This window comes from Scomber japonicus, chromosome 4 (assembly GCF_027409825.1).
Source record: "Scomber japonicus isolate fScoJap1 chromosome 4, fScoJap1.pri, whole genome shotgun sequence".
NCBI lineage: Eukaryota > Metazoa > Chordata > Actinopteri > Scombriformes > Scombridae > Scomber > Scomber japonicus.
Genome location: NC_070581.1, coordinates 976,780 through 1,048,868, shown reverse-complemented (window position 1 = coordinate 1,048,868; position 72,089 = coordinate 976,780). Strand labels below are relative to the sequence as shown.

At 38.6% G+C, this 72,089-nt stretch overlaps 4 protein-coding genes across 6 annotated transcripts in view; all 4 read left to right on the top strand.

Moving 5' to 3' along the window:
* The first annotated feature begins 26,715 nt into the window (after window positions 1-26,715).
* On the top strand, window positions 26,716-39,548 carry efhd2 (EF-hand domain family, member D2). 2 transcript variants are annotated; one of them, XM_053317059.1, is made up of 5 exons: window positions 26,718-26,741; window positions 26,825-27,236; window positions 37,657-37,804; window positions 37,902-38,036; window positions 39,412-39,548. In XM_053317059.1, exons 2-5 carry the CDS (start codon window positions 26,950-26,952, stop codon window positions 39,541-39,543), a joined length of 702 nt encoding a protein of 233 aa, XP_053173034.1. In that variant the 5' UTR covers window positions 26,718-26,741; window positions 26,825-26,949; the 3' UTR covers window positions 39,544-39,548. The 2 variants fall into 2 exon arrangements, with proteins under 2 accessions (XP_053173033.1, XP_053173034.1); XM_053317058.1 differs by having other exon boundaries at window positions 26,716-27,236.
* An 11,148-nt stretch (window positions 39,549-50,696) lies between these two features.
* si:ch211-218o21.4 (actin-associated protein FAM107A) lies at window positions 50,697-56,430 on the top strand. The gene is made up of 4 exons (XM_053317225.1): window positions 50,697-50,814; window positions 52,350-52,452; window positions 53,728-53,869; window positions 56,311-56,430. Exons 1-4 carry the CDS (start codon window positions 50,697-50,699, stop codon window positions 56,428-56,430), a joined length of 483 nt encoding a protein of 160 aa, XP_053173200.1.
* A 3,586-nt stretch (window positions 56,431-60,016) lies between these two features.
* tnnc1b (troponin C type 1b (slow)) lies at window positions 60,017-65,046 on the top strand. Its single transcript, XM_053317060.1, has 6 exons — window positions 60,017-60,097; window positions 61,279-61,309; window positions 62,477-62,623; window positions 63,165-63,279; window positions 63,966-64,102; window positions 64,736-65,046. The coding sequence occupies exons 1-6, from the start codon at window positions 60,074-60,076 to the stop codon at window positions 64,765-64,767; spliced, it is 486 nt and encodes a 161-aa protein (XP_053173035.1). The 5' UTR covers window positions 60,017-60,073; the 3' UTR covers window positions 64,768-65,046.
* Window positions 65,047-68,849: 3,803 nt separating this feature from the next.
* The window catches only part of dedd (death effector domain containing), a 14,736-nt gene continuing 11,496 nt past the window's right edge, over window positions 68,850-72,089 (top strand). For both annotated transcript variants that reach the window (XM_053317054.1, XM_053317053.1), the window contains exons 1-2: window positions 68,850-69,103; window positions 71,927-72,089. The exon at window positions 71,927-72,089 is cut by the window's right edge and continues 468 nt beyond it. In XM_053317054.1, the coding sequence (XP_053173029.1) occupies window positions 72,002-72,089 (88 nt within the window). In that variant the 5' untranslated portion in view covers window positions 68,850-69,103; window positions 71,927-72,001. The remainder of the gene's footprint in view (window positions 69,104-71,926) is intronic.

Genomic DNA, 72,089 nt, shown 5'->3' with positions numbered 1-72,089 from the left:
CTCAGGAGATATTGTGTCATTATTGATTGATTAAAAGGCCTTGTTGGTATTATTATTATTATTATTATTATTATTAGCATATGGATGTATGATTGTTGTTTTAAGGTGACAATTTTCAAATGCTTGTTCTCCTGACTCTGACCTATATGAGCTGGAAGCACCACTGCTGGAGCTGTGAATGAGGTAAGCAAGAATAAACTCTGTGCAGCTGTTGAATTCAATGAAAATGTTTCATCATTTGATGGAGTTCTCATCACAGTCAGAGTCTTCCTAGTTTCCTGTTCTGGTACTCTGAGTCTGTTTCAACATGCACTGCTTTGGTTTTGGCTTGGTTTCATTTTAACCAGGCGCTTCGTGTGCCTCCCTGTGTTTCAATAAGAAATACAGCTACTCGCTATATTGGTGAGTACCAGTCACATTTCAGAGGCTGAGTTATAATTTGTTCACATGGTTAACCTGCTATGAATGTAGGAATATACAATCATATTTATATGTGGGTCATATGATACATATAGCACACTTTAACACGTTTACTCTGTATGGTTGCAGTTGTGCTTCTAATGTGAACACTCTATGTACTTCCATTGTGTTAATCATGATGCTGTCACAGTCTGGCTCTGTGTCCCTTAGTTGTCATTTTCCACCAAGCCACCAGATGCCCTCAGACTGTTCTCCCTGTAATATGAAGACAGGACTGAGAGGGAGAAGGACAGAAACTTTTAAAATGAAGATCAACTGCTAAATCCAGCATTGTGCTGTAACATTGCTCTGGATGTGCTTTGTGTTTAATGATGTGTTTTCTATTGATATACAGTACTGTACATGAATGGATTGTAGGGAAATCTGTAAGTGGACAAAATGCTATTATGTTGGTTTCACTTGTATGTTTTTAATACTTTAAAATGTAGAAGAGAGGATTGTGTTTTTGTGTTTTTGGTTTACTCTGTGGATTTTATCACATGTGTCAGGTTTCAGTTTTTCTCCAGACCTGCCTTGTATCAGCCTCTTCAGCTCTGCCCTGCTTCTTGTGTTTCTCCCAGCCAATCCCGTCTGTTCTCATGTGTCCCCACCTGCACCTCATCTCCTCATTGGTTCTGTTAGTATTTGAGTCCAGTGTTCAGTTCAGTCCTGTGTCACAGCTTGTTATTTTCAGTAAGTAGTTTTACATTTGATCCTTTCTGCTTGCCATCTCCTGCATTTGGCAACCCCTACTTCACTCTCTTCATGTCAATCAAATTACATTACAAGGTTACCAAATAGTTTTTCTATAATCATAAGACACCATGTCAATAATATGAGATATAGTCTTGTAATTATTTAAAAAAAAAAAAAAAAAAAAAAAAAAGAAAAAAGACTCAATGAAAAAACCTCAGCAGGTGTAAATACATGTATGAAAAGTGTCTAAAATTCTTATGTTCAAATCTCATGTTCACTGAAAATTCATAGATTTTTTATAAACAAGTAAAAGTCTTGCTGGCTATAGACAAATATGCTCAGCGCAGTTGTCTTTGTTACAACAGCAGAGCTGAAAATATCAGCACACAGTCTGCAGTTCTAGCTTGTTTGTCCTCTAAAGCTTTTCAGCACGTATTTGGTTTTCATGCTAAACTTTTGTTTCTGACACAGCTGGGCTCTGTGTGTATTGTCGGAGCAGGAAGTCACGAGCACCTACAGAGACTTTGTAAAGCACCTGCACTAAAAATATTCAGCACATGTGAGCATCTGCATAGGAACTAAATCCCCTCCATTGTCCCTGTGAGCTGTCTTAAGAACAGTGAATATCTTAGCTGTAACCAACCTGCCTTTGGGAAGGAAGGCAATTACATTGGGATTTCATGTACACCACAGCTCAGGATTACAAAAGCCTTGTATCCGAGATGGTGCGACCCCACCCTCCATTGTGGCTCCATCCTACTGGAATGAGAAGACTCCAGACCTGTGAGGTAAATTTAATTTGAAAGATCACAGGCCTGGATGATAATCACTCCCATTCTAGCAGTGGACGGTGAGATATTTCAAGCGACAGGATTACCAGAGTGACTCAATTTCCCAAAAAAAAAGGAAAAGATTAATTTAGGGGTTGTAGTACATGAGAAGATGAAGCGGGGAAAACAATGACTATGCTAATTCTTCTCACCTCTATCTGTAGCGATGACCCTGTCAATACACTGCACTCTCTCATGTTTCTAAAATGTACCGCGCAAAATGTTCCAGCCAATATATTTCATCTAAAGCTTCTTCACTGCTGAGACTGGAGAGTCAAATCCTTGAATACTGAGCGCACGGACTGATACGGAGCCTTGGCAATATCACATCAACAAGCAAAGGCTACAGTGACGGTGCATGTTAATGCTGCTATGAATAGATCCACTGACATAGGTGGAGGTTAGAGAATTGACTTTGTGAGCAGCATTATAAAGGCTACAATAACAACAGGAAACAAGAACTAAGACAGATTAAAAAAAAAGAAATAAAGGACATGATCACAAAAGAGGAAAATGTATATGATTATCATTAAAGCTGTAATCAGCGATGAATAGGACATGGTCTTTTTTTCAGGTTTATCAGACACTCTGTGATTGGCTATAATATTATTTCCTCTGTGTGTATATGTGGTGCTGGAGATGACATTATAATTGGTGTATACATTTGATTTGAAGTATGTTTAATTTTTTGGGTCTCACTTCCTGTTGGCAATACTACATAAGTGAAATATACACGCAACAATACATGTACCAGAGTGCAACTGACATGATGGTGATAACTATAACTTCCTGTGTCCACTATGTGGCGCTAGAGAACAGCCACTAGTCAACACATCAACATGTCATGTTGCTGTATATCATGTGTAGACCAAACCATGTAATGCTGCTTTCTAGTAACTCCAGAAGTCAGAACTCAGAGCTGGGAATGACGTCATACCTGAGTTTGTATCGTTCCAGTTTACAAGTCAGAAAAACAGTTTTTATCCAGGTTACCCACTGATAGCAATACCAGTTGATAAAAATGCATTTTGCTGTGTTTTGCTCATACAAACTGTGTAGCAACACGTCAACAGATAGAAGTTGGACAGTGCTGTGTGACTGATTTAATGAGACTCAAAAAAGACAAAACTGCTAATAAATGGGATGTTACTACAACATTCCAGTTGAAACTTCCAACAGGAATTCCAACTTCTGAATACAACTGGAATGCACCAATAATCAGATGATGTTCAGGTCTGGACTCTTATCATACATAAGAAATGTAGGGCAGATTGGACAATGTAAAGGCCCATGTATGCTCAACGTATGTACGAAAATGTATCCGTCCTTTTCAAACGATGTTACTGTCACTGTTCACATACTTCCATGCGCCCTTTACGTTGGCATGGATGTTAACCAATGCATCCACCAGGGGGCAGCCCAGAGTCAAAAGTTTATGACAACAACAAACTCAAAAACAAACATGGCGACTGTGGAGGAGATATTGATAATGTTCCTCTTCCATAAAAGACAAAAACTATATGTTTAAAGTTTCTAACCAACTCGTTAAACCTTTCCTCAAAAAGTTCCACCATTGTTATTTCTTCTTCATGTCTCACTAGAGCTACGTATCGAGTAGTGACAGCAACACCCCCCCCCCCCCATGGTTTCCGGTGGTACTGCTCCATTTGGTCCGACACGTGAAGACATACGGACGAAATGTCCGTATCTGGATCCACATTTAACGTTGAACATTGTTAAAGCAGTGTTACAACAACTTCCAGTTTAACACTTCAAAATTGACTGGCATGCCACATCAAGGGCATTTCATGAAAATTCAAAACCTACCAAATTTGATGTCTCTCATCAACTTACCTGTAGCCATTTCAAATAAGAAATAGAAAATATGACCTGGACGGTAATAAAGGCACCCTTCCTTAACATCTGGTTCCACAACCTTTAGCAATGATGACTGCCTTCAAACGTTTCTTGTAGCCATCTCTAAGCTGTTTGCACCTGTCAGCTGGTAGTTTCTTCCACTCTTCCTTTGCAATTTGTTTAAGCTCTTGAATATTTGCAGGATTCCTTTCCCCAATGTCAGATTTCAGCTCCAAAGATTTTCAATGGGATTGAGATCAGGACTCATTGCCGACCAGTTTAAAACCGTACATTTTTTCTTTTCCGACCATTCAAGAGTGCTTTTGGGTATGTGCTTTGGGTTTATAGTGCTGGAGAACCCATGATCTTTTTCTTACACTGTAGCACATTTCGCCCTAAAATCCCTTGGTAATCCTCTGGTTTCATGATTGCTTTGATATATGCATGGCTTCCAGTACCAGAGGCAGCAAAGCAGCCCCACAATAATATGGATACTTCACCATGCTTAACTGTAGGTAGAGTGTTCTTTTCCTTATGAGCTTTCGTAGTTTATAAAGAAGTAGCTGGTTTGCATGAGCAAAAAGCTCTATTTTGGTTTTGTCTGTCCACAGAACATTTACCCTGAGAGATTGTGGTTTGTCCAGCTACTCAGCCTTCAGATTGGCTGGAAGTCAGTGAGTGCAGACAGTCTTAAAACAACAGTCAGGAGCCCAAATGAACGTTGAAACCTGTTTTTCTTGCTGTAATGATTCCTCCTGTTCATACTGACCATTAGTAGATCTCTTCATAATGCATTAACAATGGAAGTGATGGAGGACTAAATCCACAGTCCTCCTTCTGTGTAAACATGGATTTAAAAGTTGATGTGAAGCTAATATGAAGCTTCAGCGTCCAAATGAGTCAAATCTTCATCTTCTATGTTTCAACGTTACAGTGGTTTTAGTAGCAAAGTCTTTTTGTTACTATACTTCCACCACAGAGAAACAGGAAACACTAAGAGGGAATCTGATGGTAAAAAGACTGTAAATGTGTCAGATATCACTTGATATGACTAAAGGCTGATTTATGCTTCTGCGTCGGACCAACGGCGTAGCTACGTGTAGCCCTCTGTGTCGACGCGGACCCCTACGCCGTAGCCTGACGTGCACCTCAAAAAAATCATAACTACACGTCACAGCAACGCGGACCGCAAGGGCTGTGATTGGTCCGGTCAAAGCGTCAGTTCCTCCGGCAGTTGCTTTATTTATTAATAATGAACAAAAGGTGTTTGTTTTCTGTTATTAGCGCACATAGCGCAATGCTACATGCTACTGTGACCGGAAGATAAACAAAGATACAGATAGACTCCTCTGAAACCACACACGCACACGCGCACACACACACACACACACACACAGTCACACCCCCGAGCAATACGTTCCCTTGACGCAAAACTTCGAAAGGACAACAACGGCGTCAGAGCGACGGCGTAGCAATGGCGTCACTCTGACGCAGAAGCATAAATCAGCCTTAACTCACACTGCTGAAGCTCAATAGAAGCTGATCATCTACTTTTAAATGCTTTTGTCTCAATAACATTCTAATTTACATTGTAAACACATTAGGAGATCTTCATATTTCCAATAAGAACAGGAGGAATGATTAGAGCAAGAGAATATGTTTCAGTGTTCCTGACTATTGTTTGAAGACATACTTGAGAAACTGAAACTATCCTTCAGGGTTTAGATAGTAAAAACGATACCTCCCATGGTTGTATGTTTGCATTTCGTAGCAGCATTTGAAGGTATGATATGTGCTTTGAGGGGTAAAACTGGGGGGTGAAAGCACTCCTTTTTGACTTCAATTGCTCCAAATGTATGAAAGATATCACAACACAGAATATAACTTGGAAAATTAAAATTTGAAAGTGTAAGCAGTTTCAAATTACAAAGGTTCCAACTGATTTGGACCATTCCTCTCATAGACCTCCATGATAAAATTATGTTTTCAGAAATTCATATGTATGGAATACATAAAAACAAAAATCATACCTCACATCTTCTCTGTGAGCTGAAGTTCAATTTTTGATATAATGTTTGCAGTACAAAGTGGGCATGATTTATAGACTTTGACAAATTAACAACAAATTAATCATTTAATAACAAAATGTAGGCTCAGGTCACAGGTTTGGTTTGGGTCTCAAATTCTGAAGGAGTGGGGGAAATAAGTATTGAACATTTTTTTCAGTAAATATATTTCCAATAAAATTTTCACTAGACTTTGGTATTAACTCAAGAAATACATACATATAAAAATAAATCAAAACATTAAAGCCCATTAATAAAGTTATGTGTAATTAAGTGGAATGAAACGTTCAGGGTCTGTAAGGTACAGTATGGGTACTGGTCTAGTCTCTGTGTTAGGCCTAGTACAGGGTGAGGCACTCCCCAATAATCATGAACTCACACACACTGACAGCAGTCAGACATAACATGAGCAGTATAAAACATGAATGAGCTGACTGGACACAGTTACAGCACAGCACAGCAGCCAAATAACCACACATACACACACACACACACACACACACACACACACACACCTTGACTGTGCAAAGTTGAATGTTGACAGACACAGTAACAGACGTGGAACACGAAGCTTCATACAAATTGACTTCATGAGTGAATCCAATGCCGCCGTGAACACACCCTGACTCAGAGAAACTGCTCATCACTCACAACTTGTCATGAGTCACCGGCAAATAAAAGCTCTCATGTTTTGGGCTGAGATGGTTGTTTAAGCTGTGTGGTGCTGCTCTGCTGTCCACAGTCATCTCCCAAAAAGTATCAGAATCAGGGCTTCAGGTTTCAGACAGACATGAGTCAGTGCTGAAGGGGAACAGTGCTGAGCGGGCTGGAGTGGGAGGAGGGGGGGAGTCACGGCTGCCGTGAAAAGGGACACTTTCCCAGGGTTTTGAGAAGTGCAACAGCTGAGACTCCCACCACCACCCCTCACACCCCCTCACCCTTCACCCATTCACTGCTCCCACACAGATGCACTGTATGCATGTAAGGACTGTGTGTGTGTGTGTGTGTGTGTGTGTGTGTGTGTGTGTGTGTGTGTGTGTGTGTGTTGGTGCTTGTGATGTTGTGCCAGTGAGGATAGTTGTGTAATGAGAAAGAGAGAGAGAATTGAAAAAGGATAATGTTTTTCTTCCCATCAGCACCAGGATGATGAGAGTGGAACAGCAGCTGGTCTCTCTCTCTCTCTCTCTCTCTCTCTCTCTCTCTCTCTCTCTCCCTCTCTCTTTCTCTCTCTCTCTCTCTCTCTCTCTCTCTCTCCCTCTCTCTTTCTCTCTCTCTCTCTCTCTCTCTCTCTCTCTCTCTCTCTCTCTCTCTCTCTCTCTCTCTCTGTCTGTCATTTCTGTTCAATTCAAAGGGGCTTTATTGGCATGGGAAACATGTTTACATTGCCAAAGCAAGTGTTAGATAAAAACACAAATGTACAGACTAGAAGTAAAGATCTACTCCAATAAAGACACTGAACTTGTAACATTGCAAAACTATAGTCAATATATAAATGAGAATACGTGAAATGAAGTTAAGATTACAAACACAAAGATAACTTAAAAGAGATATTTTTTTTTTATAATATAAGTACAAAAGTGAGAACTGTATTAACACTGCAACATTTTTTTCTCTCACTCCCTCAGTCTGTTGGTCTCTCTCTCTCTCTCTCCCTCTCTCTCTCTCTCTCTCTCTCTCTCTCTCTCTCTCTCTCTCTCTCTCTCACTCTCTTTTTTAAGCTTGGATGTAATGAGACCATGATTCCAGATGTTTCTAGTAACCTGCATTCAAAATCAAATTATTAATCACATGTATTACTTGTGTGTTGAAGCATATGATTTAAGGAGTTAATTTGCTTCTTTGGTTTTAGGTTGCATAACTTTTTTTATCCAGTTGTTCAATGATCGGAGGCCTGTACTACGAAGCTGGATTTTCTCTTATCGAGGTAACTTCAGGGTTAACTCTGGGTTTTCCGTACTACGAAGCTGGTTCACTTCTTACCGGGGTAAATCACCATGGTAACTGATGCTGAACGGCTAACCTGCTCCGGAGCAGGTTATGTTCTGGATAAGAGATCAATGAGTACAAAAGCACCACCTCCTGACCAATCAGATCTCTTAGAAAATGACCTGCCCATTCTTAAAAGATCCTGTCAACATTGGTGCGCGGATCATGAGAGGAGCGCTTAGGAGAGAATGAGCTTTTAGGGATAGATGCAATTTTTTAATTGGCCAAAATATATATTTAAAAAATAATCATTGAGGCACGTGGGGGATATTATTCTGTAGGTTTGTCAGGGAGCATAATAACTGTATTTATTTATTGTAATTGTAAAAAATTGACGAAAATATATATTTGTAAAATAAGCCTTGAGGCACATGAGGGATATTATTCTGTATGTTATACAGTTGGTTTGAAATCATTCACTCAAATGGTTGAAGCGCATAATAGGTTTGTATTTTGAATGTTGAATATTAAACTAACTTAATGTCTCTTATGAAAGGAAGGGCACTGAGGAAGCGATCTGCCCCAAACGTCTGTGCCGTAATAAAGTGACATTGTGTGATCAGTGTCCGTTTATATTGTCTGATAAATTAATATTGTATGTTCTCATGAATTTAAACATTAACAGAGTCGGCAATTTTCTGCCAGCATTCCTTCCTGGCTTTTGCTGCAGCAACAGTGTTGCTTTTGGCCTGGATGATGTTTGAATTCTTCATATTTATGAAGAATAATTGTCTGCTCCTCCATGGTAAAGTAGGCTGCTCTGCAGGGTTTCTGCATGTTTGTGATTGGACAGACGCTGCAAACACCTCCCCTTTATGTGAACGCGCAGAGATCCAGATTGGAAAACCCTGGGTTGATTTACCGAGTTGATAACCAGCTTCGTAGTACCACTTATCCTGGACTGCGAATATCTGGATAAATCAACCCAGGTAACGGAGAGATATCCTGGATAGGTTAATCCAGCTTTGTAGTACAGGCCTCAGGAGCTTTGATGGCCAGTTATAAATGTCTTTAACTTTCCAGTTACATGTGTTTAGTTTTGTTTAGTTTTGCTTAGAGTTTTCTAATTTCTTGAGTATCTGTTTGTGTTGTACAAACAGATGGACTCCTTGATTATTGTCAGTTGTTTTTGTGTGCACTGAGCCTTTTTTTATCCTGACTGTACATTTGTATTGTTTGAGTGTGTTTCACGTTTACTTTGCAGTTACAATTTATGAGCAGCAGTTATAAGGACTGGAGCTCTTGTGCACTGTCTGAAGTCTTTATGTTGTGGTGTTAAACACAATACTGGAGTGTGTGTGTGTGTGTGTGTGTGTGTGTGTGTGTGTGTGTGTGTGTGTGTGTGTGTGTGTGTGTGTTTTTTTTAGTTTCTCTCCTTTGAATGAACACAGTCATTAGGTTGTGATCAGACAGAGTTGTTCGTGGTTTTACTTTAAATGAAGTGATAGAGAGAGCTGTCATGTAATCTACTGCACTACTGGGACAGCTGTGGATCAGGAGGTAGAGCGGTCGTCCGCTGATTGGCAGTTTGATTCCCGGCTCCTCCAGTCCACATGTGTCCTTGGGCAAGATACTTAACCCCAAATTGCTCCCGATGGCTATACCAACAATGTATGAATGTGTGTGAAAGGATGAATGTGACATATAGTTTAAAAACACTTTATATTGTTCATTCTGTATATGTGATGTCTTTTTGTCTTTTTTTAAAAATGATTGTTATATATTTTGACCATTGTGATTTATACCAAATTACAGTTAAGCAGTCAAATTTCATTAGTATAGCACCTTTCTTACAGTCAATTCAAAGTGCTTCACATGACTGAGACCAATGCACATGAGAAATAAAAATGATGTAAATAGAATAAAATAGATGTACTATTATTATTACTACCACTAGACAACTAGATTAAAAAATTATAGCTGCAAGCAGCAATTGGTAGGTTCAAACATTTTTGCACTCAATAAAAAGAAGCAGCTAAATCGGGCAAAATTAAGGCTGCGAGCAGGAATGTTTCGTGTTAGACAAGGCTGAGACATGTACTTGTTTCATCATTAAAATATATGCAGCATTTCAATAATTGTACACTCAATGTTCCACTATTGGTCCCCTCTTTACCGCATGTGAAGGAAACTTGGTGTGTATTTTAGGGACACAGTGCAGGATGTCTCCAGTGACTTGTATCTCAGTCCTGCAATGACATACTGTATGTCCAATTTGGTGTTGATATAGTTAAATCAAAAAAGTTCTATTCATATTACAGTTTTTTCAGTTTATTCAAAGTAGCAAAAAATTCATCATGGCAGACTTGGATGGCCCAGAAACAGGATGGATGAACTTTCAGTGCTCTGGTTGAGATGAAATCTATAAGCTCCTGTGGCCAACGTGTTTTTTTCTCCTATTTCTTCTCTACAAAGGAAGTTGCCCCAAAAGGCTGTACACTGTGCAGCTCGAATTGTCAACAGAACCCCCTCCGTCCACCACATCACCCCTCCGTCCACCACATCACCCCTCCGTCCACCACATCACCCCTCCGTCCACCACATCACCCCTGTTCTGCAGCAACTCCACTGGCTTCTGGTCATAAACTTCAAAATCCTCCTGTTTACATTCAAGACCATCCACAACCTTTCCTCTCCTTATCTGTCTGACCTCCTCCACATCTCCACCCCCCTCCCCCTCCTCCTCACCATGGGGAGCAGGGCTTTCCTCTGGACATAAGGAATTTGGACTCTCTCCCTCTCTTCAAATCGTGGCTCATTTATTTAGAACTGCATACCCCACTTAACCTGAACCACTACCTCACTTTACTCTGTTTGATCTCTTCTACGCTGTCTTTTATCTGTTTTGTCTCTTATTGTTTAGTTTATTTATTGTACAGTGTCCTCGAGTGCCCAGAGAGGCGCCTTTAAATAAAATGTAGTATTATTCTTATTACAATTAACAAAATAACCACACTACAGAATATAAATGTCTGGAACAGGAAGAAATGTCAAAGAAAGCACTGAAAGTTCATCTGCTGCTATCCTGTTTTCAGGCTATAGAAAGCATTTATGGAGCTGAGGGCTTCTTTCTGACTTACATGTGTTTTATGAATACAGTTTGACTACATGTCTATATGGTTGCTACACCTTAAGTAGGACAGTATAGTTAGTAACACTATTGAACATATTGTATAAGTTTGTCTGTGTTGCATGGGGAAGGAAACCATGAATTTAGATGAAAGGATGTAGTAAGGCCTTTATAATACCATGGAATTAAACACTGCTTTCTTTTACAGTACAGATTCAGTTGAATTACTCAGTAATTGTAATGTCTAAGTGACATTCCATGATAAAATGTTTTTATAAATCCCCTCCATCAACTTGAAAATTGTGTGTTTGGTTGCTTTCTGGAGGTCTAGCAGTCGGGTTGATTGGATGAGGGTTTTGTGGCTCTTTACTTGTTAGTGCTGTTGATTGGTTAGGACTGCTGTCTGGATCCTGTTGTTCACCTCTCTCCTGTGTTGGAGTAGATAGTCCTTCCAACGTTCACTTTTGGTCAGCTTTCTCAATGCTCAACTTTTGATAGCCATGCACCTGTCCACCTGTTTCCCTGTTTGTAAAATTGGATTGGAAAGTGGAACGAAAGTAGGAGGACTGATACATTTCAGATTATATTTAGGGGTAATTTAAATTTAAATTTAAAGTGAATTCAGACATTTTCTTCTAAACACATTAAATAGGTCATAAATGTATTTCTAAAAAAGGTGTAAAAAGCATTTCAACCATTTAGATTTGAATTGTGGAGCTAGGCTTCACAAACTGTGTTTCAACATTTCTGTGTTCAGGATTTAGTGGGTGGGTCTGAAAATCACCACCCACCCCTGCTGCTGTAGAGGTATAAATACATTCAGCACACACTACTACTACTACAGTCTACAGTTAGCCAGTTAGCTGAGTTAGCCGCCGAGCTAAGAGCTGAGTTAGCAGCAGAAAGCTCTCAGACGTAGCTTCCATGTTTCTGGTAGAGATGGTGACTTTGATTGACAGGTGACACTTGGTAGGGGGCGGGGTTTCAGTGAACTCGGCGGGCACTCCCACAGTGTTTGGTAGCAGAGAAAGTGGCTGCTTTTTACACAACTTTGAAGCCTAATTTCATATATTTGTTACATTATACTTTTCTGTGGTATGTCAAACTCAGAACACATATTTATTCTTACTTTACACGGACTTTAAGGACCACTTGAGATACTGTTGCTTTGTGCATTGAACCTTTGTCCAGACATTTAACTGCCTAGTTGGTACCTGTGTTATAGGACGAGCAAACAGAAGTGAAAGCTGAAATATGAGACTATTTGTTAAATACCAGAATGTGACACCTGAGTAGTTATTTTACAGTCCATCATCCACTGCTTGTTTCAGCCCCCACATTGAACTCACCAACAGCTACAAGCTACAAGCACACTGTATCCTGCATCATCTGTCAGGTCAAAACAGAAATGAGGATACTGAGTCATGAACCTGCACCAATGTGTCTATACTCAACATGTTGTTCGTCACAGTATTCTCCAAAACCAGAGGGTGTACAAACCAAATATTGTGAAAATATGGGATAGGGTTAGGGTTGTCACCACACAAAAGACTACAAGCACTGCACTGGGACTCCTTGTTGCTAAGGAAGAATGTATCTGCTTATGGCTATGGAAACTACAAAGGGGATACACGAGTGGATGGTCCTCATACTCTGTTCCATTTACCTTGAAAGTTGGAAGTCAGAGCTGGGGATGACATCAAACCTGAGTTGCTATTTCCACGTCTGCATGCAGAGTGCACCTAGTTACAAAAAGAGGTACACAACCAAAAATTGTGACAACTTCCAGAGCTTTCATGTTTAGTCTGAAATACTCGGTAACATCTCTTTTGGTGCGCATACCCTTGTATCGGGGACACTGCATCAAGCGTTAGCCTAGCTTCACTGTGGTCTTTGTATGAGCACAGCTGCCCTGTGTTGACTTCACTCTCATCCAGCTGGGTATGTACAGTACAGCAACACAAGCAGCTGGCAGCTCCAGACAGTTGTCATGACTGCAGACACACCTGTTCACTCCTTCATTTCATCATCACAGCTTTCCTCTAGTCTGACAAAAAAATATTTCATGAAGGTCCACTTCCTGGAAAGTGTTCAAAGATGGTATCTGATGTTGCATTGATCTGGACATTGATTGGTCCTCTGACTCGTGGTTGACGACCTTTGACCTTAGACAGAACTGATGTTTGGTTTTGATGTTCATCCAGGAGTGTCCAAACTGATCTTAGAAAAAGCAGACAAACAACACCACACCTCCACAGTCCAGTGAGCTGTTTAATATCAAGAAATCATACAGACGGGCCAAAAACAGCATAGAAGAGTTCCAGGAAGCAATCAGCACTCCTGAATTTCAAGTCCTATTAGATAACTTTCTTGGAACCACATATGTTCACAGTGAAGATGGAATAAATGATGCAGTTAGACATTTCAATCACATCATCATGAAGTCTGCGACACAGTTGAAACAAAACAGAAATAAACCTAAGAATCCCAAAGATTGATGTGATAAAGAAGTAAGACAGTTTAGAGTTTATCCCTTCAAAAACAGAGATCCAGGAAATGTCGACGTGTGGACACACTTAAACACTATAAATGTACGCTCAGAATCAAAAAGGCACAATACACACAAAAAACTGACATTACTTGAGGAACAAAAACCAATTGTGGGAAAAATTGAATAATCTCAAGAAATCCTAATTTGTAGAATTAGGAATTTACATATATATATATATATATATATATATATATATATAAATAAATATATATTACCAAGTTATCCAGACCCAAATCCCAACTAAATGATAACAATTATGAAAATTGGCAATTTAAAAAATCTATATCATGAGATGCTTAAAATCACAAGCCCTAAATTTTAAATGACCATCCTGGAACTCTTCAATTGATTGACTGATTGACTGAGTATAGGTGACTTCCCCGACATCTGGAATCATGGTGTCAACACACCTATTTTCAAAACCAGAGATAAACTCAACCTGAATAATTACAGAAGCGTCTATGTGAACATTAATGTCTTACCTGGATTTGTACTAAAACACAGTGCTTCAGATCATATTTACACACCTTAATTGACAAACATGTTAACCAGAACAACGTCAAAATTGTGTTTCATAGATTTTTAAAAGATATTTGATTCTATGTAGCACAATGGTCTGTTTTACAAAGTTATTGAATCTGGTGTAGGGGGTAAAATGTATGAAAAAGTCAAAGCTCCAGCAGTAGTATAGAATAACTTTGGTAGACGAACATATTTCAGCTTGTGGCCTTCATCAGGGTCATCATAAATCACATTACAGGCAGGGTTTAAATGGAGTATTCAAAAAAACATTTAAAAAGGTTAAAATATATACAAAAAATAACCAATTATGTGCATCCAGACTTGTATCAGCCAATGTGCTATCTACCAAAATTATCTTGGGGATATGGTCATGTGACTTCAAAATAAAATGTATGACATAATTTAATCAATGTGCACAAACAATAAGAGCAGTATAAAAATTGGCAACAAAAGGACAACATTTTTGAGACAGCTTCTATATGAGTCTGACTCTGTATTCAACATCTATATTAAAGAATTGGCCAACAACCCAAGTTAAATCAATATCACTTGGTCTCACTCTGTATGACTCAGAGATCAAATTCTGGCTCTATGTAGATGACCTGGTATATAAAAGCAAATAAAAATAAAAAAAGACAAATAAAGAACCCCCCCCCCAAAAAAAACAGTTCTATCTGGCACTAAAAAGTCAGGACTACCTTGACAAAGTACAGACTCAGTGAACACAGTATAGGCATTGAGACAGGCTCCCCTAAGAGGAGCACCTCTGTCAGCTGTGTAGAAGATAAGACAGAGCTGCACTATCTAACAGCCTGTCTAGACTAAATATTTCCCCGAATGAGCACATAACATATCCTATTAGAAGAGCACATAGAGAGCTGAAGTCCAGCAGCAGAGTATGTCTTTACCTGCCAAACACACTGGTCGGTTAATTCTATCCACCTCCTCTAACAACCCTGTACCTGCGCCCAAGAGCCAGGTTATTATGACACAAGGACAGAACCTGACCACCTTGTCCATCTCTGCCCCTCCCACATCTGTAAGGACCACCAATCATCTAAAGGGGAGTATAGCCCTGCTAGAGTTGGACTTAGCTGAATCCATAGATCTGACCCAGGCTCGACTGTCTGCCTCCCCCAGATCTTACTCTGTAGTAAGAGGAGCTCCAGCAGCTCAAGAAAGACAACCAGGTCTTGGCATCTTCCCTAAGAGGAAGTCTAGAGGCACTCAAACAGGATAATAGCGTGCTCTGTGCTCAAGTAGTGAAGGAGGATGCTGAGAAGAGAGGGGAGGAGCTTCAACAGGAAAGTCCAACACTCGACAGGCCAACTTTCATCAGTCTTCAAAATTACAAGTACAGAGACACGGACTCTCTCTGTCAATGTCCCAAACTGCTGCCTTGTCTCTGTCCTGTCCTCCCAGCCCAACAACACCCTGGCACCTCCTGACACATCCACACAAGCAGCTGCAGACAGCCAGCTCTGCCCATCCCAGCTTCTCTCCACTCAGCCTGAAGAAGAAGCCCCACAGGTGCTCCTGCTGGCTGACTCTAATGGGAAATTCCTGGACACAAGCAAGCTTTTTCCTGGTAACAAAGTGCTGTGTAAATGCTGCAGCACCACAGGCTGGCAATGAAGATGTTGAAAAAGGGAAACCTTCAGGAGGAAGATGGTGGAGCAGGCCAGTAGAGAGTTTCCAGACACCCACATTATGGTCTCCACCCAGATGACTATAGAACAGACCCTCCTCCCATCTTCCACCTTTCCCAGTTTCCACCTGGCCCTCCACCAAACCATTAGAACTTGTGATCTCTATGATGGACTCCAGGGCGAGGATATTTGCAAAAACCTTCACATACACAGCCCTGGGACACATTCCTTCTACCCCCTCCTCTAATAAGAACTTTAGAGGCCATCCCAGACCACCTCCACTCCAGGATCACCCCCTTGCTGTGAGTAGACACAGCAGATCAGCTTGAACCTCCCAGGCACCCACCACCTCACCACCTCACCACTGTGAAACACAACCAAAGGAGGCTACACTCCCCCCTCCTCAGCCCCTACCTACCCCTACCTTTCATCATCATCAGCAGCAGCAGAGATATGCAGCAGAACCTGCCTCTGGTCCCCCTCCCCACCCACAGCAATGGAGCTATGTTGCAGTTGCAGACCAGCCTACTATCACTATCATATTTGTTTCATTATACAGGTTAATTTTCATTGTTTTTAATGTGTTCTACTGAAATATTCAGGGTCTCCACTCCTCTACCACTCAGCTGAAGAGTGGAAACCCTGAATTCAATTGATATAATTGTGTTGATGCATGGTGTCAAAATGATCTGCTCACCCACTGTCCTCTAGGATATAATGAAGTCATAGTGTCCTCTATATAAAAAAACATGTACAGAGGCAGAACATCTTAGTATGGTATAGACGATATCTTTGCCATCAGATCTGACCAGGAAAACAGGGTAAACCACACATTTGATTAAGGTTAGATTATACAGATCAGTATCTCTGTGCTATTTATATATCTCCAGTAGACAGAAACTCAGAAATCATTCATTTCCACGGACAGAGAAATGTGTAACCACAGCTGTCTTAAAGCTTCAGGAGACAACTCTAGTCATAAGTGATAAATTAACAATATTCTGCATTGACAGTCTCAGAAAAAGCCAGAAGTCTTTAAAAAGGCTGGTAAAGGGTAGGAGAGTCATGTCATCAAAGTCTAAAGAGAGATAGTTGCAATATCTGTAAGAACAGTTGTTATCTGTGACTCTTTGGATAAATATGAATTTGTTTAGACAGGTTCTGTAGGATTAGTTGGAGATGAAGAACTCATTTTGTATCATATCTCATCAATGTTACTGAAACAAAAATCTGTCAGAGAGAAATCTAGAATAATGTTCACTATTACTAATTAAGTGAGAGAAATGTAATAGAGCATACTTATACTTACGTATTTCAATAAAAACTCATGCCTAAACTAAAGGTCATGTGACCGCAAACTACTGTTTTACTGAAAATGTAACTATTAAATGTGCCTTCTTTGTATCATTTGACATGTAGTCTACAGTTTTTATCAATGAGTATGTTCATTGTTTTATTGAATGCATCAGTATTAGTATAGTATAGTTTTGGTTCAACAGATGCTGAACCATACAAGAAACATTTTTATTGTCAGAAACATGGTAATGAATACATCAATTTGAACTCCAACAATTTAAACACAGCTATCTCTTGTTACGGTCTCTCTGCTCTGCTCTTCAGTCCTGCTGATGGGTTTTCTGTCTGCAGGGGCGGGACCTGAAGGCAGCATGATGAGAGGGGAATAAGACACAACTAGACTTGGTATGCCTTATGTATTCATGATGTGCCCAGTTCACTGTTTGGTATTTTTATGACCAGGGTCCAGTTACACAAAAGTGATTTGTGAGCACAATTTACACACACATCCAAATGTTGCTTGTTCAGAAATGTTTTTCACATGCACATTGCGGATACATTTGTGACTTCTACAGTCCTATAGTATGATCAAGCATGGATCACAGGTCATTTTATTTTTAGTTAAACAAGTCAAAATTATCTCATATTGAAAATGAGAGCTTGCATGTTCCGAATTTGGTGAAACAGGCCTCTGGTCCAGTGATGGACCAGAAAGAACTGGGTATGAGGTGAGGCATGTTAGAAGCTTTGATTATTTTGACCAGTCATATTCACTACATATTCAGGGCTTTCCACATCTTGATTGGTTGACAGTTTGAATCTGGTGGAGAGTTTTCCTCTGAGGAAACCTACAGTATTATTGGCTGGAACGTAAAACTTCTCAAATGTGAATACAGCAGCTCAAATATGCTGCCAAGAGCAGATGATGACTCTTTAGGTTTAATTCACTTTTCTGGACACACTTATAATGATTGATGTATTCTTTGTATTTCTGAAATCATTTTTAAAGTTTAAGTCCATTACATTTGACTGTGTTTTACATTCCATTTCTTGCCACAGTTCCAGACACCATCCACTCCTTGAAATCATTGTATTTGCTGTGTGTTTGTGATAAGGTACAAAAGACAACACTTGTTTTAGGGAGACTGGGAGACAAAGCTGGACTGTTAAATAATGAACAACTGAATAAATCAAACCTGAATGTGAGGGTTGAGTGGTCAGGCCTCTTAGTTCTTCTGTAATGGGCCAAAATCACTTGTTAAATATCTCTGACCCATTGTTCATAGCTATGGTTATGTTATATAGTCAATGACACACTGGTTACTGTCAGGAAAAACAATGTAAGTTAAAGAAGTAATGTAAATGAAACAAATAAACTAAAAAAATAAACATTCTACCAGTAAAAACCTATTATTATTATCATTATTATTAATATTGTCTTGATTTTATTGTTTTTAATATTTTATTCTACATTTGATTTTTTCAAATCTTATGGTGTTCCTTTGCTCCGTGAAGCATTTTGTAACTATTGTTTTAAATGTGTTACAGCAATAAAATTATTATTATGAGACAAAGATTTTTGCACACATGAGCTGCTTTAAATGCTTTGGCAAGAAACAACCGCACTTCATGTTAGAGGATGCTTCACTTTTTGATTCAATCACTCTGTTTGATAATAACAATAATCCCTCTGTGTGTATGGACATTGAAAAGGTAACGCTGCCATCTTGAGGCTGAAATCTGTACTGTTTTCTAGTGGAGTTATACTATACTGTGGAAAATACTCCCATAGATGTATTAAAGAGATACTCTTCTAATGTGAATGTAAGACTGTACAACTCAGCTGATTGTTAAAAGAGATTTCTGTGCAACCTGAAAATCTTGATGTGTGTCTTGACGGGAATCTTTAACAGAAAATGTATTTGTATAGAACATTTCAACAAGGAAATGCAAAGAAATACAAAAAGTAATTTAAATACAATTAAAAATGATAACATAGAAAATAAAAATAAGGAGAACAGGAGAGTAATTTCACAGGTAGCACAGCAGGTGGACCCAAACACAGAGACCAACATAATTCCTGATTTAAGATCTTTACTTTCAGTTCAGCAGTCAGGTAGCAGGCTGGCATGAAACAAGAAACATAGACACACAGTCTGACAAACAACTAAGTGTACAGATGGGCATATATCCACAGGGGACTAATAACAACAAAATACACAGCTGGGGTGAGCAGGAAATGGAATAAGGAATGGACACAATGATTCAGTAACAAGATGACAGAAGGGTGTGACAGGAAAACACACAGCAAGAGAAAACTAAGTAGAGATTAAGACAGACTAACCATTATAGGCAACCCAAATAATCATCATGCTAGATAATCTTTTAACAACAACCCAATTAATAACTTAATTTGAATAGCACCTTCAGTACAAGAAATGCAGCTCAAAGTGCAAATCAGCATTCTCCCACTCCAGTCCACTTTAGTCCAAACTAAAAGGGAGAAAAGTCTGATGGCCTGTGGAGGACTGACCCAGAGTCAGACTGCTACCAGAACCATAACAAGTTAAAGTTACAGTCCAGTGAGAAATATGAATCACTGAGTTAAAAGAACTGGAAGTTGCAGCATACCTTACGTTTTCTGGAAGATATGATGAGTATAAAAACTGCTGTAATTATACCATACATGTTAAAGTCACTATTCTCCAATCTGCACATAACACAGCCATATGCAGGTCCTGCCAAAAACCTTAGGTTAGGTTAAAATGACAAAACAATTGGAACTGTTTTAAATAAAAGAACTCGTAGTTTATTGGTAAATATATTGCAAAAGCCTGCACAGTCTCTCCCTATTATGCTTGATTAAATCAAGCAGATTGACTGAGGAGCGCAGTGAGATGTAAATATTTCTTCAGAGACACACGTGGACTTGAATTGAAGCCTTTTACAGCTTGACTGGATGAAACTTTACATTATAGAGGTGAGAAATGGCTGTTAAAACAGATGTGTATAAAATGGACGCTAAGATTCTATGGTTGCTAGGCCTGTCTCCATGGTGAATCATTTCTGCATGATTCTCATTTTAACAAACAGAAAAAGCTCAAGAAAAGTTTTTTGAACGACTTTCACTCGACGATTTCTCTGAAATAAACGCTTCTGCTGAGGACTTCTTGCTTCCTGCAAAGAACTAAAGACTCACAGAGACTGAAGAGACCAAGAAAGCAAACTTTCACCATGGCTAATGTGAGATTTGAACACTTCGACAGTCTACGGTGTTTTCAATGTATTTCACCGTAGAGACGTTCAGAACCGTTAAAGGTCACTGATGTTTAGTCTAAAGACTCAGACATGATCACTCCCCAACCCCAGATCACATGATACAAACACTCATTAGTCAAAGGCAAATGTTGTTTTATGTTGGTATGACCATAAATTCATAGATATGGACCTGATTGCATATAATGCTGCCTTTATCTCAGTAGAAAATATGACTTTTTGTCTTTTTATATTAAAGGCAGGTAAATCAACATTATTGTTCTGATGAGAAATCTCCTTGTGAAGCAATATCAGAGGAAAACATCGAGCTATAAACAGAAAATCAGTCTGATGGTGTAAATATATGGAGCTTTTTTTTTTAAGTAAATGAACCATCTAAATAAGTTAAAATAAGTATAAGGTTATTTTGAATCGTCTGGAAGTAGCTGAAGAAGTGATCAAATAGATTAAATGTCACTTGAGTTGATATAGATTTGTATCAAAATGTTGCCAGTAGCCTATAAAAGCTGCATATAGCCATAAACAGCTGTTACATACTCTCCATACATACATATCCATACATGAACTGATACCAGCTGACAGCAGCAAACTTGTTACATTATGGTAGAGGTGAGATTGATTATTTTAAAGTCCATGTTATTTTCCTGTCAATGAAACCACTGAGATGTTGAGAAGCTCTAATTTAGGGTAAATGAATCAAATGTGACAAACTTGTGACTGGACTCAACTTTTTAAAGACTTTAAAAGGACTGTGCAGAGTTTACATCAGGTTTGAATGAGAATACTACAAATTATAAAAGAAGGAATAATAAAGTAACGTATTGCAGAAATAAGCATGAAGCCCGTTTCAGGTGGTGTGTTTGAGTCCAACATTACTTTCCAACTCAAAACAGAAATAAACAGTTTATCACATGAGATATGATCTATGGTTATATATCAGGATTTCTATCATTTTTTTCTCCTTTACAGAAGATTTTTTCATCTACTATTTATCTCTTATTATCTCTTATGTATAATAATTAAATCATAAGGGTTGCATAAAACATAAAACATAAAACATTATGTAGATGAACATTTTTAGTCAGATAACCAGCAGGTTACTTGGTGTTGATTTCTTGCTTCCATTTAAAATGTGTGGAAACGTGTGTATGAATACAGTCAAATAAATATAAACTAATAGAATATTAAAACAATCTTAACATGGTCCTTAGTCTAGAAACACTGAACCAGTGTTTAGTGTAAATAAAGACATTAACTCAAGAATTGTACTTCAAATTATTTTCATATTTCACTATATTTTAGTGTTTAATGTTACTCTACTACATTACTACCACTTTAAAATGAGTCATTAATGTACAAACTGAATCATCATCTCATGATGAGACATCATGAGATATGACATTTAAAAATAAAACACCCAACAGTAATTACAATGGTTAAATGTTGTATAAATATAATGATGTTAATGGTCATTAAATATGATGTTTAGGCCCATACAGGCTGCATAATGACTCATTTTCCCTTTAAATACCTTCTTTTACTTCTACTCTTGTACTTTTACTTAAGTATATTTTTGACTGCAGGACTTTTACTCATAATAAAATATTTTTTTAAATGGTTGTATTTTCACTTGTACTGATGTAAAGCATCTGAATACTTCTTTTCCTACTGCACAGAACAGATGAAACACTTAGTGAGGGTAAAGCCAATGATCTGAATCAATATAATGTAATATTAATATGCAAAGGCATCAAAATACAGACCTGTAAGCGGCCAATTATATTAATCATGAAATGATCCCATAATAAATGAATTCAGATGATTTGAGAAGAAAGTTGATATTCATGTCATTTGACATCTGGCTGCTCTGTCTCCATCTTTATGATGATACAGATGTTGGCAGCTGCTTCTGTCATGAACTTTATACAAAATAACTAACCCATCATCTCTTCATTTATCTGCTCTATTAAATAATGAATAGAACTTGTTAAGCAGGTTTAAAGTACATGAACTCAAGTACACTGTTGAATTAGAGGTGTGATGTGACTCTTTTTGAAATAAGCTTAACTTTTAATGTTACACAGTACAGTCCAACATTGTTAGACTTTAACATATCCAATATGACAGAAATGTAACATGCTTTATTATACTTTACTGCAAATACATAGAACTTTTTGTGTTTGTTTTAAGGTGTGATTTTTGCTTTGAACAGAGTTCTATTGTAAAGTTTAATGTTCATTTCAGTGTACGGATGTGAAGATGTTTTCCAGAAAGTCATGAAGTTAAAAAAGTTGATATGTTCATGTGACATTCATTAAATGTTGACTTTGTTTCTACTTTCACATCGCCCAGCGTTTCGCTTGGACTACTGCCCCCCTCCCAAACCCCAGCCGGCCCAGCAGTCCCAGACTGGTTCCCCTGAGGGTCCGTGGACCAGAGCTTTCCATCAGCTCCCACCTCAGGTCACCCTCTCTCTCTCCTTCTGCTCCCCCTCTAATCTCTCCCTCTCGCTCCTCCTTATACAAGGCTTTATTTGGCTCACCCTGGAGCTATTCCTCTTCCCGTTCCTCCTCCCCCAGCCCCTCTTCCTCCTCCTTTCCTTCTTCCCCCTGCTCTTCCCGTTCCTCCTCCCCCAGCCCCTCCTCTTCCTCCTCCTTTCCTTCTTTCCCCTGCTCTTCCCGTTCCTCCTCCCCCAGCCCCTCCTCTTCCTCCTCCTTTCCTTCTTTCCCCTGCTCTTCCCGTTCCTCCTCCCCCAGCTCCTGCTTTACTTCTTCCTCTCGATCGTCACGTTCCTCCTCCCCCAGCTCTTGTAGCTCCTTCCTTGACACTTCCTCCAGCTCCTCCAGCAGCCCTCCTAGGATCTCCTCCTGGACTTGTGAAGTGGTGCAGGATTGTAATAAGGTCATCCTGAGGAAGATGCCACCTGCAAGCCCCCCTCTGAGAACGCCGGCACCCAGCCAGCCTAGTTGTTCGTCCCCCCCTGTGAGACTTGAGGAGTGGACCAGCAACAGTCCCCAGTGGGTGAAGAAGCTGAGGGCTATTATTCAAGAGAAGAACAGCCCGTGTGGCAACCGAAGAGGAACGAAGAGAGCTGCTGGATCCCCGGAAGGCCCCCCTCCAGAGAAACACCCTAGAAGCTAAACTACAAGAAGTTTAGGTTTCTCTTACGCTACATTTTGTAATGTAAAGTGTTGTGAAGTGACGTAAAGTGTTGTGATGTGACGTAAAGTGTTGTTAAGTGACGTAAAGTGTTGTGAAGTGACGTAAAGTGTTGTGAAGTGACGTAAAGTGTTGTGAAGTGTCGTAAAGTGTTGTTAAGTTTAAGTTTATGTTAATTGATGTTTTGATGTTTAAATGTATGTTAATTGATGTCTTTATGTTCAAGTTTAAGTCAATTGATGCTTTGATGCTTAAGTTTAAGTCAGTGGTACAGGTTATGCTAAAAGCAGGAATAAAACATTCAAACAGTAAATTCAAACAAAGCAATAAAAACCAGCACAGAACAACAAAAGCAGCAAACTTTAAAACTATATTTATGATTAAAGTGCAGAAATAGCAAAGTGAATAGTTCCCCTTCCAAACAGTGATGCAGCAAGTCAGTATGGACTCTATGGTACATGTGTGGAACCTGGACAGGATGGATGTGTACAGACCAACTCTCCAGTCTCCTTAGGAACAATACAGGCATTGATCAGCTTGATCAGTTTTCTCCTCCTGCAGAGAGGAGTGACTTCCTCCAGCCCTCCTTCATCTTGTCCACATTCAGGCCAAAGTTTGTGACATGATGTGAGGTTTTGTATTAACGTGTTTTGTCGCAATTTTAAGTTTTGGGCGCTTTGTGATGTGAAGTTTTGCAGTGATGGTTGGTGACGTGAGGTTTTCTGGTGACATCTTTTGTTGTGATGTGAGTTTTACGCTCATTTAACGTGATGTCGTGATGTGAGATTTTGTGGTGCTGTGCTATGTTGTGAGGTTTTCCAACGTGATCATTTGTGATCGTTTGATAATTTACGCCCATGTTATTGAACTTGTGACTTGGGTCAGGGTGTCTGCCAGAGTTGGGAATGATCTGGGGGGGATAACGTGACCCTCCCACATGTTACACCCTCCCAGAGAAGCTCCTCTCTAGCACAAAATAAAATCATCTACCTCAGAACAACAACAGTGACAAGAAACTTGGTGCACTGTTGCAACTTGGGAATCTGAATGGCAAGGCAAGGCAAGGCAGTTTTATTTCTATAGCGCATTTCATACACAATGGCAACTCAATGTGCTTTTGGAAGCTATCAGAAGGAAATAAAGGCTAAAAGGAACAAATGTGCAGTAATTTAAATCTTGTTCATTGTCAAATTTTCCCTGAGTCATCAGGTAAGAGCATCACTTACTCTGGGTTGGATTTGACCTTTGACCTTTGATTTTCTGACTCAGAGGCAGAACTTGCCAGCATTCGAGCTAGAACATGAAAAGGTGAGTTTAATAACTACACATTTCCACTTTCTTTGAACCTTTTTTTTTTTGAACAATTGTTTGTTTTCTCTCTTTTTTTTGTCAGAGGACCTGAATAGGAGACGTAAGACGGCAGATGGCACCTGGATGAACCAAAAGATGAGAGACAGCCCAAAGATGAGGGACCAGGACCGTGATGAGGAAGGAGATGAGGAAGAGTCACCACATAGAAAAAAGTAAGTAGACGAAGGAAAAATGAAGATGCTTCACATTACAGTACTGAACTCTGGGTCTAATAAGTGCATCTGTGTTTTACTTTCTTTCAAAGCAAGGTGATCTACAGTTACCTAAAAGGACGTGAAAATAGCCAAGAAGAGATGAGAATCAGCTCCAGCAAGAGAAGACCAGGGACAGCATGTAAGTACATACTACTACAGTCTGAAAAAGCTACAAGTCATTTTACAGTCAATTAAAGGTTTATCTGTGTTAGAAAACCTCATGGTGTCCTGATACACACAGAAATCACACTGCTCCATCTCCATGTGTATTTGTCCTCTTAACCTTTGTAATGTTTGTTTGTTTCAGCTGACAGAGGACGAGGACGCTCCATTTAAAGAGGCTGGGAGATGAAGAGGCAGAGAAGACTCTGGGCAGATTGGAAAAATGTTTAGCATGCACAGTGTGAAACCAGTCCTTAATAAAAAGTGAAAACCCTCCAAAATGGGTTCTGTTCATGTTTTGGTCTTTGTTTTTAACATTGTGTGTTGGGGAAAATATATCATAAAAAAATAAGACTTTAAAAAACACTGGTTAAACTGAATAATGTGTAATAGTGTAACATCAGGCGTCTTTATTATGTAGATGAATCACATGGTCATTATCGAAACAAAGTAAGATATGTAACCACTTGAACCCCTCACTACACTCTTTCTCTACAGTCTTAAATCATGATGTGAATCATTTATATTATACAGATGTGGACAAATGTGTTGGTACCCTTACAGCTCATTTAAACAATGCTTCATTCCTCCTGAAAACTGATTAAATGAAAGCAATTGGCTCATTTACACCTGCATATCTTTGATATACCATAAAGCAAAGAAAGTGTGATAAAGATCATTTTTTTCTTATTGTACAAAAATATTCTAAAATGGCCTGGACAGACGTGTTGGTACCCCCAGAAAAGAACATTGGATTATAGTGATGTGTCAAACTGTTCTCATTCAGCCTATTTAAATGGAGAACAGTAGTCACTCTGAGCATGGACCAGAGAAAACAAAGAGTTGTCTGAGGACATTAGAAAGAAAATGAGAGACAAACTTGTTAAAGGTAAAGGCTGTAAGACCATCTCCAAGCAGCTTGATGTTCCTGTGACTACAGTTGCAAATATTATTAAGAAGTCTAAAGTCCATGGGACTGCAGCCAACCTTCCTGGATGTGGCTGCAAGAGGAAAATCGACCCCAGATAATTACATGTTAACATATGTGTTTGGTAATACTACGACTACTACTACAACTACTACTACTACTACTACTGCTACTACTACTACTAGGCCTACTACTACTACAACTGCTACTACTACTACTACTACTATTACTACCACTACTACTACTAGTACTACTACTACTGCTATTACTACTACTACTACAACTACTACTACTACAACTACTACTACTACAACTACTACTGCTACTACTACTACTACTAGTACTACTGATAATAATAATTGTATTAATAGTATTATTATTAACAACAATGATAATAATAATAATAATAATGTACCAAACATGATCAGAAGCAACAGACACTGCAAACGTGTAAGCTTTGTAAAAGTAAACTTTAGGGCAGAGCTGTTATATTGGATAGAGTACATTAGACAGGTATACCTAATAAGGTGCTCAGTGTGTTCGGTTTGCTCTCCTCTGCCTCTTTAAAAGGCGGGGTTAACGTGGTGGTTACAGCGTGACAGTGTCTCAGAATTCTACGTAGCTGCTCAACCAATGTGCAACATCCTGACTGGAGGTAGTAATCTGAATGTGAGGCTTCTTCCCAGGAAATTCAAACTAAACTTTGGTTCAGCGACTCCATTTAAGGCTAATTAGCTCGTCTCTTGTCTCAGACACAGTCCCCGTCCTGCAGGAGGAGACACGGTCGGACAGAAGAGCACAGACAGGTTGTTCTGACTCTCTGCTCTACTCTGGTTAGCTTGATAACACTCTTGAATATAGACCACACTGTTTGAAAATGGCCACAGACGAGCTGTCGTCGAAGCTCAGCCGCCGGCTGCTTATTGAAGAAGGAGCCGAGGAGGCCGTCGCAGTGGACGGCCAGGAACAGGAGAACGGCTCGGAGGAGAAGTCGACTACGGCCAACGCTGACTCTGAGCTGGGAGCTAAACTGATGAGACGCGGGGAGCTGAACGAGGGGCAGGGCGAGCACTGCCAGCCCAGCACCAAGGTGTTCAACCCTTACACCGAGTTCAAAGAGTTCTCCAGAAAGCAAATTAAAGATATGGAGAAGCTCTTCAAAACGTGAGTGTGACAGTTGTGGTGAATACTGATGAATATTTTACATGCCTCAATGGTTCTCCATTTCTACCTCAGATGACTGAGTCACTGACTTCTGACAGAAAGGAAAGGTGACAGCAAGATGACTCAAATGAAGTTGACTTTGTCCTTTTTAATCAGACAGATGTGGTTTTATTATTAGAAAGTAGAAAAGCACCACAGCACAATATAAAAGCTGTATCTAGATTGAGTTATTAGTGAGTGAGGAATAGCAGAAAAAGGCTGAAAGACTGAAGTGAGAGCAGTGGTGGGAACTGACATTTTGTGAGGTTAAGTAGTTAAACTTAAACTCATCTGATAAATAACAGAATCAGTATTTGCATCTGTGTAAAATACCACATCAGTAGTAGACATGGACCCCAGTAGGAATGCAGGGTGGGGACATTATGCAAGCCAGTGATAAGGAAATGAGACATCAAGCTGCTGACTTCCTCTGACTGTTAAATACTGCTCAGTGTTCTCAGCTATTACTGCAGGAAACCTGATGTGTGCTTCATCAAGATTAGTTACTGAAACTGAGGTCACTTGGTCAGATTGCAGAAAACCTCTGTGTGGAGTAACACATGTATGACACATTCACACACTCCTTCATGAGATCTGTGAAGACTGTGACCTTTGACCTCAGTTACACCAGATCTGCTACATGTGTACCAGTATGCTGCCTGTTCATTTATTAGGCATTAGCTACAACAAATATAGTGCAGCAATAATAACATGGCTTTGAAAGAATATGATGTTCAGTCTCTATTAAATTTATTGTCTAAAGATGTTAATTCAACTCCATTTCAGAGAATATGATGCTTTTAATTTGTATAATTTTATACTGAGAGCCCATCTTATATGCATGGGTGTAAAATGTATTCAATTTAGTTTATCAATCAATCAAGCTCTATTTGTATTTCATTTTTTATTCTTAGTAATGTAACACAAAGTGCTTTAGACACTAAAAAACAAACAGCAATATGAAGATTAAGCATACCCAATTAAAAAAAGAAGTAATAAAAACGAATGGAGTAAAATAAAGAAGATAAGAAGAAAAGAAAATAATAAAACAACTAAACAGGAAATAAAATAGAATAAAACAGATAGTCCAATTCAGGTCAAGTTTCAAAGTTCAATTGAAAGCTAGATTATAAAGATAAGTGTTCAACAACTGAACAGCAGCACATACTCTGTAACACAGGTTGAACTGGAACTATTTATAACCTTTATGCTGGTTGGATTTATTGCATCAATTCCAGCCATAAAGTACCAGCTTAGTATATATTACACTGAGGGCGGCTTTCTGACACTGATATTTCACACTGATTGGATTCCATCAAACAATATGTTAAAACCTTTTTTTAAAAACCTTTTAATTAGGTTTTTAAATGATTTTGCCTTGTGTTTAATTATAAGACCATAAAGTTTTATTGTCAGTGGTTGGTGTTGGTTTAGTATTGAATCACAGTGATCATTATGAGACAGCTGTTGACTCAGAGTAGAAGAGGAGTGAGGTTTATAAAGTGGTAGCAGATTCCAGTCAGAGTGGGAGGTCAGTACACCTCTTCTAAACACTTCCTCTTAATTCAACTGTTCCCCTAGTGTTACACAAACCTGTGAATTCCTGACAGAGAATATACATAACACTGGGCTTGATAAGTGAAGATGAAGTTATGATATGAATACAGAGTTTATGGTTATGTCTCTGTTGTCATGTCTGCCTATTTGATCTATCTATATACTAGTCTGTTTAGTGTTAAGGTGGTGTTTCATACCTCCCTCAGGCTTAATGAACATGTATTTTCTCAGTCCAGTCTTCCTTAAATGTAGGTTCTTCACTGTCAACTTCCTGTTATTCTTTTTTATATCGGCTATTTTTGAACAAGACCTTTTATTTTATCAACTTGACTTCCTACATTCCTCAACAACCTTGATAACTGTGGTAGCTGGATGATGTCATCAGAAGTGACACATGAGAGCGATGTGGTCCAGGTTGAATTTCCTCTTAATATGGAGAGAGACTGTGGCTCAGATTGACTCTCAGGTTGTTGTCTCTGCATGTTCCTGACTTGTTCTAGATTCTTCAGGTTCCTGTCATGTCCAGACACATCCAGGCATTTAAAATGATCATTACAACCTTTCAGAGAGTTCACACCAGTCACATATCTACACTTAAAGACCGTGTAAAGTGAATTCAGACATTTTCTTCTAAACACATTAAATAGATCATAAATGTATTTCTAAAAAAGGTGTAAAAAGCATTTCAACCATTTAGATTTGAATTGTGGAGCTAGGCTTCACAAACTGTGTTTCAACATTTCTGTGTTCAGGATTTAGTGGGTGGGTCTGAAAATCACCACCCACCCCTGCTGCTGTAGAGGTATAAATACATTCAGCACACACAACTACTACTACAGTCTACAGTTAGCCAGTTAGCTGAGTTAGCAGCTAAGCTAGCAGCCGAGCTAGCAGCTGAGTTAGCAGCAGAAAGCTCTCAGACGTAGCGTCCAGGTTTCTGGTAGAGATGGTGACTTTGATTGACAGGTGACAATTGGTAGGGGGCGGGGTTTCAGCGAACTCGGCAGACACTCCCACAGTGTTTGGTAGCAGAGAAAGAGGCTAATGGTGAAGCCTAATTTTCATATTTTTTTAATCATTCAAATTTAGCAGGGTGGTTAACAACACACTTCTGTGGTATGTCAAACTCAGAACACGTATTTATTCTTACTTTACACGGACTTTAAAGCATTTTACCTTGTGAGTTAAAGTATTCTAATGTGTTTACATGCACACAAGTATCCTGGTTTTCATCATATATTCTGAATCTGATGTTTACATGAGACAGCTGCTTATTCATATTCATGTTTACACTATTCTAAACTTCTGTCTGTACCAGCAGAGAATGATGAGAGAGCTGGATCAGGTGTTTACATGCCACAGTATGCTGGTTTCTGCTGGAGGAGATCCAACTTTCAGAAACCTGGATTACGACTGATATATCGGTCAGCTGATATTGATCTATCACACATATATCAGTATCAGCAAATATGTTGTCTGATATGTGCTGATATTTAGTTATATGAGCATCATTTAATGTAAATTTGACCCTTTTTCTTAATTCAAGTTTAATGTATGTTTTTTTGTTCTTTGTGGGGTTTTTTTAATTCATAGCTAATTATCATTTTAAAATTCCCAGCTGTGTTTACAGTTTCAGAGCGCTGATGTCATTTTATACAATCATGTTTATTAATATCCATTACATAGCTTTGTCACAAGTGATTAATAACCACATTTAAGTGATCACTGCAAAAATATATCTATCAGAATTTGTTTGCTCACTAATTTCAGTATCGGTGTCGGGCCCTAAAATCCAGTATCAGTCAGACCCCTAATGGTTACACAAACCAGAACCAGGATAGTCCAAAACCCTGATGATAAACCGTATACTGGTGCATATAAAGACACATTTCCCTCCAGGGATTGTTAGAGGATGTTAGGGAAGTTGATCATTATTACAGTTATTGTAGCCTCAGGCTGTTGTAACGGATGTTTACACACTCATAAAAAAGCACCTGCAGGTCTAACAGCATTAATTACACAGTGGTTGGTTTATGTTGTTAGTAGTTTAGAGATCATTCATCAAGTCCAACTGTAATTAGAATTAGTCGCCTCAGTTTTATTACTATGAGAAAGAAAGTCTGTAGGCAATAATGCTGTGGGGAGGGTGGGGCAGTGTGTGTGTGTGTGTGTGTGTGTGTGTGTGTGTGTGTGTGTGTGTGTGTGTGTGTGTGTGTGTGTGTGTGTGTGTGTGTGTGTGTGTGTGTGTGTGTGTGTGACAGCTGACTAAGCCCTTTGACACAATGTAAACTACTTCTGTCTTTGGTCTGTGCTGTTATTTGTATCTTCCAGTTTTCTCATCTGTGACACTTCTTAATACATAGAGAGAGCAGTGCCTGTCCCCTGAACGCCTCACACGCAGGCTATGAGTAGATATTAGAATTCATTGGTGTTCCTTAAACACCTCACATATACAACAGTACATAATAAACATACATGACAACACAAAATCACAAAAAGTGCTTCAAAGTGTAGCATATTGCACAGAATAATAATGAGATATTTTTATACATTTCTCAAGAACCACACTTGACACTGCACTTCCTTGAGTCCTCAACAATATGACTGCCACGTGTGAAGTCGATCACATGAGCGATTGTCGAGATACAAGAAGAACATGCATACATAGAATATTGTTTTCATTCTTTGAGTTGATTTGCATTTAGAATCCAGCTCACCATCTGGAGCCACTACAGTCCTGTAAACATGCAGTGAGACTAATCACATCACAGTTTACAGGACTAATGTAGAAACAAACCTCTGTGTTAGGTTGTGACTACAAATGAATGTTTGTGCATTTTGTAATAACTCAGTTTTATGAACATCATGCAAAAACATGATATACTGCCCAGCTGAGCACAAATAAAAACATTTAAAATAGGAAACCTTGTGTGCTGCTGGTAAATGTTATTTATAGTGTCAGATGAATTAAAATGCTAATAAATAATATGTGGAGGCAAACTACACAAACATAAAGGAAGAGTGTGTGTCTCTGTGATGTAACCAGTGTTAAGTGAGCAGTGAACACAGACATGTGAAAGCAGGAATATAACAAACATCTTATTGTCTGTTTTGGGACCTTCTTAAAAAACAGTGACACTTCTGTGGCTGATTAAAAAAACCTCTGAAGGAGAACATTCATGGGAAAAGGGCTTCTCTGCTGCTCCTCTCTGCTGCTACCCCTGAAAGCCTGAGTGGAAAACAAATATCTGAGAATAGATATGGAACCTTGCCAGTCAGACTCAGGATATTCACAGGCGGCTCAGAGAGGAGGGGCTCTGGAACTGAACGCTACATCTAACATCTAACATCTCTGCTGCTTCTACTGTTTGTTAACATTGTTAGAAAGGTGAGTGAAGCATATGGAGAAGTGTTCCCAAGTCTGTCAACCTCATTAACACATAAGAGAGACAAAATATAACACTTTTCAATATGATGCATCCTAACAGCTTGTATGAGTGTTTTAATGTTGGTGTTCATGGCAATGGTTTCCATACAGGCAGTGCACAGACCAAATGTTTATTCTGTGAATTAAAATGTACTATACTGGGAAAGGTATAGATGGATAGATGACTTTATTAAACCCCTGAGGGGAAATGAAACAGTCATAGCAGCCAGGTGTAGTAAAACACAGAGATACAGTGAAATACAATTTAAAAAAAAAAAAAAAAAAAAAGTTCATAGTCTCAGTGTGTTTGGAATAATAGTAAATAGATAAGGTGCAGATAAACTCACTCTAACATAATGACTATAGTAAAATGGTATAATATAATAATATGATTTAGATGATATAATCATCATTTTGGTCATGACTCTGTCTCATAGATACACTGTATACTGACTGAATGTGAATCAGATTCTAGACAGATGCATTGACATTTAGGAACTGAAGCTTCTGAAGTAGAAATAAGAGAATACTACTACTGGAGGTGCTGCAGTCAGGTGCATGGTCCTGCACTCTGTGTCTATGTATAACACATAAATGATGGATTATGTAATCAAGTCAATTACTGCATAGTTTTAGCAATTATTAACTCCAGAGTGAGCATTCAGGAAGCAGTGAGTTTGTCTGGACAGGATTCTGTCTGCTCAAGAGGAAGTGCCCTCTGATAAACACTGACTTCCTCCCAGCTGACATCATACTCTCCAGTAATGACTGTGTGTGCTGCTGTCAGCATATGTGTCCAAAAAAATCGATCCATCAATTAATATCGATTTTCTATTTAAAAATTCGATATCGATTCAAAATTCTGTGAATCGATTTTTTCTTAACTTTTTAAATTTTTAAATTTTTTTCTTTAACTTTGTCTTATATTTGAACTGACATGCTTATCCATAATCTTTATGTGCATTTTTTGAAAATCATTGGTTACACGATGACAACATAATTCAAAATGACATGATTTAAAATGCCACTGGTCTTAAGGGTAAATACACATAGATGCTATCATGCTAGATCCCAGTGTTGGATCAGACTCACTATTTAACTTTACTCTTGAAGAATTTGGTGTCCACACATGATTGCGTGTTAAAAATATTGTCTGACTTACAAAACAGAAACTCTGGGAACATAAAATCGAATCGATATTGAATCGAATCGAGAATCGGATCAGATCGGGACCCTGTGAATCGGAATTGAATCGATTCAGGAAATCATTGACAATACCCAGCCCTAGTTAACACACTGCTGTGACTTTCTGAATGTAGACATCAGGCAGTGTTCTACAGACTGGCACCACTGCTTGTTTCAGTGTGGGAGTGTTGAATAGGTAACCTGTTATCTTCATATGAGACTTTGGCCTTAGTACTGCATTGATCTAGAGTGTGTGATATATTTAAAGCGTGTATAGTGTAAGAAAAATGAATCATTAATATTCAGTCAGTATGTACACACATGCTCTTTGCCCAGTCTGAGTACAGGACCACACCTCTGTGCTCTGTGTGCTCTGTGCTCTCTGCCAGACTCTGTGACTCACACTCACAATCTGTTCACACAAAACAACCTGTTTACATAATGTGTGCGTGTGTGTAATATTTTTTGTATTATTTTTGTTTGCACATGATTCTTATAACACATTAACATATAAACCACCAATCAATAGTCAAAACCAACTTAAAAACACACACACACACACACACACACACACACACACACACACACACACATACACATACACATACACATGCCAGCATTTGTCAGGGACACAAAAGCACATAACAGTACATATCATCCATATATGACTCTTACATCACAGTTCATCAGACACAGGAGGATTATAAATAAAACCAAAAATAGAAAAAACACAATCTATAGTTTTATAATGGATCTATAATTAAAAATCTGCTTAAATTCCCATCTAGACCAACCATTTAAACAATTATGTTTTTTCAATGCACATGTTGAAAACCAAAATAAATTCATGTAGTTAATGTCTTCCAGTCTTGGAGAATAATGTTATTTTAGCTCATTAATAAAGTAGTTTGAGTGTGTGAAGAGAAAGTTAGAGAGTCATCAGAGAGCAGCACAGAGTCCTGTGGTAAACCACAGGGGGGAAAAGAAAGACAATTCTTAACCAAAATAGACAAATTAGTGGACAGTCCCAAAATAAAAGCAGCAGTGTGCCATCATTTGATTGATTAGAATCACAGATTGAAGTTATGTAACATGACCATTTTAGAACAATGAAAACAGTGAATCACTTTAAACTAAAGTAACCTGCCTGCTCTTTACTGAACAGCTCTGAATGTTTATCAGTCAGCACAGCACTGACTTCCCTTTTCTAGAACCTTCTTAGAACAGCTGACAGATACACCCAAAAGAAATCCACACATTTCCTGATAAGTTTCTTATTCTGTAAAGAAAGAGGAAGCACTACTAAAAAAGTAGAGGATGGGAAAACCCTCAAAAAACCCCTGAATGAGAAGCATTACAGTGAGGTAGATTGTACTTTAATAAGACCATAGGACACAGCATGTAGCTAATGTGGTGGTAAATGGTGTATATATCACATGGTCAGGGACTGTGTAGACATGTTTCATTTGAGAATCTAAAGAATTTTGAGTGACTTCCTGTCAACTTGACTGTGTTAACTTAACTTTTATTCAACTTTAATAGCAGAATCAGGCAGCTGGTTTTATTAACCACTTAACGCACGCTGTTCCGTCTACGGGACGGGACGGATGTTAGGAGGTAGCCACAAGTTCTTCTGGATGTTTTAAACACCAACCCTTAAACATGTATATTCATGCCGTACATCGTTAGAAAGCTTAGATTGTCCTGATTCATTCAAGACCACTCACCACTTATATGGTTGCTCACAGCCGTAATAGTATTAGCGATTAGCTCAGCTAGCCCCTGAGCTAAGTAAGAAAAGCTATAATGCCTACATACCTTCAAAGTCTTCTCTTTATCCACAACGATCATCTTATGACTCAGGACTTTCTGTACAGCTCGCCAAGTATCCATTCTTGTGAAATATGAAATCCGTTTCCATAAAACCGAAATACTTTCCTCAATATGTCAACATGTATTTAGTCCAACACGTAACGTAATAACACAAATAACCAACCATATACGGTCCGTTTACGTCATTTCCTGACCCGCGCGTCCATCTCAGAGTACACGTGACTAGATGTTTACGACCGTGAGCCTCTTCTGCTTCTGACGACACCACACACAAGCCAATCGGTGTTTAGGATTAGGCAGTACATGTCTCCAAAGCCAATGAGGACATGTGACCGACAACAATGACGACATGGCTTTGATTGACTGCTGTTCTAGCCTATGGAAATATTCTGTGAAATGAAGTTGATAACCTTTTAGCCAATAGTCAGAGGTTTCCAACGGTGTATGACACTAAGCTGTTAAGTTTGGCTGTCCATAAATAAACTCCAAGCGTAACCGGCGTGCGCCCGGTGTGTAAAAGAGTTGAACCATATATCATTACGCACTCGGCATTTTGGTACACGGTTGGTTCTTCTTCGACTTGACATATGACTTATACCAAAATAAACAGACAGATAGATAGATAGATAGATAGATAGATAGATAGATAGATAGATAGATATGGCCAAACAAAAAAATATGGTTATATGTAATAATAATAATAATAATAATAATAATAATAATATGGCGTCAGCTTTCATTAGAGACCAAGATTTTGATTGTAGGCAAAGGGGATGTGAAGTTATAGGTGTTTGACTGTGGTTATACAGCTTTGGTAACCAAGTGTCCATTTGGAGTCTCCAAAAAGGACCTGAGGAAAACGCATGGACATACCTGTTGAAAAATAATTCTGAAAAATTCATCTTTTGGTCTTTTGACTCCAAATTTGGACTGCATGAAGCCAATAATCCTGAGAGTGTTTCCTTTCCAATGATACCAGACACATCTCTGAGTCTCAAACTATGTGGGATCTGTGCTGCTCACAACTTGAGCATGTCGTTTAGGCTAACAGCATAAAAAACAGGGGCGTGTGTTAAGTGGTTAAGAACATAAACTCATCAATAAATGTGATTAAACCTTGATTCATGTTTCAGAGAGCAGAGAGAGTGTATTTTTTAGCTTTTACACCACTAAACATCTACTATCACACTATATCATGTCCTATTTGACCTAAGACATGAAAATATAACATAGACATAATGATGGAAATGTATTTTATGTCAAGTGAAAATGAAGTGTGGGGTTTATTGTAGAACCATTAGAGCCATCAGCCTTATTAAAACTATGAACTATTCATTTCACTAAAACACATGTCAATAGATACAGAGATAATTTGACCCACAACAGACTCAATGGACAAACATTAGCAGCATCTATACAAAAGTATAACATTTTAATATATTTTCATTATTGGGCAATAATATTGGTCAAATTTCAGAATAAAATGCATTTAGGGTGTTTTTACAGCTGTTACATGTTAAAACGGGTCAAATCTGATCCAAACAGAACAGTGTGTAAAGGTTAAAGAAAGCTTCATTAACGTTTTAATGCCGAGTTCTTCCTTCATATATCGTTTGTCTTGATCCTACTTAGCATCAGTAATCATCCAGAATGAGTTAGAAAATATCAGCATATCTGAAAAAAAATCCAATATCACGCATCACTAATTGTTAAAATGATCCTATGAATATAGCTGAATTGATTTCAAACATAAAGGACAGCCCTAATGTGCATGTGTTATCTCTGTCTATGTCTTGTAAAGGCCTTAAAGCTTTTAATTAGATTGCAGTAGCTGTGTTGTGGACTGTGCTATCAGAGTAGCAGCAATCAGCCAGAATGAGTTGATCTGTCTTCTCCACCACACAGCACACAGCTCTGTTATATTATCACTTTGGTCTTCATAAAGTCAGTTTTCCAGTTCAGCAGCTTATAAATAATGTAGAACTTCCCACCACACAGATGCTTTCAGTCATTCTTCTGTTGTTAGCTAGAAGTGACGCAGAGGCTGCTTCACTCAATACAAAGTCAATAGAGAGGAATGAATAGTTTCCCTTATCAATGCACCATGTGATGAAGACAGCATGTTTCACACAATATAGTGATCAACTTACAATACTTTCTATCAAATTCCTTCAAACACTTCCCTACAAATATTATGAGTGCACAGACGTGGATGTAAACTGCATCTTGATTGGTTGGTGGAAGCATACAACCACAGTTCTATAAGCATCTCCAGCTAAATTCTTTTCATCTTTGTTATGATGGAAAAGAAGCAGAAACTCCTTTAGATTTCCTTTCAGCTGTGCTCTAACTAACCATTTTTCTACTGCATTGTGTCAGGTATGATGCTGGTAAAGACAACTACATCGACCTGATGGAGCTGAAGCTGATGATGGAGAAGCTGGAAGCTCCACAGACACACCTGGGTCTGAAGAACATGATCAAAGAGGTGGACGAGGATCTGGACAACAAGCTCAGCTTCAGAGAGGTGAGATGAGAGAAGAATATCAGAATCCATCATGATGCGAAGCCATAGATTTCTGCTTCCTTCATTCACGTTTGTGCGTTCTTCGTCTGTTCCTCAGTTCCTGCTGATCTTCAGGAAGGCAGCAGCAGGAGAGCTGGCAGAGGACAGCGGCCTCGGCGTACTCGCTCGCCTCTCTGAAATCGATGTCTCCACAGAGGGAGTCAAAGGAGCCAAGACCTTCTTTGAAGCCAAAGTAAGTCAACTCCAAACAAGCAGACATTGTTTCAACATGAAGCCTCCACACACAATGAGTTCAGGTACAATGCTGAGTGTAGGTCACTGTAGGTATAAGTGAAAATAGACAGGAAGCTCTGTGTGATGCTTACATGTGTAATGAAGGATTTTATGTGACTTCTCATCTGCTGTATAAACACACAGTCAATTAAACATTTCAAAAATGATGAAAAGATGTGTGTGGACTCACTCATCATATGTTGCTGCTTAGTAAAATGTTAATTAGAGATGTTGTTTTACTTCCTAATACTGATTCTGATTGCTGATCTTTAGTATTAGCAGATCCAATAGCACTGCATTAAATGAGCATTTTAATGTGTGTACCTCTATAATGCATTATAATGTGATTGCTGTTGAAATTGGCACTATTCCTCTCAAAACTAAAGTGTAGCATACAGTACACTACAGCTGAACATGTAATCAAAATGTTATCATAATCACAATATTTTTAAAAAACTTTCAAATCATAGGAGGTGCAATATTTAAGGTGGAATGTGAGAATAGCATTAAAATGAAGCATTGTGGTGCTGCAGAGACATTATATTCTACAGCTGTTAGAATGAGAGAAATCATGTCAACTTGATCATTTCCTCTGATATTAATTCATATGGTAAATGCAGTATCAGTCAAAATAATCACAATTAGATCTTTTTTCAAAATGGTTCAGCCCTACTGTACACGTCGATATTGGAGGGACTTTCCAGAGTAAAATAGTCAAATTTCTTAGGTTTTGTTGCTAGCTAACTTTGCATTATTTAGCAGAGATCAGTTCTTCCTCACTGCTTTAAAACAGTAGTTACCAGTGGCTGCTCAGAGTAGTCCATTTGAATTCTGGGAAAAGCAATGTTTGATCTGAGTGTGAAACTATTTTAAAGTTTATTATAATGACATGGTATCAAATCAGTTCATAGACTGCATGCTCCCTGCATTTGAGGAGCATCTTACATTTCACTAATGTTAAGTTGTTGCCAGTAATGTTGGTTAACATTCAGGTTCAGTTTCTCAGACAGAGATTCAGACTAGTAATAATAATAATCTGTGTCTGGGAAATCAGCCGTAGCAGTGGCAATACATGCAAAAGTTTCAAAGTTTCTTCTAATGTAAAACATGTGTAGAACATCTGTGGTTTGACTGACGTGCAGATTGATTGATTTTCTGATGACATGATGGCTGTAAAAAGTCTGGAAATGAAGTGAAAATCAGTCAACAACAGTCAGTGACAGGAAAGAGGCTCCTTACAAAACACATGTGGAGCCTTCATCACCTGACAGCTGTGTGTGTGTGTGTGTGTGTGTGTGTGTGTGTGTGTGTGTGTGTGTGTGTGTGTTGGACAGGTCCAGGCCATCAACGAGTCCAGCCGGTTCGAGGCTGAGATCCGCCAGGAACAGGAAGTCAAGAAGAAGCAGGCTGAGGATCAGAAACAGAGACGAGCCGCCTTCAAAGAACTGCAGTCAGCCTTCAAGTGACCTGCTGTCTCTCCTGTCAGGACCTGTCCCTGCTAACACTGTCAGCTTGCGTGTGTGTGTGTGTGTGTGTGTGTGTGTTTGAAACGCTCCATGTATGTGAGACAGAGGTCAGAGCTCAGTTAGTCCATGATACAGTGGACTAAGATACATTGTGAAATATCAACACTCATCTAGAATGATCTAGTGATTGATCTCATTAACACTGTCCTACACTGAGAGCCTGCACTGAGCTCAATGATTGGATGATCATGTGACCTGAGCTGCCTCACATTCATGGAGCTCTCCTCTGTTTTGTATCTTCTGCTCTTATCTTTGCACTTTATGTGCCGTGCAGCGCTACAGAATACCAAAGGGACAGGCAAAGGGAATTTCCAGGCAGCACATCTTTTACTCTGAACCTTTTTTTTTTTTTTGACACACGTCCTCTGAGTGATGACATTTTATTGTTGAAATGAAATATGGCCTGTTTAATCAGTGACAGTAGTCCTTTCAGACAGTTGGTGTTTGGACTGTGTTCCTCATTCATTTCAGTAAGATAACTGTCTTAGCAACTAAACAGATAGGAATGAGTGATAACTTCTAAAATCCTGCCTCATAGTGTAATAAACTGCTGTGCAGTGTTCCAGCTCCTTCATCCACTCAGCCTTCCTGGACACTGTTTGATTGTCTCAGCTGATCCTGAAAAAAAAAAACATGCAGCAACTCAGCATGTGTGTTTGTTTAATCTGATCTGAATGTGTTTGGATCTTCATTCTGTGAACAAAGTCTAGGTACGGAGGACCAGTCTGGTACTGGTGCCACTTCCTGGTTAGGTACTGCTCTCTATATCTTCACTCAGTCATTCCTTTATATATGTTTAATGTTGGCCCAGGCTGAAACCCAAAAGCCAAATATCACTTCATAGAACCTGCAGGCTTAATACACACATTTGGTCTACAGCTGCACAGAGCTGATCCACATCAACCATCCACCAAGTGACCTGAAGCAGACTTTCTGCAGACTAGCAGAGAGTCGGCTCAGGGTGCAGGCTTCACTCAGAAAATGACACATAATCCACAACAATATGGAACGATGGCATAGAAATAGAACTAAATCTAATGATTGTAACTATATGCATGATATGTGCTGGTACATTACAGCTACAACACAGCTGGTTGTTACATCGCCTGCTCAACACATGCTCAGTGGAAGCTCTCCTCAGACTCTATACATGATTCTTGCTGTTTTTAGTCTTTGGAGCCATTTCTAAACAAGCTGTCTGCAGGGAGACAGGAACATGGCACACATTAAGAGGATACACACATAATACTTGGTTGTAGATCAGTTCATAGCTTTTTTTGATCCAAACATGAGATTTTAAAAAGTTACAGCCTTGTCCTTTAAAGAACAGTATTGATAAAATACTGTTAAATGAACATTAAGAAGTACTGATATTAATGGAATCCATCCTTAAACATTAGAAGGTATTCACTTCATAGGATTTGTTTAGACTAGCAGTGAATGCACTTCTTTCTCTGTTTATTTGAGCTGCGTCTGACTTTACACATACACACACACACACACACACACACACACAGCGGCTGGTATTAAATCCACAGTGACACTTCCTCGTAAACGCTGTCACACACACACACACACACAGAGTCAGTGTATTTAGTGTATACATGCGTCAGAGGGCTTGTGTATAAGGCAGACAGCTGTAAACATCAGTTTGTTTAGAACAGTGAGTCTTACTAGCCTTTGGCCGTGATTCCTATCAGCTCTGTTCATATTTTATTTAGCAGCGGCTGAGAAGTCATCAGAAACCAGCAGAAGCACTTAACTCCTTCCTGGTTCTCATGGAATGGCTTTACCACACACAGCTCTACATGGAAGTGAGTATAGTTTGATAGCTGATAGGTAGTTATCACATGTGCCATTACAGCATATAGACAGTACTATATACACATGTTGTGTTTAAAAGCTTCCACCACTTTTCTTTTTTTCTGCAGTCTCACTATAAAATCAGTAATGTGATGTGAGTGTAGATGTTTCAGTACTTTAGTTAGCTCTGTGTTGCCAGTGAAGGGGAAGTGTGACTTCCTGGAGAAATATGAATAGTACTTCCTCTTATTTTCCATTATAAAATGCTGTATTCATATACTCACAAAAATGTACTTTCTAACAGAATAATCAGTTTGGTCCATGTGTGTGTGTAGTTCACTTACTCTGTCTAATCAGGTCAAATCTTTTTTAGCTCTGTGATTTGCACAATTTGCACTTACCTGCTCATTTTAATGTAAGTGTCTTAATCCACAGATAGCAGATTTAACCTTGTTATGTAATTTTAGTTCAACGTTTGCTTCTTTTACTGCTAAAGAGTTAATCCTGAAGATTGTCTTCACATAACAGCACATAGTCATATTCATACTGAAGCCCAGTGTGTCAAACCAATCAGCATCATTATTATTACACCATCTATTCAATTAGATGGTGGATCATTATGTGTATAGAGATAATCCAGCTGTGTCACGTGAGCGTTTGAACAAAAACTTACAAAAAAATGGGATTGTTTTCTCATATACAAACATCTTTTCCTTTTGAGGAACCAACAGAAGTGGAAAAACTGCAAATATGTAGAGATTGGATGATATCTGAGTATTAGTATTACTTCAGGTGGAATCATGCTGTACTGATTTGGTCATATTGTTGCATCTTTTATAAAATTCTGTTGTCCAAATAAGTCATTTAAAGCAACTACAATTTAAAAAAAAAAAAAAAAAAAAAAGCTGTATTGTTGTAATTCATGAGGGTGAAACACCTCACTCATCATTTATTTATAGGCATTTCTAAATGTATATATTGAGCCTCAGTCACACTGGTCAGATATCATATTTTTGTATCATCTTCAGGATTACCACTTTAAATGAATTCTTTACTAAACTTAACATTTTATATCAGCTCAGAGCAACTTAAATTATTTTTAGAGCGGACGTTTTCTAATCTCCTGTGTTTGTTTTCTTCTTTGGAGCGGCTGTGTAAATGTGTGTGAGAAAGAGGGAGGGAGAGAGAGAGAGTGTCCTGCAGTGGTGCTGATGATGCAGCACTTCACAGCACAATGTGACTGAAATATTCCTAATGATTCATCGAACAAAAGGTTTCATCACAGGGTGAAAACTACTTAGTATCTTTTCTTTTCTTCTTTTTTTTAGGGTTAAGTTTTTTCATAGTTGGGTTTTAAGATGTGATGAGTGACATCTGGAGATTTCAGGGTTCAGCGACTCCTCCAGATGAAAAAAAAAGAAGGTCTAGATGTCTTAAACAGTTTTCTTGTAGTCAGTGAGTAGTTGTGATTTTGGGTTTTTTGTCAGATCTACTGCATGTTTTATCTGCTGTTTGCTGTAAATGTACAATAAGGTGAGGCTGCATGATTCTGCTCCAAAAAAAGAATCCCAGTTTATTTTTTCCCAGGTGTAGCTGCAGAGCACACAGACTGCACACTGCTGTCATGTTCCCGTGTTCTTCCACCTCCAAACTCCAGCAGCTGTTAGGAGCTGCTTCAGGCCTCAAAATGCTCCACTGTCAAAACATTGAATGCATTTAATTGGTGGTGTTTTCTAAACCTCATCACAGTCTGTGAAGCAGCGGCACAATTTATTACAGAGTGAGCAGAGTGTTGTATCTGAGCTGGAGGAGGATGCATGGATTTGTTCTTCCTCTCAGCTTTAGTCTTTTTATTGTCCCTTTAAAATCATATCTGACCCTCTTCATCTGCAGTTTGTCACGTAGAGGTGTGTTTGTTTCGATGCTGCGGATCTCCCAGCTGATACAAACACACTTTGCATAGGCCTGAATCTCTACTGTGACCTTATTTTGAAAGAATCATGCAGCCTTATGTTGGTTTTGGTTTTGAGATGTGTAGAAATGTCAACAGATTCTCAGGCTGATTTTCATGTCTTCACACAATCAAAAACTATTTGCTTCTGTACACTGTAACATGGTAGATTTTTATTTTTATTACTTTCCCATATTCTTAAATATTCCAAAGCTTTTTGTCTTCAGGGAGAGAGAGAAAAAGAAAAGTGATGAACCCTGATTATATCCAGCTTTATGCCAACACTGTATTACATTGTGGAGTAACAAAAGACAAAGTGTGATTTATTTCCTTTAAAGGTGACATCATTACTAATGAAGAGAGTTAAACATTCCAGTGAATTCCTCTCCAGCATCATTCCATAATGTCCTCATTGTTAAAACCATGGTGCCAAATGTTTGAACTGTTGTCATGACGATCTGTTCAGTGGAGATTTTTTCCTCCGCCACAACCAAAAAAATGTGAATGGAAATGACAAAAAGTAGTTGTTTAGAAAGCAGCTGGCCACTGTCAGTGACACAGCATTCCATCATGTATGTATGACACTCAGCACCCATCATCCTGAGCTGGGGTGGGATTAGGGGTTAGGGTGGGGTTAGGGTCTGTGGGTTGAATAACATCATCAATGAGGGTTTCTTGAACTAATCTAGTGAAGTTTGCCGTCTGTGGTTTGATTTTATTTAGTTATTCCTTGTTGTCCTGAAGTGTCTCTATCTGAATCCAGTTTAAAGTATGTATAACTTCACTGTCTTTTATGCTACAAGAGATGAGGTTACTCTCTAATACACCTTTATTTTGAGTCATAATAAAATGCATCCTTTTTTGCCAAGAAAGTTGTCTGTAGTGTGTTTGTGTGTCATCATCTCTTCTTGAAGCTTGTGTTGAAAGTTGAAGAAGTCCTCAGTGTTCAGGCATTCCTGTCTGACATGTCTGTGCAGACACTAGTATGGCTTCCTGAAGATATAAGCTTCTCTTTCTTTGAAGAAGCTGCAATGCAACTGTTAGTTCATCCAGTCACATCTAACTTTAACTAAGGACATTTTTGGCCTTCCATTCATTTATTGACAATTTGGGCTGTGTTCATGTATATGCCATCAAATTCTCCAAGAATATTCTTTTTATGTATTTTTTTTTAAATTATTATTTCAGTAGCGCTTAGGAGACAATGAGTTTTTAGGGATAGATGCAATTTTTTAATTGGCCAAAATATATATTAAAAAAACAATCCTTGAGGCACGTGAGGGATATTATTCTGTAGGTTTGACATCCTGAGATCAAAGGGTCAGGGAGCATAATAACTTTATTTATTTATTTATTTATTGTAATTGTAAAAAAAATGACGAAAAGAAATATTTGTAAAATAATCCTTGAGGCACATGAGGGATATTAGTCTGTTATACAAGTTGGTTTGACATCATTCACTCCACTGACTTAACTTACATCACTTAAAATGGTAGAATACAGGTGAAAAAGTGGTGTAACATATTTGGAAGCAGGTAAAAATGAAATAAAAAAACATAATTCAGGAAAGTAAGGCACATTTTGCTGGGCTATGATTGTACCTCACTTTGATTTTATTCATAGTTGACATAGGCTATTAAACAAAGTAAATATTCATTCAGTGGTTATTTCAACATGTAGTAATTTAAACCCCCAACAGAAAGCTGTATAACACATATGTCCTCTCATCTAATATCTGCTTAGTAGATTAACATTTTACACTATTTTACTTATTATACATATTGGAGTCATTGATTTTAAGATTAAAATGTGACGATGTGTACAATAAAATACTTCCTAAAAATAAGATAAACAAGAAGGCAGATATGGCCGGAGAATGTTAAGAAATGATTGAGTGTAATGAACAGTGATACCGCATCTCCAGACATAAGGCATTGCAAATCAATTCTGCCTCAATATCTATCGGATTGCGAAGAAACGGAGCATCCATGTCTGGTAGCTTGCTTCAGGTAGGAGGAGACAGGTAGAAACTCAGGGTTTCTTAAAGAAAACCTGCCAGCGAGCAGGTTATGTTCACAGAGTCAGTTACCGTGGTGACCAGAGGTGTTCACAAGTAATTTTTGGAAGTCCAAGTCAAGTCTCAAGTCTTTGAGCGAGAGTCTGAGTCAAGTCTCAAGTCTTTGAGGGTCAAGTCCAAGTCAAGTCTCAAGTCTCTGGTTAAGAGTCCAAGTCAAGTTTCAAGTCTCTCGCAAACACTAAATCAAATTCAAATTCTATAAGCTGTAAAATCCTCTATATAAGACAGTATTGATGATTGTTTCACTAGAATCTACAGCAATGTGATGTGGAACAAATACAAAGGATTGTTTCTATTTCATAACTGTATTTTTCTTTAACAAGAGTTTTTTTTAACAATGCTGTAAAATACAATAAAAGAAATAACCGTTATGGTTATTACAGTATGACTCCTCTCTCTCTCTCTCACTCTCCCTCTCTCCCTCCCTCCCCCTCTTTCTCTTTCTCTTTCTCTCTCCCTCTCTCTCTCTCGATATGTGACAAATATCCTTCTTGATATCTAGAATAGGCTGCTTGGGTATGACTCTTATAAAGCATTAAATGTGTAGGTGCTCCACTGGGTGACTGTACTGTAACTTAACTTAAGACAATGTCACAGAATAATCTTCTGGCACACCGTTATGAAATGTTAACTCAGCCTGTCACATCATATGGCCAGCAGCAAGAATGTAACGTTAATATTCGTTTGAGAGCTAATTGCTAATTTTAATGTCTTTCACATTAGCAAGTGACTGACCGGTCTGGGTGCGTTTTCAGATGCCGGGTGAAGTTTGAAGTGGTTGAACCAAAATCTTGAATCTTCTTGTTGCACACTATGCACACTGCTGTCCGTTTGTTGGCTGACTGTGTGAAGGCATTGTAGCCAAATGTAACAATCCAAGGGACTCCTGTTGGGCTTCTTTCACTCGCCATTGTCTTGAAGTCAGAGAGTTTCTAATACAGTATACAGTAGTAGGGCTCTGCTCGAAATGCGCACGTACACACGGCGCATGCGTGATGTTGGTGTTTACTGTCAGCCTCAGTCACAACCAGAGATCACTTCCCAAATGCAAACAGAGAAGACGAATGACAGATAATAAATAATAAGAATATAAATGATAACATGAAAATAATGGTCATTTGCGAGTCTCCAGCCTCGAGTCCGAGTCAAGTCTGAAGTCTTTTGAGGCCGAGTCCGAGTCGAGTCTGAAGTCTTTTGAGGCCGAGTCTGAAGTCAATGCGTAGTCTGAGTCACCAGCTCTGGTGGTGACTGACTCAGAGTTTCAGTTACCTCTCTTTCTGGAACAGATAACACGGAGTTTCCTCATCTCAGGGTTAACATACTCTGAGTTTTCCATATAACCCGCTTTCTGGAATACATACATACATACAATAGGTATAGTGAAGAAGGAGAGGTGACCAAGAAACATCCAGAGAGGAGAAAGTTAGAAGAACATTTAATATAAAAGAAGGACTTTGACCAGACAAAGACCCGCAGACACATCAGTGTGGTTTTCTAACGGCGGAGGGACCGACGGAGACCCGGCGGAGGAGCGGAGAGTGAAGGTGGACGCTGATCTGCCGGACCGGTGAGCAACATCAGCACTGCGTCACATAAACTGTTACGTTACCTGCTGACATTCAGCTCACTGTCTAGTTAGTCAGGATATGTTGTTGTTGTGATGTTAGCTGTAAAGTAGCAGAGTTGTTACTACAGCTGTTTGATGCTCTGCAGCTAACGTTAGCAGCGTGCTAACGTTAGCTACAACGTAGCTGCTGTGTAGTTGCTCGCTGTGTATCTGGTGTTTGTTCACTGCTTTCAAAGTGTTTACAGTCATGAAGACATATAAACACAGGTTTGCTATCACAATAATCTCACAAGAGATTGAGACGCGTCGGGTGTTAGCCAGGCTAGCCACCTGTGCTATCAGAGAAATACATGCTGCTATCAAACTGATACATCTGTTACCATGACAATGTGCGTCCATGAACTTCGGGGGTGGAGCCCCAGAAGGAGCACGGGGAGGGGGGTTGTTTTGGTTTTCAATCAAATATAACAACTTTTCTCCTTGTTTTCCCCCACATCTCTTACTATACCTTTAGTGTCAGGGTTACTAAAACTGTGAGGGAGTTTTTAGTGCAGTTTCCAAGCAAAATAAAGTGTTTGATACAGGAAGAGAGTTTCTCTGAGTGGGAAGTAAGTAAAAACAGTTAGCAATGTTATCTTCAGATGTGTGTGCAGACTTGTGTAGCTGTATTTCAATCCATGTGTGTGTAGTCAGATTTGTAAATGCGTACAATAATCTCTAAATGCGTACAGAAATGTGTAAATGTGTACAGGAATGTGCAAGTGTGTATCCATGTAAACCGTGTGTGTGTAATCACAGTGGAAAATGTGTAACAGAATCTCTATAAATAAGTATAATCTAAATAAGTATTCAGATTTGCAAGTGCACAGACATTTGTGAATGTGTAGATAAGTCTGTTAATGTGTGCATAGATCTGTTAATGTGTGCATAGATCTGTGAGTGTGAGCATAGATCTGTTAATGTGAGCATAGATCTGTTAATGTGAGTATAGATCTGTGAGTGTGAGCATAGATCTGTTAATGTGTGCATAGATCTGTTAATGTGAGCATAGATCTGTTAATGTGAGCATAGATCTGTGAGTGTGAGCATAGATCTGTTAATGTGTGCATAGATCTGTTAATGTGAGCATAGATCTGTTAATGTGAGCATAGATCTGTTAATGTGTGCATAGATCTGTTAATGTGTGCATAGATCTGTGAGTGTGAGCATAGATCTGTTAATGTGAGCATAGATCTGTTAATGTGAGTATAGATCTGTGAGTGTGAGCATAGATCTGTTAATGTGTGCATAGATCTGTTAATGTGAGCATAGATCTGTTAATGTGAGCATAGATCTGTGAGTGTGAGCATAGATCTGTTAATGTGAGCATAGATCTGTGAGTGTGAGCATAGATCTGTTAATGTGTGCATAGATCTGTTAATGTGAGTATAGATCTGTTAATGTGAGTATAGATCTGTGAGTGTGAGCATAGAAAATTCAGACCACATGAATTCAGATAGATGGATTTAAAGAAAACAATACTAAGGATTCCGTAGTGATTACATTTGTATTAAATCCGTTTTTCAATTCAAATCCTCATGGCCAGTCTTTGCTTCCTCTGTAACACCAATCACAACCCTCCAGGTCAGTCATCATTATAGAAGGCAGGTGACAGATCTTGTGACATGGTGTGAGGACAACAACATATCCCTGAATATCAGCTAAACAAAAGAGATGATTGTTATCCCTGAGCAGGAAAAGAATGCAGCGTGAGGTAGAGAGGGTGACCAAGTTCAAATTCCACTGCACCTACAATCACCTCAGCAACGACCTCACCGAGTCCCACAATACTACACAACAGCTACAGCTATACTTCTTGTAGAGGGTAGACCTGTATCAGCCTCATTGTGAGTGCAGTGATCACTAGTTTGTCTAATGTGTGGTTTCCACTGGTGGTGTGGGGTGAATTGCACGCTGAAGGCCTGGTGGTGTACAGAAGTGCTTGGATGTGAACTCCAATCTGTGGTTACTTAGCCAGCAACACACACACACACACACACACACACACACTACAGTCAGTCATTATCCTCATCTCCTTCTGGTGTGTATGTACAGACCAATGGTTGTATCTGTAGTTTTGAAGCGTTTCCTTGGTGCAATGATAGGAATCTGGGTGTTTATGTGGTCTAGTCTTTGTATCCTATTCTGTGTAGAAATGAATGTAGAAGTGAAGAGTAGCAGCTGATTGGCCGAGCCCTCAGAAAATACAGTCAACATGGAGTCACCAACCGACCAGCCTTTAACCACAACCAGAAAACAACAACAAAAACTACATCCTGTCTGTCTTTTGCCTGTTTCTTTATACACTGGTTGCTTTCAAACTCATCAGCACCCCTACCCATCCTCTATAGTCTGATCACACTTTTTACCATGTGACAGAAGGTACAGGAGAGAGCTCTTCACAGCCAATAGAACTACTGAACGTCTATCTTCTATCTAAATCTGAAATGATTCTCAGATATTCAGACTATGCATTAAAAGAGCAGAATACAGATAAAATAATTAATTAACCATCAACACACATTTATTCCGTTTCAAATGAACCATTTGAAGTTTCTCATAGCTCAGTGCTTCAGATGAGAGCACTTCACACTGTGTAACAGCACTGTCAGCAGCGTTGCAGTGCTGAGTCTTAGTAGTCAAACAGCACCTCCCTGTGGACTGTAGCTGTAACTCAGTGTCACATTCAGGACTCAAGTAACACTGCTCTCAATAGTATCACTGTCCACACTATGGCTAATGTTCACAGCCTCTCATGAAGGACCAGACCAGCACAGGTAGGTCTGAAGCCTGCATGTCTTTTCCTTTTAGATTCATCTGCATTATGTGTAGTATACATAGCATGCAGCTGTGGAGCTAGTTCTAGTTCATTCATCTTCCTTGTGAAATATTAACAAGGCACATCCTCACAGAATGATCAGGATGTAATGTGTTGAAATGCTGAGTATAGTGCATGTTAGTCATTCATCATTTTTAAATGTGGTATTTTATACATATTGTGTTATATTTTATCCCAGTACTGCAGAATATATATTAGTATTGTGATCTCTTAGATGCAGGTATTATATGTGAAAGAGAGTTACACAGATTCAGTGCTGGTTACTAATTCATGCAAATACTAGTGTTTGTATACAGTATGTGTGTGTGTGTGTGTGTGTGTGTTTTGGTATTGAATCAGTTTCTATGTATGTTTCCGAGCTCAGTAATGCGACACCATGTCTTTTCTTTTCCTCTCTTTGCTAATTCAGTGAGCTAGATGGCCGTTTTGTTACTGAATCTCTGTTATTCTGCTATTGCTTATCTGCTCTGATCATTAACATACACACACCTGCTCCAACACAGGATATATTATGCATCACTTAAGCTATCTGTTTCCTCACTACTGTATCTCTGTCTCCTCTGCTCTCTGATTTCAATCTTTCTTCGCACATCGCTGAGCCAGTCACCACCCTCTGCTCTGCTCTACTCCCCCCACCCCCGCCCAACCCCCCCACCAGCTCCCCAGCATGAAGCAGGAGCTAGTGCTTCACACCAGGTCCTCAGGTGCTGCCCTGAGAACTACCCCTGCCCCTTCCTTCTGTCTCCTACTGCCAAACTACCCTCCCCTATGTCCAACACTCTCAGTATAACTGAATACACCTCAACTCCAGGGCACCATGTCCCTCAATGGTTCACTTCCTAACAACAATAATCCAGCACATGTGGACATGCAGCTGGCCTCCAGAGGCAGGATGATAAACAACAGTGATCCACAGAACAACAATCATAGAAGAGGTCAGTATGACTTAGGACGGATATATGAGGTGGCTTGGGAATTCTGTCTTCATCTCCTTCTCACAGAGGATCATACAGAGTTCATGTTATACTACAATTATTATTTACAAGATTACAACTTATAAATAGTATTCGCCTTAACACCCAAGTCGTAACGGTAAATAGGAAACTTATTTCACCGTCCTTCAACAAGCTCTGTAGTCTTACAAATGTCTTTATTAAATATATACTATAACAGTGAATAATAATGTGAACCTTCTTCAGCCTTCATACACATGTGTCAGATGTGCTCCAGATAATAACTAAATGAGGAAATACCTTACATTTACATTTATTTGAAGATCATTTGTACTAAATTTTATTAACCCTCACATACTGTTTATATTTGTGCATTTCACAGTATTCCCTCATTGTTAGTCTGTATACATCATCATCATCAGTCATTCATAACTTGGTGATTAATCCTTAATTAGGTTTTCACACAGCATAGATGGTGTAATCATTAGGTTTTACACTTTTTGTTGATGGAGAAAAAAATACTTGCAATCACATTTTATAATGATCTATCGTTATGTAACAGTGGAGGACATAACGCTTTCAATCAATGATGAATAAACAGCACTTTTGAATAAATATGGGTCAAATGTGTGTCACATTACATATTTGGGAATCTGAGACATTTCTATTTTTTATATTCTGAGTCACATGAAGATAAGCCATCAAATTTCTGGCTAAAATAAAATGTTTTTAAGGTTGCCCCCCCCCCCCCCCCAAATGTAAAAAAACGGGTCAAACAATGAACAATATATAAGGGTAACACATTTATTCACCGCCTTTCTGGAGGTGAGATGAGGAGATAGATATCAGGCTCATGTCTCTGTGTTCAAGTACATTGTTATTAATATAGCCCAATATCACAATCACAGATTTATCTCAGGGGTTATCCTCAGACACTCAGTTTGAATAAGGAGAAACTGATTAGTTCTTCTTCAAGATATGCTGTTATTCCAGCCCATAACTCCCCCTGTAACCACACATGATCATGTTCATATTTCTGTTTGTGTATAAATGTTAAAAATACACTAAGCTGGGCTAACCATGTCTTGACTTAATGTACAGACATGAGAATGATAATATTCTATTCACACTGTCAGAAATAAAGACAAAAAGTTTATTTCAGAAAATGTTGAACTATTCCTTTAATATGGGATATAAAATCTAAAATGTCATTAGCAGCCAAGTTATCAGCAGTGCAAACAATATTAGCCTATTATAGGATACACATTCAGTGGCAAGGCTAATTAGTGATATGTTACTTATTATTCAGTGATGAAAGTGATACCTTAATCATGACTTTATGCTACTTTAACATGTAAATCTCACTAGTATTATTAGCAGAGTATTCACCAGCAGCCTGACAGTCTGTGTTTCTCTCTGCTGCTCAGCTTAGTGAAAATGATCTGTACCATTCACACAGTCACAATGGACATCATCCTAAAAGACTAATGTGTTTGTGGATGTGATCTCTCTGCCAGATAATAGAGTCAAAGCTGAGGCCTCTTCAGGTCACTCGAACCCCATCAAGGCTTCCAGGACCCACAACGAGCTTCACAAAGAACTGCTGCTGGCACACAAACGGTCAGTAACCTACAGGAGGAATAAAATAGATCAAATATATTAAGATTTCATGGATATTCCTTTGCAAAAAAAAATCATCTTCAGTTATCTTTTCTCAAAGGATTTGTTTGCTTTGTTTCCATCATTGTAGAGCATGGAATACCTCTCTCCTCTCTCATTATCCTCTAAAGCAGCTGTCATTAACAATACATGAGAGTCTCTTTCTTTCTCTCACAAACTTGCAATCATACACCTTCCCTCCATGCTGCAGCAGTCCTCTAGGGTTAGGGTTAGGTGTAAAGTGATATGTACTGACCCAGCTCTATCATCAGCTTGTCCTGATAGCAGACACTGTGTATCAGTGAAAGCACTGGATCTCTGTGTGCTGCTGCTGCTGCTGCTACAGGATAATCTGAGCTCACACTTCACAAGGTTTCAACCAGAAAGACTTTTTTTTTTTTTTTTTTTTTTTGTTTTTACAGAACTTTTGAAACAGATGCATTAAAGTGAAAGCAGATCTCTTCAAAGTGCAAATGCAAAAGCAATAAAAGTCATGTGTTTTACTTTGCACTGCTTAAATGTTACATGTAGCAGTACTGACCCCTGAAACATGAAATTACATTATTGGAAGTATAAAGTAACATAGAATAGAAATACTCAAGTAAAGTACAAGTACCTCTAAACTGTATTTAAGTGTGGTACTATGTATGTGTATTTTGCAATCTACCAGGAGAATCATGATTGCTCATTTCCAATTTATCAACATTTCTAAAATGTTCAAATAGGTCAGATGTTGTGATCATTGACATTAGAAGTAGTGCTTAATAAAAGTAGATAGAAGATAAGTAGTTATCCATAAAAAAGAAAGGATCAGTCATAACTGCCAGTGTCCCCAACCTGCATCTGTATATCTAGGTTCATGCACTGTATAATACATTTGTCATGCACTGATAAGGACCACAGAGGAAGGAGATATGGATGGATGGTTGGGTGAACAAACCAGCAGACTTAAACAACGGGCATCTCTGTTCATTTCCTGTTTTCAACCGCAAGTTTCACACTGTCGTATATCAATACAATGATGCAGATAATTGATTTATTAATGCGGTTTTAGGGGGAAGTTAGTTGTCACACCCCACTGCCTGCTGTGCTGAGCTCAGAGTGATGACGTTAGAGCTTAGAGGCCAAATATTTATCCTGAGCTGGCTGACTGAAATATGATTATGATCTAAATTGTAAATTGAGGGTGTTTATCCATATTTCAAACTTGAGTAAGCATGTGGTCCATGTGTTCAGAGGGCTGGTGCTGAGCAGCAGGTCAGAGCTTCAGCAGGTGCTGGAGAGGAGGAAGAGGGTGCAGACAGGACAACAAGAGGAGGGACATAGCAGAACTCCTCTGGAGGATGAACTGCTCAGACGTCAGCAGAAACAACTTGAGGTAGGAAGTCATGTTTATTTATAATGAATACATGGTTTATTACACACTACAATGTAAGCAGAGTTAAGGATATTTTTATGTTTGTTCGTGTCTTCTTTTTTAAATTCCTCCTATGAAGCATTCATAGCTTTACATTAATAATTGAAAGTCTTATAATACAGTTGACTCTTAAGTAGTTTGGATAAATGTATAAACTTTTTTAGTTTATTAATATAATATCTAATATGCAGTCCAGGTGTATTTAGTTAAAAGTGTAAATCAGCAATATTCTGCAGCAATATATACAGTGCAGGCCTGACAAAAAGTACAAAAAAAAATTAACCGAATGCAAAAACTCTAGAAGACAAAGAAAAAGCATATTTGGCACCTTCCTCTGGGAACCCCCCTTCATAAGCCAATGCTACCCTCCAGTAGGGTTTGTTAGTTTCAGTATTAACCGGAGGAGTGCACGTCCAGCAGGAGGACCAGGTTACAAACTATGTAAATTCATGTTACACTACACTACAACAGACACCTGCAAGCTGGCTTGGTTTAACCCTCGCTCCTTTTATCCTCAAATATTACTATAATATAATGTTACTAACCATTATTTACCATTAGGGTCAATCTGCCTCCAGAAAATGATTTAAATACAATTGCTGACAAAGTTTTATGTGTTAGGCATTTTGTTTATTTGTTGAATACATAAATAACCCCTTGATGATGAAACTTGACCTTTCCTCTAGCGCCACCATCAGGCCAAACTAGAATTAATGTATCTTGAAAAGACTTCTAATTTGGGGTTCACATTCATCATGACCTTTAGAGAATGAATCCTATTGATTTTTGGAACCATTCCCTTTCCTCTAGTGCCACCATGAGGACAAACCATTAATATTAGAATTAATGTATCTTCAATACCTTACGTCCTAATCATTTCAAATTTGCTGGTCAAGTGAGAGAATCATGCAGATTGCAGAGTACACAGAGCACCAAGAAAAATGCTTTAGATTGAAAGCTGCCGTGAAAGCTTTTATATGTTTGCATGAACTATCAATGTCCTCCACAGCATGGGAAATATCAGTTCTACTTTGGTAGGTGTGAGTACAGTAGGTCACACACACACACACACACACACACACACACACACACACACAGAGAGAGAGAGAGAGAGAGAGAGAGAGAGAGACATGAAATATGAAGCAAAATAAATGATGTCAACTATTATGTTAAATGATAAACACTGAATGGGGTCAAATTGACTGTAAGGATAATATGAGGGTTTTTAATAAATAATGGAAGTGGATATGCAGTGAGTCTCAGTCTGTTTAAAAGGCTCAAAGCTACTTTGTTTAATTTGACCAAGCTCATATATTGACACTGTATGAGCATTTTCACTGTCATTTCTTACTTACTTACTTTGCTGTTTATATATGAATCAGTATTAATGTGAATGTGTGTGAATGTACTAACATGATGAATACACTTACAGCAGGAAATGTTTCCACTACAATGTATAGAGCTCTATGTAAGATGCACAGAGGCTCAGTATCAATAAACCACAACGTCCAACTCAATACAAGCAATTATCAGTATTAATAAAGCATACAAAGTATAGATCCAATTCTCAGGGGAACAAGTTATCTGGATAACTTTAATGAGTTTATGTAAATGATCCAGATAACTGAGTAAACCTGAGACCCCAGTTCTGAGTATAGTGTATACAGTTCTGCTCAGCAGAAAATACACCCTGACTTTGCTGTATGAATGTCCAGCAGCACATTATAGGAAAATCATTTATAGTTGCATGACGTGGAAACCATCCTGCAACTATAAATCAGAACTGTATAGATGCAGGTGGTAATTTTGGACTCTGGACAGACAATAAAAAAAGAGGTGGGGTGAACTTCAGTTTATTTAGTCTCGCTCATGTACAGGCTGGACAAAATATTAAGAACATGTTTCAATATATACACCACCACCATCACTCACTATGGCCTCGACAATCAACCTAAAGTAGAATGATCAGATTTGTATAAGGTTTGGAAATTGTATTTTATTTATTGCAGAGCTGTTGTATTGGATTGCATTATATAGCACAGGTGTTAGTAACAAAGTGTCTTTGTTAGTTGTCCCTATAGCCCAGTTATCTGTATGGTTTAGACCTGCTCTATATGTAAAGTGCTTTAAGATTACTTTAGTTGTGATTTGGAGCTATATATATATATATATATATATATATATATATGAATTGCCATTTGAATGGGTTTGGGGAGCCTTTCTGCCAAAGACCTTTCATACATACAAACAATAGGTGTATTTTTACACCAAAAACATTGCATGCTGGACAGACAGCTAAAATGGTAAGACGAAGCATTTGAAAACTAGAGAAACATTTCCTTTTCTTGTCTTCATCATCATGATGAATAACTTTCTCCTGTGTTCTTGATTTTTCTTGTCAGAGGCAGAATGACAAAGAGGAGAAGGTACGAGAGGAAGCTCAGTTGATGGAGTTCGTCAGAGTCCGACAGAACCTGAGAAAGATCCACTCAGTGATCCAGAACAAGGCTGCAAACTCCTGAAGTGCTACTGCAGCAGCTTAAACCCAGAATGTACATTTACATCTTGTCTAATCTGACTTTTTTCTATTGACCTTTTTGTGTGCAAGAGTAACAACGAGCTGCATGCTGAAAGACAAAAGAAGTGGATGAAATACAGATTTTTTTAAAGATATGGACACAGATTCACCGGTTCTTGAATGGAAAATGGAAACTGGATTTTTTTAATGATAGCTATGTAAAGAAATGTCATCTGTCGTGTTGTGTAAGTTTAATATCTGTCAGTATTTATGTTTGACATAGCAAATATGTATCAATAGTATGTTGTAGAAAACCAACATGATTTCATTTGATCTGTCAGATTTGTTTATTTCTTAATGTAAAAATACATATTTACAATGTCTTTATGATCTCAGCTCAACTGCCAGAGTGAGACACTGAAAGGATCTCATAATGTTATAAATAAAGTTTTAGGCACTTGTGAAAAAAAGGATGTAAAGCGAGGATGCTTTCAATAATAATGCCAGAAATCAGTTAACTAAACATAAGAAAGCTAGATAAAATGAATATTAGTTGTGAGCAGCTTTGTGTGTAGAACAGCAGCAGTTCTCCTCAGTAGACCTGCACACAGTGTTTCACATTCAGCAGGTTGTTTGGTTGTTCCTGCATCTTGGAGAAGTTCCCACAGTTCTTCTTCTTCTGTGGATTTGGGTGTCTCAGCTGTGTAACCCCAGACTGACTCCATGATGTTGAGATCAGAGCTCTGTGAGGGCCAAACCATCTGCTGCAGGATCTTCTTCTTTTTGTTGATGAAGATAGTTCAAATGATTCACTCAGTCCAGAGCTCCTGCTGCCACGTTGCCCTTTGCACAGCACTGTGTATATACAGTATTTGTATATATACACAGTGCTGTTCATACAGTATATATTGTGTGTGTATATGTACACAGCGCTCTTTATACAGTATATATTGTGTGTATATACTTACAGTACAGTGTGTATACATTATATATTTTATACACACATAATATTTGGACAGTAACATGTTGTTCTTCATGTTCTGTGCCTCAGCACATTCAATTGTAAATGAAATAATGGATACTACATTAATGTACAAATCTCAGCTTTAATTTCAGTAGGTTAACATCACTGTGTGTGTACAGTATAGCCCTATAATTTCCAAATTACAAGGGCTCAAAGTAATTGGACTCATAGTAATTGGCATTGTTTGATGGCAGCTGTGTGTCATTTGAACATTAGTAAGAGCTCACATGTGGCTCAGAGCTGATAGAGATGGAGTTGTTTGTCAACGGAGTAAAGAAGTGAGCATGCAAGTAAAGAAGGTACTAATGAAGCTGAAAAAAGAACATTTTTTAAAAAGGAGGTGAAGACAAGTAAACTAGAAAATGTGAAATAACTTGGTAGACAAAGTCTTATGAATAAGCAGAAAAACATTTGATGAAGTATGATGAAGAAAAAGCCCTTCATGACTGCACAGCAAGTGAAGAACGCTCCAGGATGGAAGCAGATATGTTTCCTTATCAACGATCAAAAGAAGGCCTGATGAGCAGAACCTCAGAGGATTCAGTAGAAGTGGTGGAGCTTGTGGAACAAAGTTGTATGGACTGCTGGAACTAAAATCTATCTCTATCAAAATGATGGAGAGAGGAAAGTGGAGGGAAACATGGTGCTTCTGTGATCGTTTGAGCACACTGATGACATCATTCTGTGTGCTCACATTCAGACAAACGCATCAAAACTCAATGGAGCACTTTTCATCATTCAGCAGAACTACAAACCTAGCCACACAAACCAAAGAGCTTTTCAGGATGAAGAGGTGGAATATGCTCAACTGGTTAAATATTTGACCTGATGTATTAGTAGTACTTGTGTATATATTTGTGTATCTCTCCTCTGACCTGAAGCGGTGCGATAACCTGTGAAGCTACGATTTAATGTCACTGCAAAAGTATTACAGTCAATCCATAGAGGCCAGGTCTAAAATCAAGGCTTGACCTCTGACCTCTTAGCTTGCTTTACAGCTGCTGCACATTGGCAGGTGCTATCTGTATGCTCTGCATAGTGTTAGCCTTCTAAACAGAGATTTATCACCACAGTCTCCTCCCTCACCCTCCCCACTGGTAGAGGACTACTATTTCTAGTCAAGGGCACAATGCATTTAAAATAGCGCTCTCTGTGAATCTATTGTCATAAAGACATCTGACTCCATTCTGTATCCAGGGCTCTGAGCATAAGTCATTACATACACTCATGAAAACTACACATTTTACAAGATTTGAGGGTCTCACCTTCAATCTGACTTGAGTGGCTGCCCTTTAAAATGTTCCAATATGGGGAGTGTATGTGTTAATAGTGTAATGGATAGGAGTGACCTAACAAGAATTCTGTGTGATGCCATCCCAATTGTTGCCAGGACTTTCCAGCTGGGGCACAGATACACAGATACTTCACTTTGCCTTGTGAACAAGCATACTTATTCACAATACTGCATATGTAAGACTGATTCTATACGTATTATATGAGTCAAATATGTTATGTAACACCTATAAAATGTTACTTCACTCAGCCTGTGGACAGTTTTTACCCTCATGTTGTCTTCCTGTTGACCATGCAACTTTTGTCTTCTGGGTCAAAAGTGATCTGGTTTAATTGGACTGTTTTATAAAGCATAAGGTAAAAATGATCACCCAACTGTGTGTTAGACACTTTGAGCCAACTTCATTCCAATGTATTACCACAGGTTTTAGAAATGACGGTCAATAGGCCTCCTGTCATCCCTGCCGGTGCATTCCCTTTTGACCCAAAGGTTAAGGGAATGCACCGGCAGGGTCAAGCCAAACCAAATGCGTCCTTTCTCCTTTACTATCCATTTCAATTACTGAACTGGAATAACAAAAGAACATATAATTGCATACAGTTAAACGTGTTATTTACACCTGTGCCAAGCTATGAAACCTTTTGGTGATACTAGTAACGCTTCTGTTTCTGTTCTTTCTGTCATCATTGTTAGATTTCACCACATCATTATTATGTGGTGGGATCAACTGAATTGCTGAAAGGACAATCACATTAAGCTAAATTAGGATAGCTCCCGTTCATAAACTGTCCAGTGGGATGTCTATGTGTGTGTGTGTGTGTGTGTGTGTGTGTGTGTGTGTGTGTGTGTGTGTGTGTGTGTGTGTGTGGAATCAAGTGTGACGGCCTTAAAACGCCCACTAAGTTAGACTCTGATCTTACCACAACTTAATCAAATATTTTAGTTCCATGATCAGGCTTTGTAGAGCAGTATAGGTGAAGTCTGAATAATATCGCATGTAAAAAAAGTGACAGCTGGAGTATCATTTAAATCGATATGATGTCATATCTAAGTGCAGGCTGAGCTCGTATAGGGGAGTGTCTCCACTTAGGTGCTGCAGTCAGTGTTCTACTATTGTTGGGTACTTTGTGTTGTTTCCTATTTATAGATCTCTCTCTTTCTGTCTACCACTCCTCCCTCCATCATCCTTGGATTATGTGGGATGGGTCAAGAGCTTTTTTAGTGCCATGCCTCTCTGACAGTAAAGACTGAGACAGTTAGGGCTGCCAGTCTTTGTCCTGTGTGTGAGTGCAGCAGCAGTGTGTCAGAGGCAGGGACAGACCAGCAGTCATGGATGATGTATATAAAGCAGCGGTGAGTACAGATCAAACAGTGTTTTTATATTTTCATATCTGATGAAAGCATGTAATAATCCCCAAAATCCTACAGCTGTTCAGATGTCTTAGACATCATTGTGACAGCTCCTTGAATCCTAACATCAAGTTCAGCAGATCAAAAGCAGCCAGTAGCCTTGCAGTCACATGATCATTGTTTTAGATTATTATTGCTGAACCTAAGAACATTTATATCATGTAGGTTAGAATAAGTAAGGAACTTTTACAGTATCTCACAGAGTCTCATAGTATCTAATAGATCTGAATTATGTGAAAGTCAAGAAGTTTAAGGACATATTATTAATGGATTTCTGAAAATGGAAATGATATGAACTTCTATTTGTGGTCAGGACTGTTACTGTTGAGGACACTGAGGTCATGTCCTCTGTGTTTATGGTGCTTTAACATTCTGTAAGGAGTTTATACAGTTTTCTACACTTAGAAACGACATAGAAATGATTTTTATTTCTGAGATGATTGTGGTATTTTTACAGTAAATATATTACAAAAGCTTTTCTAAAATATAACACTGTGACATCAGTGTGAAGATGACTGTGAAAGAATATTACAGTGAATATACTTAAACAGTTAAGTTAATTAAAAAATGAAACTACCTACATTTTTAAAAAAGACTCTAAAATGGTGTTGTTTGGACCACTGATTGATTTATAGTGTATCTATAAGATATATCTATCTATATAAAAATCTAATATATATGTTTTAGAGTCCTCAGCTTGAATATCAGTAGAACAGTAGGTGTGATTTGGTGAAGCAGAGCACAGAGTGGCAGGCTGCTGTGGTTAGTTCATATTTCTGGGCCTGACAATACAACAGAGAGCAGTTGGGCAGTACAGGGGAAAGAAGAGAAGGGACAGCTGATGGCTGTTAAAACAAATGGGTGAACTCCACACCCCCACCACCCTCATCACCTCCAGCATAATGCCACACTGCTCACTACTCATCTGGCCTACTGTGCCACAGAACAAGAATAGTAGGTGTAGAAAGCAGTGTGTGACATCGCAGTCATACTGGCAGCAGGTTCAGGTCATCAGTAGAGTTGTTGATTTAAAGTTCCATTCCAACATTAAAGTGGTTTAAAAAAAAGTACTATAAAAAACACAATGATGTACACGATCATCATTCTGATTGTTTCCCCTTCAGGTTGAGAACTTGACAGAGGAGCAGAAAAATGGTAAGGACAACTTTGGTTATTAATACTACGACTGCTATTATTAACAGTGATATAATGTAAAAGAAATGCCGTATTAAAGTTTTATTAACTGTCACAGTTTGTCTCTACGGAAACATTCATATAAAATATGCACATTCACTCTCCTGCAAATACTTACTTAATAATTACCAAGAAGTCTCCTCTCATTTCATTCTAATTATAAGTAAAATACAGACAATTGTAAACTTCCACTTAGTCTAGGTAGAAAAATGTAAAGATGTGTCTATAGGCAAGGAAGTAGTTCTGGACATATGCAGGATTAAGTTTTTCAATAATATATCAATGATACTTCACACCATGAAACTTCTCAGGATATTAGTCTGGGGTCCCAAACTGTACCTGCTGGCCCTGCTTATCAGTTGTTCCTTAATGTTCCATAATGCTTGCTATCTGTTACAAACTCCTGATTAATAGAAGCATCCACATCCTTCAGATAGTTGTGCAGTTAAAAGCAGTAACTCTGCAGACAATAATCAGAGTGGATTCAGATCCCAGTCAAGTTCGTGGTTAAGAGGTAGGAAGCAGACAGCATGGATCAAATAGACTGGGTCTTTACATATTACATTATTAAACTCACTTTTCTGTTCTGCTTTCATTTGAAATTTTAATGTATTTTTGACTGCTGTAGTGTCCAGTCTGAGTTCTAATATTACACTAACAGGCTACCTGCAGTCAGTACAGAGAGAGTGAACATGAAAAATACCTGTGCAAACTAATAGACCTGCAATAAATGACCTTACTTATCATGGTTACCATATAGTTAAGTTATATGGTAGTTTTTCAGAATAAACTGTGTTTTCTGACATAGAACATTACATTGTTATCATTGTAGGTAATTATATTGTATCAGTGTAAAGTTGTGAGAATGACATTATATTGTATTAGAAAAAAACAGAATAATTATTACAAGGATTTCCATTTATGCACTGTTCTATAGATGATTACAGTTAAATCTCTGTTTGTGCGTAATTCTTGTAGTGTGTGTGATGTTAAGTGTGTGTGAGATTGTGTGTCTCCAGGTCCAAGTCAAAAGTCCCAGGCTAATATTCATTCCCACTTTGCTTGTTGGTTTCACATTTTGGACACGGGTCTCTAACTTAAACACATGTCTCCCTGTGTCTGCTCTAGAATTCAAAGCTGCCTTTGACATCTTCATCCAGGATGCAGAGGATGGCTGCATCAGCACCAAAGAGTTGGGGAAGGTGATGAGGATGCTGGGGCAGAATCCCACACCTGAAGAGTTACAGGAAATGATTGATGAGGTGGATGAAGATGGTATGTCAGCATCATTGTACTGTTGACATCAGGAGTGTGTGTGTATAGTCGCATGCAAGTTACTTTTTTTTTTTTTTGGGGGGGGGGGGGGGGGGGCAGTAAAACGCTTTACTCTAAATTTTAAGGATATCACTGGGAAACTTTAGGAATCATGGTCATGAAAAGCATGAAATGTAAACCAGGTTAAGATTGAACTTCTCTGACCATCCAGTGCAACTTATCACCAACCAGTGTGTTAGTCTCTCTTTACACACTCACACAGTGATTTTAAGTTATAGTGGAAATCCTAAAGTCTCCAAAGCTAAGATGATGTTTAATAAATATATCTGATAAATGATGCAGACATTAAAATCATGAATGGTTCACTCAGTGGAAACATCATTGTTTTAATGGAGAACTGCAACAAGACACTAGAAAGTATATATGATATGACAGAATACAATGAGTTTAATGACATTGAAGCAATTAAAGAGGAAAAGTAATTGATTTATATGTAGTATATATGGAGTCTCTATAATAACATCATTGTGTGTACTCACAGGCAGCGGCACAGTAGACTTTGATGAGTTCCTGGTCATGATGGTGCGCTGCATGAAGGAGGAGAGCAAAGGAAAATCAGAGGAGGAGTTGGCTGAACTTTTCCGGATGTTCGACAAGTAGGTTCACACTTCAGAATTCCATGGAAATGTCTATACATCTATATTGACTAACACTAGTGGATCGACAGGTGATGTTTTAAATATGACTACAGTCAAACAGAAGTCTCTTGAGTATTTTGAACAGTCTATATGATAAAGACATGATGTGCTTCAGTCTGTCTGAAATCATTCATTGTGTTTACTGCAGCCATGTATCTGCTCTTTAAATGTCTTGTAAAGTATTCTTCTTTGACAAACAATCATAAACCAAAAGGGAGACACATGAAGTTCTTTGGTTCCATGATGACGTCCTCTAGTTTTGCAAAAAGAAAAAAACACTGTGAACAGATTTTTGTGACAATCCCAAATTCTGGGATGAAGGACAGACATGAGATTATTTGCAATATTTACATTAAAACAAATTATAAGAAATAAATGAATTGAACAAAATAATAATGATTATAAAAATGGTAATAATAGCAGTAAACAAACATGACACACAAGTACACATATAGTATATCAATACTATATGTGTACTTATACTTGCTTAATAGTACATATGCAGTGTGTACACATACTTATGCATCCTTATAAATTCTGACAAATATAAAAAAGGTTTACAAAGCTATTACTGATATATTAATAGAACGTGTTGAGATGACTTTTGTCTGCATCTAACAAAGATTCTTTTATCTTGTGTTGAGGAACGGAGACGGTTACATAGACCTGGATGAGTTGAAGGGCATGCTGGAGTCCACTGGAGAGGCCATCACTGAAGACGACATCGAGGAGCTGATGAAGGACGGAGACAAAAACAATGACGGCAAAATTGATTACGACGGTATGGAAGCCAAGCCATTACTAAATATTTTACATTTGCAATGAAAGTTTACAGAACATTTGATGAGAACCAAAACTGCAATGAAGAATCAATCAATCAAACTTTATTTATATAGCAGCTTTCACACAGGCTAGTGTAGCTCAAAGTGCTTTACAATTAGTTGATTGACAAGCTGATAATTAGACAGAACAAGTGATGACACAAAGAAAAGGAATAAAAAACAAAGAACAAAATAAAAATAAAAATAAAAAATTGAGACGCAAGCAAGACAAAATAAGATGATAAAAATCTTTAGAATTTTTTTTTTAAAAGTAAATAAAATAATTAAGTCAATAAGTAAAATAAGAGAGAAAAGAGAAAAGGTTTCTGATAAGTTTTTGTGGGTTTGTCACAAGCAACATTATCCTATAATGTAATCTGATCCATTATTAATATGTAAAGTGATGTTTATGATAACTATTAAAGACAGGAAGTAAACCACCATTGCTGAAAGCATTCCCACCTTTTGCAGTACATTTTAGATCAATCAGTAATTGTGCTGGGCTGTATGTAAGACAGCACTTTTATAGAGATAATACATGTGCATCCAGTGTCTTTGACAAAGTGTTTGACTTTGTGCGTTCTCTCTGGCAGAGTTCCTGGAGTTCATGAAAGGTGTTGAATAAAGGCCTCACGCTGTGGCATCCTCACTTTCCATTGGCTGCGACACCACTGAAGGCCATTCATGAAGATATGCCTCTGCTTCCTGTCTGCTTTGAACAACATCCGCAACACAAACACACACATCTTCAACAGACTGCCCCGTCAGTTCCTCTCAAACAACCTCAGCGATGCTCAGAGGTTTACCGAGAGATCTCATTGACTACAAATTCCTTCATTTCTAATAGCGATGATAAATCAAAATGTCCTATATAAAGACTATTTTCAATAAAAGGTTTTTCAGAATTGCATATTTTGTCTGTTATTCTATGTGATGTAATAATATGTTGATAAAAGCATATTTTACATCTTATCAAAAATGACACAGCACTTGTTGACAAGGGTGGAATAGGGTGAGTGTAAAGAGAGAGAGAGAGAGAGAGAGAGAAAGACAAAAACAAAGTGGGCCTTAACAGTAATACTAAATAAAATACATAGTTACTGTAGTTACGCAAATTATGTGCAAAATGAAGCAAAATAGACTTGAAGCCCCAAAGGCATCTGTGGTAACAGGAATGGGTCAAGACGGCTGAATCTGGCCACAGTTTGATCTATCTATTACATTTCTGTATTTATTCTCCATTATTTGTGTGTTTTCTCTTTCTTTGTTTAATTTTATTAATTTGTTTTTCTTCTCAGCCTTCTCTGCTTTCTCCAGCTTTAAGCTTCCCAAGCCACTAAGAGTGGGTCAGATCCTCTCTAGATCAACCCCCTTCAATATAAAAGGTCTGATCATTCTAGTCTGAGGAGCCCTTTGAGAGTCTGCCACACAGGGTCTGGTCTGATGTACCACCTTATTCTTGGCAGTCTTTGACTTGTGGATTGGGGGAAGAGATGAAAACAATCCATCCATAGATATAGAAACACAGATACCATTTTCACCATATTGGAGTGGTCAACAGAGAGAGTAGACTGCCTGGAAAAACTCTGCAGGCATGTGCAGCATTTGGCTGAACAAACAGCTGAACATGACCAGACGTAAACATGATATTCATTCAACAATGACCTTGGTTTAATACTGCACTTGCATTGCCACACTGCTAATGTAGGGTACTTTACTATCACCATCTCCAACCTTTACAAATAATGTGTTGTTTGTGGTTGTACTCTGTCAACAGAAAGCCGGTAATAGATACCTCACTTTTAGACATGCTACAATGAAGAAATCAGGAAGATCCAGCAAAATATGGTGAGGTGTGTCTTATGTTGGATGCCATATCAGAAAGCAAGTGCAGTACCACCCTCACATACAGACAATGTCCAACTTGTGGACAGCACTGACGAGACCAGAGTAGCCTTTGGCCGCTGGAATGCTGCCATTGCCTCTTCATCACTCAGACATTGACACCAGGGAATCAGAAAGTTCTGCTGGGGAATGCATTAGAGGCACGCATGAGTGAGGTTTCAAAGTACTGCGTGTGACGATGGATGGACATGCAACCAATATCAGTATGTGCACCATGCTCAGGCGCCTGCTGAAACTGAAGTCTTCGGAGCCTTTGATGATACATTTTGCCACCCCCCTTTGACAGGGGATTGAGTGTTTGTGATGATGGATGCTGGAGATGTATAGACCCATTTTGAGCTCTACTGGACAAGTGAACTATATATGCCACCTAAGTGAAGTATGAGCTGCCAATAGGGACACAAGCAAACATATTAACTTAAGCAGAGTGTTCTGGATTTAAGATTTCCTAATGATAAGAACAAGAACACGTTGGGAAAAATTAAAAAATTGTTGAAATAGAAAACATCAGTGTAATTAGCCCAGTTCTTTAATGTAATGATGACCGTTTGGACAGTCTTTTCTTTGCAGATGATGATGCCATTTGGAGAACACATTTCATGCCAGCTTTCAGAGGTGAGGCTGAAACCTGATCAGCTGCAGTTGGAGTGACTGAACCTTCATTGAACCAACATTAAACATGTAAATGAGGGAATCCTGCATTGTAACATTATAGAAAGTGATGTGTTCCTCAATGGAAACAGCATCATCTGTGGCCATTAGAAGATCCAAGCAGTTGAATCAATATCAGAATCTGCAACATCATCCATTCACTCAGCATCTGAGTCTGGTTCCAGTGCATAAAGAAAATGAAGACTGGATAACTCATCAGCTGATTCAGTCCCAGCATTGAGTTCATCTCCTACAGTCTGGATGGAAACTGTGTCCACTGCTGCTGAACCTCCATCATCTCGTGCCTCTTGATGTCTTGTAACAGCAGGTGAGGTCATCTCACTGGATGAAGCAACAGAGGAATGAGTGAATGAATCCTTCTATTTAACATCCATCCATCCAGCTGTTGTAATTTTGGGGCGGGAAGCCAGTCACAGCCTTGCGTTCATCAGCCGTCTAAAACAACAGAGTGTATGAGGTACTTCTTCATAGTTTCAATATAAGGGGGAACAAAGCCAACCTGTTTTAAGAGCTGCAGGACAGACTTTCATACCTGTAGCCTCCATTCTGATGTGGTGGAGTCCAGGTACTGGCTAAAATAGAGTGGGTGTCCTCATTTAGAATCTGGTTCTTCGGCTGACCCAGTGTCTCCACCATAGTTTTCATCTGGAGAGAGAATATTTAAAATCCCATCAGCCAACAAAGATACATCATAACTCTGTTTGTGTTTGAACACTGAGCTGCACAAATAAATGTAGATGTGTTAAATGACACACCAGGAAATACTGGCAGAGCTGAGGGAACGGGACGCTGCCAAAGTATAGGTGGTCAGAACAGCACCCAGAGACCACATATCTGCAGCCTCTGAGATGAGAAGATCCAGAATCACTTCAGGAGACCTGAGGGAAGAAACACATTTTAGAAAGATGTTAAAAACAACTCCTATACTGTTTGACATGTTAGCTGTAATTTGTGGTATTAAAACTCAATGAGAAGATGAGAAGTCACCTTAAATATATCAGTTAGAGTGAAAATCAACATGGATGGATGACAGAACGATATAAACCATTAGAAAGACTAATATGTAACTCAACTGTATGCAACAGACTGCATGATGACACTGCTCTGGACTTCAGCAGCTTTGATGGCTGAGCTGAAGTCAATGAGTTTGACCCTAAAGGGCGTCGCTTCTTGATTAACCACCATGATATTCTGTGACCTGCACGGACACAATAAGAAATAAGTGCTGCTTTACAAATAGTAAAACTGTGTGCCAGTTTTACTATTCCATGGACTCAGAAAGAACTATTTTGTCTAATGGCAATATAAATCAGCTTGAACTTATGAATTAATTCTAAACTAAAATTATTGTTATTTAGGCAATTATTTGAAGATACTGATTTGTTACCAAACCAGGGTTCAATGTGTTTTCTCTTTCCTTCTAATGAAAGTGCAAGTATAATAAGGATGGTTATGCTCCAGTCCAGCAATTCATAAATAACTGGATATAGGTAGTAAACTACCAGACTCTACATAAATTCTCCTGAGTTGTTACAGTTATGTGGTAATTTGTTTAATAAAAGCTGAAGCACTGGTTACAACTACAGTAGTAGAAATAATTCCTTCATTTAGATTCACTGTTCCACCCCTGCTTAATGGGTACACTTACTCTAACAGTTGAAAACATTTGTTATAAGTAGCAGTAGGCCTAATCAAATACAATAAGTGACATTACTTTGATCAAGTAATTGAAACAGTTACATTATGTATTACATTTTAAATAGGGTCACTAGTAATCTGTAACCTATTACATTTCCAAAGTAACCTTCCAAACCCTGTTGATTGATTGGACATGCTGGAGTGGTGGAAAATGAAACTGCCGATTCTATAGCAAAGGCAATCCTTAAGAAAGGAGAAATAGATGTAAAAAATATCTCTGTGAAGAGTGGAATTCGGAGGAAAAATCAAGGATTGTGTTGAGAGAGACTATCCGGGATTACGGGGAAAGGAGAGCAAAGGTTAAAGGTTAAATGTGTCCTTTGGGAGGCAGTGATACAACCAGTAGCGTCCACACTGCCAACATATTACAAGAAGAAGAAGAACAAGACGCACATCGCGCAACCTACGTCATTCGCTCCTCAAAATCCAAGATGGCGGTATTTGCTAAACGGCCTATGGTGTCTGCTTGAGGACCAAAAGCATTAAACGGAGGCACCGTGCCACAGAACAAGGGACTGGCAACGTTTATATTGAATATTCACCTAATAGTCGTTTAAAACAATTAAACAGAACCGTGATTTGTATCCTGAAAGAAGCGTAGTTGTGCTGGAAGACGCTGGGAAGCTAACTTGCGTTAGCTGCCTACTAACTTTAATAGTGTCAGAGGAATATCCATAAAAAAGAAGGTAATGGAAATATATATTGTTTTAATGGTGTACTTGACCTGGCTTCATGTGTGATAGTTTATGTAATGTTAACCCTTACAGCTAACGTGAATGTTAGCAGTGAGCAGTCACAACAAACCGAGACGCAGATCGTGCGCACATTTACACTACTGTACTCTATTCTTTACTGTTTACACGTAAATCACAGAACAATGAACGTCGGTCACTTCCCCGTCTTCATGTGTAACGTAACGTTACGTTAGAAACGAATAACCAACACGGTGTTAGTTAGCTTAGTAGTATTTTCTGATAACTTACTTAACGTTAGCTTGCGGCTACCTGGTTACGCTACCAGCTAGCTAGAGGTTAACTTCTATTGCTCAATAGCATGACATGTCATACGTGTGTGGGCTTTTTGTCTGTCAGTAAAACATTCTCCTTTTAAATCATATGAGTGCTAGGTTGGGCGCGTTCATGTAAACATTGCGCCTATAAATACACTGCTTTACTTGGCTAAAGTAGCGGTAGCGTTAGCCTTAGCCTGCGCTTAAACAATTGTAGTTCAACGGCCTCATAACAACACGAGTGATTCATGATGACTTCCTGTGTTCACAGCTGCATGTGGACACTGTGTGCTGCATGAAGAACGTTTGATATTTTTAAAGAGGAAAACACACGTATGTTATTATGATCGAGCAGTTTCTGTCTCATATTAACGTCATGAATATTAACCCTTTACTTCATTTTTTCAGTGAGATATTTATGTTGTGTAATTGACCACTAGCTTTTTAATCAGTAGTGTGACACTATCCTCAGTTTTCATATCTTTTTGTCATCATGCAGTTTGTGAAATTACTTTGTTTTGTGTTTGATATGCAAATTGGCATATTGTTATATGTTTGATCAAACTCTTAATCCTCCTGTTGTCCTCGGTTAATTTTGATCCTGGAGGGCAACAGGCCTAAACTTACAAATGAGGTATAATTTCATTTAATTTCGGCCTCTTGACCTTAATTTCCAAAAAAATATGTGTAAAGCTTGTGGTAAGAAGTTGGAATGAATTTGGCTAAAAAGGTCTAATTTATACCTTATTCTTTATTGACATTCAAACCAAACTGGGTTAGTTTTGACCCAGAAGGACAGTAGTTGCACAATTAATAGGAGGGTTAAAAATTGAAGCCATATGATGGAACCAGGGAGACAGTGATGCTGTAGGCCTTCTCTTGGCAGACATTATCACTAATGACTTTATTAAAAGCACATTTAAGCTCCCTTCTGTGCAATTGTCACACTGTGAGCACAATACCAGCACCATAAAACTGAGATAACGGAATTATAGTCATTACAGCTGTTTCCTATTGTGCAGATGTGAACATACTTAATGTGGAAAATGTCTATTATCAGAAAGACAAATTGGCAACTATCAGCTATGCCTTTTAAGTGAGGTTTAAAGAAAAAAAGGACACTGATGTAGGCAGGAGAGGGTGCAAAGTCACCACACTGGATCAAAGGAACACTGAGGCTTTTGCTTTGTCATTAGCTCAGCTGTGGTTTATGTTTTAGAGGGGTTGAGACCTTTGAGGTCCGGATTATAATAATGCGGTCTTATTGTACACTGCCTTCACATCTTTAGTTTGGTTCATTGGTCCAGATGAAGGGGGAAATGGTTTTATCCAGTTTGAGCGCAGACTGGCTTTTTTTCACAATAAAAGAACCAAATTAGAATGAGGTCTCATGCTGCACCATCAGCACTACATGGTTATAGGTGGGGAAATAATATTGAGCTGAGAATACTCAACTGATTTAGCATTGCATTCCTCTAATATTGTTGGACTGGTATTCTGGTATATCTAAATTGATGCAGCAGGGCCAGAGATTTCTGTTATGTTCTGTGTGTAGACTACTATAGAAGTAGTAGTAGTGGCAGTAGCAGTAGTAATAATAGTAGTAGTTGTAATAGTGTTGGTAGTGAATGAGGGAGGTCAGTATATCTGAGGTATAAGTTAAAGCTTGTATAGATCTGGTTTAACTCATATTTAAGGCAGTGGTTCTCAAAGTGGAGTCCTTACAAGCGTTCCAGGACGGTCCCCAGCAAAAAGACATTCATTTTCACCCTGATTCCCTCTATAAGTAACACAATGGCATATTGTATGACTGTTTCTGTAATAAGACATCTTTGAAATCTTGTCCAGTGAGGGACCCTTGGACAAAAATCCTCCTAAAGTTCAACATCAGGGCAGATTTCTACATGCCAAATCATTTTAATCATTTCTATTAGTTCAAATCTGTTATCCTGTTGGATCACATGAGGACAATACATTCATACGTGTCAAACTAATGTAAATGTGTAAATACATTGTGTTATAAATGTTAGATGTATCTTCATTAATTCAGCCTGAAGTTTGTGTACTACAGGGCTGATTGCATATTTGACTGTAAGGAGATAAGTTATTATTATAGAGGCTGAATTTTATGAATATGATTTACATTTGTATTAGAGTAATGTAACGTTTTGTTACCAAAGACGAGTCAACACACTATTTATGATAATATTTATGCAAAAAGCTCATAAAACAGTCGTGCTCATGCTGGCCTACATCCAGAGACACATTTAGTAGTGTTACAGTATATAATGTAATCGTTGCCTTGTAGATTCAATATGATGTCTTTGCTGTGTTATGATGATGACCTGTTAATGAAAGTGTCATTCATTTTAAATAAGTAGGAAAGTCTGTGTATGTTTGGATTTGCACCATGTCATTGGTTAATGAAGATGCTTGCAGATGGTAAGCTTGGTTTAAATGATTGTACAACCCCCCCCCCCCCCCCCCCCAGTTTACACAGCTCATCAGTTGGAGCAGAGGAAGACAGCAGGACTTGCAGGGATTCTGACATCCCTTATCATCATAGGGCCCTGAGATGACATCACAGCAGCCTCAGCTCCCCAATGCTGCTCTTCCTCCCCAGCTCGCCCACAACTCCTCTCCTCAGCAGGCCCGGCCTCACA

Coding starts and splice junctions, on each gene's coding strand:
- efhd2 (XM_053317058.1), top strand. CDS start 26,950: ATGGCCACAGACGAGCTGTCGTCGAAGCTCAGCCGCCGGCTGCTTATT. Junction 27,237..37,656: donor ATGGAGAAGCTCTTCAAAAC/GTGAGTGTGACA, acceptor GCATTGTGTCAG/GTATGATGCTGGTAAAGACA. Junction 37,805..37,901: donor ACAAGCTCAGCTTCAGAGAG/GTGAGATGAGAG, acceptor TCTGTTCCTCAG/TTCCTGCTGATCTTCAGGAA.
- si:ch211-218o21.4 (XM_053317225.1), top strand. CDS start 50,697: ATGTCCCTCAATGGTTCACTTCCTAACAACAATAATCCAGCACATGTG. Junction 50,815..52,349: donor GAACAACAATCATAGAAGAG/GTCAGTATGACT, acceptor TCTCTCTGCCAG/ATAATAGAGTCAAAGCTGAG. Junction 53,870..56,310: donor GTCAGCAGAAACAACTTGAG/GTAGGAAGTCAT, acceptor TTTTCTTGTCAG/AGGCAGAATGACAAAGAGGA.
- tnnc1b (XM_053317060.1), top strand. CDS start 60,074: ATGGATGATGTATATAAAGCAGCG. Junction 61,310..62,476: donor GACAGAGGAGCAGAAAAATG/GTAAGGACAACT, acceptor TGTCTGCTCTAG/AATTCAAAGCTGCCTTTGAC. Junction 62,624..63,164: donor TGATGAGGTGGATGAAGATG/GTATGTCAGCAT, acceptor GTGTACTCACAG/GCAGCGGCACAGTAGACTTT.